The sequence below is a fragment of the Bufo gargarizans genome, chromosome 2 (genome assembly GCF_014858855.1).
Source record: "Bufo gargarizans isolate SCDJY-AF-19 chromosome 2, ASM1485885v1, whole genome shotgun sequence".
Lineage (NCBI taxonomy): Eukaryota > Metazoa > Chordata > Amphibia > Anura > Bufonidae > Bufo > Bufo gargarizans.
The window spans coordinates 260,667,995-260,740,083 of NC_058081.1; the positions used below are offsets into that span (position 1 = coordinate 260,667,995).

A 72,089-nucleotide genomic window follows, 5' to 3' on the forward strand; every position below is an offset into this window, starting at 1 on the left:
GACATTATAACTAGAAGGGCACTATCAAGGGGATTTACTACTGGGAGCTCCATAGGGGTGCCTTATTAATAGGAAGGCTGAAACAGAGTATCCTTATTACTCTGGGCAGTATTATGTGGCACACTATAGGAGCACTTCTAATGGGCACTCTCTCTGCGGGAGTATTATGGGGCCAAGCAGAAGTTTTGCACCAGAGCACATGAAGACGTTAGCCACGCCCAGCGCACATGAAGACGTTAGCCACGCCCCTGAAGCTGATTGGTGCAGCACTGGTGTTGCTACCCTGTACCTGCCAGTGACCTCCCTCTCTCCCTCACAAGAATCGCTGTGTCACTGCTGCTCTTCCTCAGGGGAGCTGTGTGGTCTCTAGGACCCAGCTTCCACTGGTGGATCGGGATCGGGACATGTGACCTGGGTGTTGATGTTGTGGGTGTGAGTGTTTTGGGCATGCGGATGGCCCGCAGCCTGGTACATGGTTGCGTGTATTGGGCACGGACTGGCGTGTCAGCTCCCCGGATGGACGCGCTGATCTCAGGGGCGGTGGGAATGATGAAGCGGACAGTGCTCACCTCCTCCTCCGCCGTCACCCCGGCCTCCAGCCTGCGGGCGCTGCGCTTTGATAACCGAGCACGGCGCTGCCTGCCTGTGGAGCCCGGGGATGGACAGGACGCGGACGCGGTGCGGTCCCGGCCAGTCCCGGGGTTCTGCTTCTCCCCCGTGCACCCCGCCCCGGTGCACAGCCCCAGAGTGGTGGTCCTTTCCCAGCCGGCGCTGGCTCTGCTCGGCCTGCAGCTTGGGGAGGACGAGGAGGAAGAAGCGGCCCTGTACTTCAGCGGGAACCGCCTGCTGCCCGGCTCCCAGCCCGCCGCTCACTGCTACTGCGGCCACCAGTTCGGGAGCTTCGCCGGCCAGCTGGGGGACGGCGCGGCCATGTACCTGGGGGAGGTGATCAACCCGGCCGGGGAGCGCTGGGAGATGCAGCTGAAGGGCGCCGGGCTCACCCCCTACTCCAGGTAAGTAGTGGGCAGTATGGAGCCCCCCACCTGACAATAGCGGTCACTGCAGCTAGCAGAGGACAATCTGACTGATGAGACTGTAGGTAGACCCTGGAGGAGGCAGCTGAAGGGTGTCGGGCTCACCCCCTACTCCAGGTAAGTAGTGGGCAGTATGGAGCCCCCCACCTGACAATAGCGGTCACTGCAGCTAGCAGAGGACAATCTGACTGATGAGACTGTAGGTAGACCCTGGAGGAGGCAGCTGAAGGGTGTCGGGCTCACCCCCTACTCCAGGTAAGTAGTGGGCAGTATGGAGCCCCCCACCTGACAATAGCGGTCACTGCAGCTAGCAGAGGACAATCTGACTGATGAGACTGTAGGTAGACCCTGGAGGAGGCAGCTGAAGGGTGCAGGGCTCACCCCCTACTTCAGGTAAGTAGTGGGCAGTATGGAGCCCCCACCTGACAATAGCGGTCACTGCAGCTAGCAGAGGACAATCTGACTGATGAGACTGTAGGTAGACCCTGGAGGAGGCAGCTGAAGGGTGTCGGGCTCACCCCCTACTCCAGGTAAGTAGTGGGCAGTATGGAGCCCCCCACCTGACAATAGCGGTCACTGCAGCTAGCAGAGGACAATCTGACTGATGAGACTGTAGGTAGACCCTGGAGGAGGCAGCTGAAGGGTGCCGGGCTCACCCCCTACTCCAGGTAAGTAGTGGGCAGTATGGAGCCCCCCACCTGACAATAGCTGTCACTGCAGCTAGCAGAGGACAATCTGACTGATGAGACTGTAGGTAGACCCTGGAGGAGGCAGCTGAAGTGTGCAGGGCTCACCCCCTACTTCAGGTAAGTAGTGGGCAGTATGGAGCCCCCACCTGACAATAGCGGTCACTGCAGCTAGAAGAGGACAATCTGACTGATGATACTGTAGGTAGACCCTGGAGGAGGCAGCTGAAGGGTGCCGGGCTCACCCCCTACTCCAGGTAAGTAGTGGGCAGTATGGAGCCCCCCACCTGACAATAGCGGTCACTGCAGCTAGAAGAGGACAATCTGACTGATGAGACTGTAGGTAGACCCTGGAGGAGGCAGCTGAAGGGTGCAGGGCTCACCCCCTACTTCAGGTAAGTAGTGGGCAGTATGGAGCCCCCACCTGACAATAGCGGTCACTGCAGCTAGAAGAGGACAATCTGACTGATGAGACTGTAGGTAGACCCTGGAGGAGGCAGCTGAAGGGTGCAGGGCTCACCCCCTACTCCAGGTAAGTAGTGGGCAGTATGGAGCCCCCACCTGACAATAGCGGTCACTGCAGCTAGAAGAGGACAATCTGACTGATGAGACTGTAGGTAGACCCTGGAGGAGGCAGCTGAAGGGTGCCAGGCTCACCCCCTACTCCAGATTAGTAGGGGGGTGAGCAGATTAGATCAGTGCACACCCTATTCCAAGGACTGCATTCAGGGTAGGTCATCAGTACCCTCCATTGATCAGTAACATGAAGGGGTTGTGGTGCTTGGTCAAGCGATGCAGCCTCTTCATTCCGTGTACGAAGCACTGCGTTGTACACGGTGGAGCGGCTGTGCTCAGTATTGCAGCATGCCACGTTCACTTGAATAGGACTGAAGGACATCACTGCACAGGCCTAGGAAGAGGCTCCAGTGCTCCCCCAAGTGCTGTGGTCCCTACCAACAGCTGATTGGCGAGGGTCCACCAATTAGATATTGATGACCAATCCTGAGGCTAGGTTATCGATGGTAACATACCAGGAAACCTGTTTAAACCCTTATATACGGATGACCTATTCTCTGACACTCAGGACTAGTGATGGGAAGTTCGGATCTTTCAAATGAACCGAATCATGAATCGGATCTTCGGTTCACTTCATGAGTCGGCAGAAGCAAGTGAACTGAAGATCAATGCGCGTGCTCATCGAATCTTCGGTTCACTTGCTGAGTCGGCTCTCAAGTGAACCGAAGGTCAGGAGGGACTGGCTCCTGGCAAACACAGCTCTGCTGCAGTGGAGCAGACTGTGATAATTGTCTGAGAGTTTTAGTTAAAAGAATCGTGTCACCGAGTCCCTACCAGACTTCCTGCTCTGCTACAGCATGTAGCAGAGCTGTGTGTGTACAGGGTGCATGTAGCATGATGCTACACTGCTGCATGCACCCTGTACACACACAGCTCTGCTACATGCTAGATTAATGCCCCCCCCCTTCCCCCCGGACGGACTTACAGGGAGCCGCAGAGCAGGGAGCCTGGCAGGGACTCGGTGACTCACGGTTCTCTCATTCGATTCTTTTAACTAATAGACTCCGACGATTCTCTGAGTCCCTGCGACTCCCCCTGTGAGGGTAGGCAGTGCTGGCTGCCTCTGATTGGTTGGAGGGCGGGGAGGGGCGGGGCTAGCGTCCACTGTCGGCTCCTATTTCACTGCCTGCTGCTGCCTCTATGCTGATCTGACTGAGCCGTTTCATTCGGATCGGCTCAGTCAGAGGAACCGACTCTTCCAGATCAGTGAACTGAATTGGTTCAAAAGAACGATTCGTTCATGATCTGGACATCACTACTCAGGACCCCTGCCAATCAACTGTTTAGGAAGGCAGCAATGTTTCTGTGAGTGCCACACCCTTCTCCATGCTTACCAAATACAGCGCCGTACATAGTATAGATCAGGGATCAGCAACCTTCGGCACTCCAGCTGTTGTGAAACTACAATTCCCAGCATGCTCTCTTCATTTCCATGTGAGTTCTTAGAAGAGCAGAGTAAGTATGCATGCTGGGAGTTGTAGTTTCACAACAGCTGGAGTGCTGGAGTTTGCTGATCCCTGGTATAGATGCTATGCTTGGTATCACAGCTCAGCCCCATTCACTTCATGGGGACTGAGCTGCCCCAAGGCCACGTGTACTATGAACATACCATCAGTGGCCTAGACCAGCAGATAGAAGACCGCAAAGCTACTGTGAGCATCTCGGCTGATTAGCAGGGGTCCTGGGTGTTGGACCCCCCACTGATCACATACTGATGACCTATCCAGAGGATACTTCATCATAAATAATAAAAATAATAGGAAAGCCTCTGTAATGGACAGTGGGGAGATTGCATTTGAGCTTTGTTCACACATATGCGGGTATGTTCCATATGATCAGCATTTTATTAGAGATGAGTGAAGCAACTTCGGATGCTACATCCGAAGTTCCTAAGCTAAAAAAATAATTTTAATGCATAGAGATTCGTCTCCGTACAGTATAAGAATGTAATGGTAATTTATTATTACAGTGAAAAACTTGGAACCAAACTCTGCTTCAATTCCAAGGTACCACTCTGAACCGAAGCAAAGTGGTTTTTCACTGTAATAATCAATTGCCCAAGTTATTCAACAAAGTCTCGCGCGACTTCGTGAATATCTTACTTCGGCTCATCGGAGACCATACATTCTAATACTGTACGGAGACTAATCTCCGTACAGTATTATAACAATTCTTTTAGCGAAGTGGCTTCAGATGTAGCATCCGAACCTCGCTTCGATCATCTCTAATTTTAATGCCTGATGCATTACAGGTCACTGACAGTGACATCTCCCCCTTTTTCACATCCATGCTGGTATATTGGATGTGTAAGCACAGGGCTGAGGGGATGGATAGGTCCGTAATTTCAGATTGATGGGGGTACGACACCCGGCATCCCCACCGATCAGCTGGTTGAAGGGAAGGTCCTGCTCCTACGAGCGCTGCCTCCTTATTGTTTACCTGCTCACTGACAGCTCAGCGCTGAGCAGGTGTAATTACAAGAAGCCGCGCCATTCACTTCTATGGGGCGGCTCTGTAGTATACACTTAAATAGGAAGGAGACGTCCCATAGAAGTGAATCAGACACCTGCTCAGCCCTGCAACGACAAACAGGTAAGCAATGGTGGGAAAACTGCGCTCGCAGGAGCATGGCATCCTCTTCAACAAGCTGGTCGGCGGGGCTGCCAGGTGTCAGACCCCCACTAATCTGATATTGATATTTCTGGACCAGAAAAAGGCTCTGCTACTTTTCCACTGGATGAAACTTTGCTATAGGTGGGCCTTGTAAAGGATCTAATACCGGTCAAGCAGGTCTATAAGTTTGCGGCTGGTATTGACCGGAGAGAGTTTCTTTTGCTACCAGTCTGAAGCCTGGAGGTCTCTGCTGTTCTGTTGTAAGGTCCTACACCCTGAGGGTGTCGCTCCTGGTGAGAGAACTAGTCCTATACTTTGACTATCCTTCAGCAGAGCTGTTGTAAAGGTGTATACATAGTGGTGCATCTGTGTATTACAGTTTTTCTTCCCACGCTGAAAATCTGCTTATGTTGTAGACAAGCGGATGGCAGAAAAGTGTTGCGCTCCAGCATCAGAGAGTTCCTGTGCAGTGAAGCCATGTTCCACCTTGGAGTACCAACTACAAGAGCTGCTTCTTGTGTCACCTCAGACTCCACAGTGATCAGAGACATCTTCTACGATGGGCACCCCAAGAAAGAAAAATGCACAATTGTTTTGCGTGTCGCTCCCACATTTCTAAGGTACTATAACTTTCCTGAAAATAAACCTCAACATACTCATAGGTTAAAAGTGTTTTCCCCTCACCCATGATGGCACCCATGCGACTAGGACCTCCCATCCAGGACAGGAAACCTGAAGAGAGAAAATGGTTCACACGCCCACCACACCTTATTTCAGGTTTCGTACCTGAGGAGCTCTGGCTCCTACCGTTGCTTTGGTTCTCACCTCGGGAAGCTGGGGAGGTCTGGGTCTACTATAACGTAAATGGACCTATCCGTGGCGGCGTCAGTCTCCTTTGGAGCCGCTGCCCATGCCTGCTCTTCTTCCTGCCTCCTCCCAAGCCTCATTGGGGAGCCGCTGTGGCAGTGTTCAGGCGGCTCCCAGTCCTTTACAGCAGAGTGCCCGGCGTCCTGTTTCCAAGATGGCGGCGCGCTCTTCTCTTGCGTTCTCCGCATGCGAGCCGGGAAGGCCCCTTCCTGCTCATTGATGTAATTTCTGGGCGCTGGGCCGGAAGAGGTGTGGGCATCCTCGTGCGTTGTATTAGGCATTTTTGGGCCTAGGGGTTAAAAGGAGCCGAGGCGCGTTTGATAAATTGGCAGCAGGAGAAGGTAGCCAGCCTTGTGTGCACACACTGTTGTGCAGGATCTGGGTTTCCACCAGCATGTCGGAACCAGTTGATGCAGGACGCGCCGACCCCCTGGAGCCCTCGAGGTCCACAAGCCCGGTATTGGTCCTGAGGAGTGGGGAAGTGTGACTCTACTATTGATGAGATTTATACTCTCCTAATTAATTTTGGGTGTTTTTGCTTTATTGTTGTAGGTAGCAAAAACACCAAATAAATAATCCGGAAAGACTAAACATAAAGGATGTAGAGTAGCTTTAGCAGCCACTTATGTTAAACCACTATGTCAAGTATGTATAGATAAGTTGGTTATGGAAGAATCTCACAGCTTATCTAGAAATATTAAGGCCTTGGTACGGTCAGAAGTTAAATTTTCTATTAAATCACTCAGTCGGAGTCGCCCAAGGTCTCCAGAAAGGTCTACCTATAATAAGGATGAGGATAAAGAATTCTGCCAGGCCTTATCAGATGATTTCTTCTCTTCAGATGAGGATTCAGCGGGAGGGCTCTTTTTCCACCGGAAGATATCGAGCCTTTACTTGAAGCTGTTAAAGCCACCATTCAATTAGAAGATATAAAACAACCTAAATCTATTGCTGACCAAGTTTTTGAGGGTCTCTGCCCTAAAAGTCTGATTTTTCTCTGTCCATAAAAAATATGGAAGCCCTTATCAGAAAAGAATAGAAAAATCCTGATGGAAAATTTTTCCTTCCTAATTCTGTAAAAAGAAAATATCCATTTGAGGAGTTGGTAGCGGGCATCTGGGACAGAGCCCCCATGGTAGATTCCCCGGTAGCTGACATAGGCAAAAAATCGGCTCTACCATTCAATGATTTAGGCTGCTTAGGAGATCCTTTAGATAAAAAAAAAAAAAAAAAAAAAAAAAAAAAAGCTGACGTTTATCTTAGATGTGCTTGGGAGTCTGCTTCAACAAGTCTTATAGTACCATGTAAAAAAAAAAATATATGCAATTGCTTTATATTTTAATCATGTCATAATAAAATTATATATTTTTTTTTACATGCTACTATGATCTCAGTCTCCTTGTTTTTTCGCTTGTTTCACTCGGGAGCTAGTACAGAGTTACAATTACGGGTGTCCTTTTGGTTCCATCGGGTGGACACTGTTTTCCACTTTTTACCAATTGGCCACCTTTTGGTCTTTGTTTTTTCAACAAGTCTTAGGCCGGCCATTGCCACCTCTTGGGTCTCCAGGTCCTATTTATGGTATCTATTTATTTATTTTTCGGATACGTTTGGCACATGCACACATTTTTTATTTTTTTTTATTTGCGGGGCAACGGAACGGACATACTGTTGCGGACAGCACATTGAAATTAATAGGTCTGCATCCTATCCGCAAAAAAAAACTGACACGGAAACAAACAACGTTCGTGTGCATGTAGCCTTAGGCTATGGTTAGTTCAGCTGGAGGCTCATATTAAGGACAAAATGCCTAGAGAGGAATTACTATCTTCCCTCCCTACATTTTATGAGGCTGCAGACTTCCTGGCGGACGCTTCTACTGATGTGATCTGCTTTTCTGCCAGAGCAGCTGCCATATCTTAGGGAAATTGGGCGGTATGATGCTGGATAAGCTGGGTCTTTCCCTGGCTTTGGTAAGACTTTTATATGGGCTGTATTCGTTTGGTTCGGAATTCCCTCCCCCCGCATATAACTCGTATACACTTGTTCCAATAAAGGTGAGATCTCTGGGGACAAGAGGCGAAAAAACTCGCCTGTGAACCCGTCGGGGCCTGGAGCTTTCCCAACAATAATTACTCTTACCGGTAATTGTTCCCCCCCCCCCCCCCCCCCAAAAAAGTGTATATTTTACTAGCTGGAGGACTATCTATTTCATTTAATGTTTGTGTGTGTGTGTGTGTCGTTAAAAGATATCAACACTATCCACTATAACAGTGACATCTACAGCACCCAGCCCCCTTAAGTGACCTCCACAGCAGCCCACCCCCTTAATTTTGACTTTTACAGCAGCCTTCCCCTTTAACAATGACTTTCACAGAATACCACCCCCCTTGACAGTGACCTCCACAGGGGCCCGTCCTCTTAACAGTTGGCAGGATCGGGGGCGTGTCCTTTTGAACAGCTCACTCTAAGACAGCAGCACCGTGCTGTCTGAGTGTGATCTGCAGGGAGAAAGTCACCGTCCCTCCCACCTCTGCAGCTGACAGAAGTTGATTTTTACCTTCATTTTTTAAATCCCTGTCGGCTAAGGAGTGGAGGGGGCATGGCCTAACCAGATATGGGCGTGGCTTAGCGGGACCTAGAAGTTGATTTTTTAATTTTTTTTCCCCCCATCTGTCGGCTGAGGGGTGGGAGGGGGCGTGGCCTAACCAGATCAGGGGGGTGTCCTTTTGAACAGCTCACTCTAAGGGTCCATTCACGCGTCCGTAGAATGGGTCCGCATCCATTCCGCCCACCCCTGCAGCTGACAGAAATTGATTTTTACCTTCATTTTTTATTATTTCAATCCCCGTCGGCTCAGGAGTGGGAGGGGGCGTGACCTAAATGGATCAGGGGCGTGGCTTAGCTGACCTGGGGGTGGGGTTTTACGTCTTTTGAGGGTGGACACGTTGTGGCAGGGGGCGAGACTGGGCTCCTTCCTGCAAGAGCGACTCCCCTCTAGGCACCTTACTGGCTCATTTGCATACCAAATAAACTGGATTTTTCAGAGGATAAAAACATCTATTGCTGGAACAAAGGCGCATCTTGAAATAAGGTACTTAGTGCTATTAGGCCATGGCTTTACTTCAATAGCAATTCTCCTTGTGACAGATTTCCTTTAAAACTCATCTACAGCAGTGAAAAAAAAAAAAATGGCTGGGTTGTTATGGAAACCTGAAGTAAAAGTGTATGTGGAGGCTATAGGATCTGAGAGCTTCTATTGGCTGATAAGGGTCATGTGACCAAGCTTCTATTGGCTAATGCATTTTTGGGGAATATCTTGAACGGTACGTCCTAGAGAGCTGAGACCTGCTCTAAAACCTTCCCTATATATATATAATCTCTATATCGTATTTTTCACCCTATAAGACGCACCTAGATTTTTGAGGAGGAAAATAAGAAAAAAAATATTTTAAACCAAAAGGTTTGCTTTTAGTGGGTTTTGAACTAATGGGGCATCTGTGGAGGGCGCACCGTTATGGGGGCATCTGTGGATGGCATGGCACTGCTATGGGGGGGGGGGGGGAATCTGTGGATAACACAACAGTGTCCCTGTGTAGTCAGTGTCCCTGCTATGGGGGGGGGGGCGGCATCTAGTTTTGTAATGGCAGCGGGGCCCGGTGCACTCGCTGTATTCTATTACACCGGGCCCCGCACAGTAATCCTATCTAACCTGTAGGCAATGTTAAACTATAGAAATAATGTGCAATCCAGCCTGTAGTACTTACTACAATCTTCCGTAGCAGGCAGGGCGGGCTCTGGTAACGTAACTCACTACGTCACGCGCCTGCTCCTCCCACTTTATGATTGAAGCAGGCGCGTGACGTAGTGAGTTACGTTACCAGAGCCCGCCCTGCCTGCTACGGAAGATTGTAGTAAGTACTACAGGCTGGATTGCACATTATTTCTATAGTTTAACATTGCCTACAGGTTAGATATGATTACTGTGCGGGGCCCGGTGTAATAGAATACAGTGACTGCATCGGGCCCTGTTGTGTTGGTTTCTGTTTTCAACCTTCTTGGTAGTTGGCACGCCTCCGGAAGTCTGTTTATCAGAATCACTGAGGTGTGGTGGGGGTGTGAACCATTTTATCTCTTCAGGTTTCCTGTCCTTGATGGGAGGTCCTAGTTGCATGGGTGCCGTCATGGGTTTCAAGAAAAACAATTACCGGTAACAGAAATTATTGTTTTCCTGGGATTTTTTTCTGATGACCTGTCCTGAGGATCAGTATCTGATCAGTGGGGGTCCGACACCTGGGTCTCATGCTGATTAGCTGTCAGAGAAGACGTTAGCACTCCTTCTCTCTGCTTTTCCTAGGCCAGTTCATAGTTCACTTGGCCTAGGAGCAGCACAGCAGTCCTTACAGGAGTACCAGTGCCTTCTCAAAACAGCTGATCTGCAGATGTCTCAGGTGTCGGACCACCACTGATCAGATACTGATAACCTATCCTGAGGGTATATACTCAGTAAAAAAAAAATACTGGAAAAGCCTTTTAAGTAAATGTTAGAGATAAAACCTGTTTTATTTTATCAGGTTTGGATCATTTGAGATTTTCAAGCCAACTGATGAATTTACTGGACGTCATGGTCCTAGTGTTGATAGGAATGATATTCGGATCCAGATGCTTGATTATGTGATCAGCACGTTTTATCCAGATATACAGGAGAAGTATGCGGAAAGCAAAACCGAGAGAAATGCTGCCTTCTTCAGAGAGGTACCAATGACCATTTTCTGCTGTCTTTTATTTATTAAAGACTATGGACCCCTTTTGGGGACATTTTTTTATGATTGCATTGTACTTAAGAGTTAAAAATATTTTTTATTTGGTCATTAATAAAAATGTTCAGCCCCTTTTTCTGTACAGTTTTGAGCTTCTCTAGTAGAAGGTTGTCTGTTTACCCTGTCCTGTCCCACCCAGCTCATGTGAAGCCTTATCTCTGATTTTCTGACAGCTCTTAAACACTCTTTCTAGCTTTGCTCTTATCAAACTGATAAGAATACAGCTTAAAAGCCATCAACACCCTTGGAGGCAATTTTTGTTTATGATTGCATTTTACTAATTTTTGGCTAAAAATCGTATTTTCATTTGGCCTTTTATTAAAAAAAATATTGAGCCATTCTGCCACAAATGGTTAACTGTTTTTCTAACTATGTGACTGGTACTTTCACTTTGTGCTGGTCATCTAATAACCCTTATCTCTAAGCTACCAGGTCATAAACACAATGCTCACTTACAGACTAAAACTTAAAGGGGTATTCCAGTAAAGTAATGTAATTTTTGAAAAACTGCATTAAGGATGCAAGCTGTGACCCAACCAGAACTCGTACCTGTACAAATAACCAGAGTTTCAATTTACCTTGCAATCCATTTGTCTAGCTCCTGTGTGAGCCTGCAACATACAGAGTATCATGGTGCCTGACCTTCCCTCACAAAACTACAATCCCTAGATTTTTCTGCTGTAAGTGTTGATGTTTACTGATTGGCTGCTTTATATAGAGTCCAGTCACGCCCCTTCTAGTCAGTAATCACCTTTGTTTCAGAAGACATTTAGCTAGAGAACTGATGGCAACACACTGAGCATGCCCGACCTAAAAAAGGCTCAGGACTCCAGGTCGATGCCATGGTTTATGAGGAAAGGTAGCAGAGGAAGAAAACTACTTTCATAACTACTGAACGGTAAATCTGTGAAATTTACATATTAGGTTATTATGGATGATGAATTAGTCTAAAACATAAGTTATATTTATGGTAACCGGAATACCCCCTTTAACCCTTCATTACAAAAACTTCTGAAACCTTTTTAATAAAGACCAATTAAAGATTTTTAACCCAAAATTAGTAACTTGCAATCATAAAAAATAAAAAATTGTACCCGAAGGTTTCATAGCCTTTAATGTAGGATGCTGTCTTGTGGACCATCGTAGGTTATTATATGGAATTAGAGGTAGAAGTAAAATATCTTGGTGATCTAAACAGTGACTGATATGCTTGTCCCTGATATGAATAGGTCATGTTCTAATAATTTTGTCCTGTTGAAACCTCTCTAGAAACTATGAAACTGGATTTTATCAGATATTTTCCCCTCGACCACGACAGCACCATGAGAGAGATGCTCCTCCCCCATAGATGGGAAACCTGAAGTACAAAAAGGCGGAGGCTCTCCTCCCACTTCCGTATGGTTTCCTGTCTTTGGAGGAAAGTCTGGAGTATGGTGGGGCTTCTCCCTTGGGTGCCTTCCTTACCTGCGATTTCCCTGTGGGTGGTGTTCAGTGATGCTCTGGGGGTCAGCAGAGGCGCGGTAGCCAGTTGAGGGCTTTGGAGCAGCTTGCTTGGTGCATGGGTGTGCACTATATATTTTTTCCCCAGGGGAGGAGCAGACCCTTCCGGAAGCTGGAGCAGCGTAACAGGAAGTGGAGTACGTCAAGTGTGGAACGCATGGTGCGCCGGAAGAACGGCGTGATCATTGATGATGGCAGGGTAGGTGCATATAATGCGTGCAACCCGGAATTGAGCTGCTGGCAGGTCTAGCGGGAATAAAAAATGGTGGGTTTCCTGAAGTAAACCTGGTTTAGGAGCATTAAACCTCCAGGCAAGCCATGATGGAGGAAGAAAGGAAAGATACTTCCGATGATCCTCCTGCCACTCCAGTGCTGGTACCTACTAAGGAGGGTGAGCGGCGGCCACTGGCCACCTTTTTATATATTCTATACTAATGAGAGATATATGATATATATATATATATTACAGGGAAAGCCTAAAAAGGCATTGGCCAAGAGAAAAAATATGTGCTATATGCCGATCCCCTTTTGTCTTTGGAGTATTCAAAGAAGCTATGTCAGGGCTGCATTGACAGAGCTGTAGCCGAGGAGTCACCGTCATTTTATAAAAATCTACAGTCCTTGATGAGGTCTGAAGTTAGTTCTTCCATGGCCGCAAAAAGAACAGAAGTCTAAAAGGGCTCAACCGTTAGATATTTTACGTTCTTCTGACTCCGAACAAGGACCGGATCTACTTTCCCTTGAGAATCCTTATTCTGAGGCCTCATCTTATTCTTCGGTTGAAGATGAAAAGGAAATAGGAAGACCCTTTTTTTCCAGTAGAGGATGTTGAGCGTCTTCTGAAAGCGGTAAAATCGACTATGGGTATAGAAGATGCTAGGGAACCTAAGTCAATTCAGGATATAATGTTTGGGGGACTTGAAATTAAGCATCAGATCTTTTCCGGTCCATAAAAAATGTAGCAACTTTCATTAAAGTGTATTTCCAAAAATATTAAAAGAAAATACCCCTTTTCAGGAGATGACTGTGCTTCCTGGAATAAAGCGCCCAAAATTGACGTAGCCATTTCTAAGGTAACTAAGAGATTGTGTCTTCCCTTTGAGGACATGGGTTCTCTTAGGGGCCCGTTAGACAAAAAAGCTGATGGTTTTTTGAAGGGTGCCTGGGAAGCCTCTACTTCTTCCTTTAGACCCTCGATTGCGTCCACCTGTACGGCCCATTCTTTAATTGTTTTGCTTTCTGAGTTAGAGGATCAGGTTAAAAACAAATGCCCTAGGGAGGATATTTTAGCAGGGCTTCCCACTATTAAAATGCAGCAGACTTTTTAGCGGATGCTTCTGCAGACTCTATCAGGTTGGCAGCTAAATCTTCTGCATTGGCTAACTCTGCGCCGTAGGGCCTTGTGGCTAAAGGGCTGGAGCGGAGATCTGCTTTCTAAGAAGCGATTTTGTGCTCTTCCATGCGAGGGAGAATATCTTTTCGGTCCTGCACTAGACGAGCTTTTAGAGAAGGCTGCAGATAAGAAAAAAAAATTCCTGCTCAATCATTTGCTGCTAGACGGAGATCTGACCGTTCCTTTCACCCCATTCGTTCCTTTCGAGGTGGAGAGGGGGATAACAAAGAAATAGAGTTTAAGTTTAGATCTCAAAAGAAGGGCGGAAGAGTTTTTTTCTTTAGTTTGTCCTTGGGAGAAAAGAAGAAGCCAGATGCCATGTAGGAGGAAGATTAACAAAATTTCTACCTGCATGGAAACAGATTTAAAATAGTTCCTGGATTCTAGATACAATAGGCAAGGGTTTAAAACTAGAATTTCGTTCTCCTCCAGTGAGATTTGTGGTCACAAAATCTATTGGAGGAAGAAGCGACTCTATGGAACGAGAGGTTCTAGAATTGTTAAACAAAAATGTTCTGATACCGGTTCCAGAAGGACAGGAGGTAGAAGGTTTTTACTCTCCTCTTTCTGGTGAAAAAAAAAACACTGTTCTTTCAGAACAATAATAAATAAATAAAAAACTAAACAAATTCTTGCTTTTAAAGTTCAGGATGGAGACTATAAGATCAGCTATAAATCTGCTATTCCCCAATTGCTTCATGGCAGTGCTGGACTTGAAAGATTCCTATTTTCATATTCCTATTCATCAGGACTTTCAAAAGTTTCTCAGAGTAGCTGTAGAAATGGAAGTACCCGTCAGACATTTATAGTTCCAGGCTCTTCCCTTTTGGACTTGGGAACCAAGGGTGTTCACGAAGGTGATATCGGAGATGGGGGGGCTCACATCAAAGAGAGGGACATTCTCTTTATCCGATTTCTTGATGATTTCTGAAGGATTAGTGATCTTCAGTGTATTTCTATTAATCCTCCCTATACTATCTTCTTGGAAGATCCGTCCTGACCCAGCATTCCTTCCTAAGGTAGCTTCTAGGGTTCACTGGCCCCAGAAGATTGTTCTTCCTACTTTTTATGGGACTCCAACTACAGAAGAGGAAGAGTCTTGTCATTGCCTGGATGATAGAAGTTGCTTACTGCAATATTTGTCCAAAACTAAAGAGTGGAGGAAATCCTACTCTGTCTGTTTTCTTTCAGGTGAAGACTAATGGCCAATCCGCATCTAAGAATACTCTGGCCAGATGGATTACGTGAGCAGTATCTTTGGTGTATTTAGCTTTAGCGAAGTCTCTGTGGGAAGGTTTTGGGGCCCATGCTACATGGGGCCATTTCTACCTCTTGGGCTGAAAGGGCAGCTGTCTCTGACGATATCTGTAAGGCGGCGGTCTGGTCATCTCCAACAACCTTTTTCAGGAACTACCGATTACAGTTGAACTCAACCTTTGGATTTAACACTTGCTACAAAGGTGCTTTCAGCTGTCAACCCACCCTAGCTGTGTCCTTGGTTATTCACTCTCGTGGTGCTGTCGTGGGTGAGGCTAAAATGAAAATTACTCTTACCGGTAATTGGATTTTCCTGAACCCACGACTGCACCCTTATTCCCCTTCCCTGGTTTGTTGGTGTTGGTACACGTTTCACGGGTGTGGCAAAAAAAAATAATTATATAATCTTGTTGATTATGCTAATTTTTGTGGGCAGAGTTTCTCTCATCCTTGGAAAGGCATACTGAAGTGGGAGGAGAGCCTCTGCCTTTTTGTACTTCAGGTTTCCTGTCTATGGGGGCAGAGACTCTCTCTTGTGGTGCTGTCGTGGGTTCAGGAAAATCCAATTACCAGTAAGAGTAATCGTCATTTTCCACCACTGGAAAAGTGGTGTCTTATATGCTACTATTGTGCTTGTGTATAGCAGCATTAGCGCTTACTGCACCTGCATGTTCAAGTGTAGTGGAAACTGGATCCCTTTATATCCATCCACTTGAGATGTATTAGGGCTGTACAGGTTCAGCCTCTGTACAGTATCTAAACAAGAATATTTCAATTTACAGACCCCTTCCTGACTTCCTTTTTTTTTTTTTTTTTCTTTTGTCTGTTTATATGTGTGGTGAATAGAGTTTGCCGTGCATGTGCAGTGCACTCTTACAAAAATAGCCATATGTTGGATTGCTGTTCCTCACTTGGGGGCCCCCTTCTGGAGATTGGTGTGGCTCCAATCTCTGGGCTCTTCTTCTATCTGACATTGTTGGCATATTGCCAGGATATGCCATTAATGTCTGAGATTGGCAACCCCCTTTTAAGCCCTGGCACAGCAGGCCTGGGAGCCTTCACACGGCTGCAATAGCAACTGAACAGCTCTCACTTACTTTCTTGTTGGTCCAGGGCACTCAAGGGGTTAAAGTCTGATTGGAATTGTCTCAGATCACTCTGTCTCGGGTGTCTACTCCAGATGCTGAGCAAATGCCATCTTCAAATACCTGTCTTTGTATATGTATGGTGGATGTTGGTTACATTTTGGAACGATTTTATATGAAACCAGCAGCCCCATTCTAGTCTATGATGAGCTGTAAACTGCAGGTGAAATACTTTGTGCAAATATTGGCTCGGATCGGTACAAATACAAAGGGCGAGTTACTTAACCTTTCCTGCTGATCCCTAAAATGCTGCAGCAACTCTGCAGAGGTGATAACCTTCTTTCCTACTTCTCCAATGTTTATATACTGGTCAGTCGAGCCTTCACGTTTATTTCAATAGGGGTGGTGAAAAAGTGGCATAAGTAGAGGTCTGGCAGCTGCTTATCTTCTTTGGAACTTATGCTAAGGATAGGTCATCAATACTTAATTCCTGGAGAAACCCATTTAACTACAGCAATATACACCTCATAACTGTATACCAAATCCATTACACTTCCAATACCCTTAACTTTCTTTCAGATAACAAGGAGGACTGCAAGACTGGTTGCAGAATGGCAGTGTGTTGGCTTTTGCCATGGTGTATTAAATACTGATAACATGAGTATTGTTGGAGTTACTATTGACTATGGTCCTTTTGGTTTCTTGGACAGGTATGTAATCTAGGGGTATATGAGCATGCTGTTGTGGTTTTTACAATTGCATTTATTAGGACTGACTGCAGTATGTTCCAGGATATATTAAAAAAAAAAAAAAAAACTTGTGCCATAAACTACTTTTTTCATTCAAAAGTTGTTGTTTTTTCATCAATTACTCCCATTTAAAAAAAAAAAATAATATTATTTTTTTTCTTTTCAAATTTGCCTCATTTGCAGTTTTCTTATCCCCCATGCTTGAATACTGGTTTGTGTCCCCGTCCCATCCCAGCTGTGTATGCTGCTGTTACCATGCTGTTTGCATTACGTAGAAGCACACAGGACAGGCTTTGTCTAGCCTTCAGTATAGCTAATCCTGCATTAGTACTATTTAGGCGGTGTATCCATATTGAGTGTGCATGCTATACTTCACGTTGTAAGGGTTATTTGTGTCCAGGATACCTCACTAGTCAGTGGCAGTAACTCCAGTACGGTCTATCTTCCAGGTATGATCCTGAGCACATTTGTAATGGATCTGATAACATGGGGCGCTATGCTTACGACAAGCAGCCGGAGATCTGTAAATGGAATTTAGGGAAGCTTGCTGAAGCTTTGGTTCCTGAGTTGCCTTTAGACCTTAGTCAGAAACTAATTGAAGAAGAATATGATGTGGAATTCCAGAAGCATTACCTGCAGAAAATGAGGAAGAAGCTGGGTCTTATTCACCTAGAGCTTGAAGAAGACGCCAAACTAATCTCTGACTTCTTGGACGCCATGAACCTTACAGGTGAGATTTATCAGTTATTACACTGATTAACTTTCAGACTGTTAACTAGTTTTTAAATTATAAATCTGAAAAATATTACGGGAGAATTGGTATTGATTCATTGTAAAGCTGGGCAGTAGTGTCTGTCTGCTACATGCTTTTTATTGTTAAAGGGGGGTGTCTGAGATAATAAAAAATTATGGAAAAGCCCCCCAATTGCTCAGAATAAAAAACAAAAATCTTATAGTTGCCCCTTTCTTCAGTGCTGGTCCAGCCCTACTGCCACTTCTTGTTTTAAACTCGTTTTATTAAAGAAAAACAGCACAAGTATGGTACATACAAGACATTGTGATTACCCACGCAGGGGTCAATGGTGAAAAGCAAGGTTAGCATAGTTACAGGAAACAAATGCATACTGGAAATCTGAGATAGAAGGTCACATAATAATAGCTGGGGTTGTAAATAGCTTGCAAGTATGTAAGGGACACAGTGTCAGTGACAGCACTGTAAGCGAGGCGATCCCGCCGTTTGGTAAGCTGGGAAATCAAGGAGGGTCATCAGTTGCCGAGTACATATGTGATGTGTGCTGGGTCAGCGGTGATGAACACCAATCCCCTCAGACTTTGTGGACAACCTCTGTGCTTGTAGACAATATTCTCCATAGAGACTGCATGGTTTACTAGGGAGATCCACTGCCCTCTTGTGGGGTGTCTATCCCCCGTCCAGCGCATGGCTATGTCCTTCCTGGCAAGGAACAGCATCTCACCAAGGAAGACCCTGTGATAATGCGACCAGGCCTCCTCATCCAGAACCCCCAGTATACACCGCTTGGGACATAAAGGTAAAGTCACAGGGACCATGGTGGAGAGGACCTCCAACACTGAGGTCCAGAACTGACGAATGAGCTCGCAGTCCCACATCATGTGTCAGAAGTTAGTGCCATCTGCATCGCACCTGTGACACCTAGTGTGAGCAAGTCTTCCCATCTTGTGTAGCCTAGTGGGGGTGAGGTAGTTGCGGTGCAGGATGAACAACTGCACCATTTTATTATTTATAGAGGGTGACACTTTAGTCGGGACTATCAAAGCCTCCTCCCAATCTTTAGGAGACAAAGAGGGAATTGACGGCCTCCACTTATCCTCAGCCGTCAGCGGGATCGCTGCCATGCGACAATTAAGCAAGTGCGTGTACAGCACTGAAACAATGCCCCTTGGCCCCTGAGATCTCAGAACCCCAATGATGGGGTAGTTGGATATGCTCTTTTCCGCACCCTGGAATTGCGCCTGTGATGCATGCCTCAGCTGGAGGTATCTAAAAGAGTGTGAGGTGTCTCCACTCAGATACCCCCTCCAACTGTGCCAGGTGAGGGAACATGAAATTGTCCCATATGGGGACTGCATCAAGCAAGTCTTTGTATACATTTAACTTAGAGGCCTGCCAGACCTGGTGTGCTAATTTGTGGAGTGGGAGGAGGCCTCTGCGCAGAGGGCCAGAGCCCTCCAGGACAGGCCACAGCGTGGATACACGCAAATGATCATGTAGGTAGAACTCAGCATTGGGCATTGAGGCATCCGTGATCCAATACCTCAGGAACCTTAGTTGACTAGCTATAAAGTAGAGAAAGAAGTCTGGGAGAGACGCACCTCCCTGCAGCTTCGCTCTCTGTAGGACCAATAATGAGAACTTCCTTCTGGCCTTGCCCCAAACAAATGAGGCGATTAGAGCGTGAACACGCTTAAAGAATCCCCGGGGTACCGGTGTGCAAGTGTGGGACAGCAGGTATAGGCCCTTAGGCAATAGCACAATTTTTATGAGATTCAATCTCCCCATGGTGGAGAATGGAAGGGCACCCTAAGTCCTCATCTTTTCTTGGAATACTGATTCTAGGGGTTCAATGTTCAGGGTGTAAGAAAGATGCGGCTCTTTTGTAATTATTACCCCTAGGTAATAAAGCTCCTAAGCGTGGCCATCAGGGAGGGCCATTCTAGTGAGTCGAAGGCCTTGGCAGTATCTAAAGAGGCCAGGGCCCATCTTGCCTTCTCGGATGTGCCTATCTGTGCAACAACCTGGGCTCTCCTAATGTTATCGGAGGTGGATCTACCAGGCATAAAGCCAGATTGATCAGTGTGAATCACAGACGTGATCACCTTGTTCAATCTATTAGCCAGAATCCTGGTCAGGATTTTATAGTCCAAGTTCAAAAGGGAAATTGGGCGATAAGATCCACAGTCTAGCGGATCCTTGTCGGGTTTCAGAATCACCACTATCGTACATAGAGTCCGACAAGTATCCGCGGGAGTGCGCGGCTCTGTACACGTTCAAAAGCTGTGGACCCAGGTGTGTATATATATATATATTATATTATATTATATTATATTATATTCTCTAGAATAAACCGGTCTAGAGTAAACCTCAACCGGGATGCCATCCGGGCCGAGCGCTTTCCCTGATGGGAGATCCGTGATGGCTCTCGTTATCTCCTCCAGTGTAACATCTTCCTCCATAAGACCTCCTATCCAGGTCTCCTAGCCGAGGATGAGACACCTCACGGAGGTATGCCTCCAGTTCATGCCCCGAGTATGCCACAGCAGAGTCATATAAGTCCTCGTAGAAGTTGTGGAAGCTCTTCAGTATGTCCTCCACCGACTCTGCCACGTGCCCATCTGCATCCTTTATGCGGAGTACTGGGGGAGCCATAGTGTTGCTGCGTGCAATGTCCGCGAGCAGCTTCCCAGTCTGGTTTCCTGATTCAAACGATTGTTGCTTAAGGAAGAAAAGCTTCCGTTTGCTCCTTTCCTCCAAATGCAACATGTACATTCTCCCTCTGGAGAGCCACTCAATTCTGCGTTCCTCGGAGGGGGACTCCGTGAATGCCTTTTCGGCCTCCCTACAGCTGGCATGCAAATCATTCTCTTTATGCTGTGTGTCCCTCTTGACATAGGAAATTGACGACTTGAGGCACCCCCTTAGATATGCCTTCATGGTTTCCCAGAGCAACAGGGCATCTGTTGAATCGCCCTGAACCTCCAGAAACATCCTTAGCTGATCTGGGATTCTATCGTTCAAGCCGAACAGAGACAGCCAGAAAGGATGCACACACATTTTGCAGCACCAAAACCGGTGCATGATCAGCGGGTCCCTGAGGTCCATATCTTATCTTAACCAGATCATTATATACCGTGGCGTTACCGAATACGTAATCTATTCTAGACAAAGGATCTCTGGCTGGGGTAAAGCAGGAGTATTCCCTTGTGTGCGGGTTCCTGGCTTTCCACATGTCTATCCAGCCCATCTCCTGAGAAATTCTAGCTAGAATCGTGCTATCCCTGCCAGGCCCACCTCCGCCACCCCTAGCGATAAATCTGTCCAGAGTCTCACTCATAACCTGGTTAAAGTCCCCCATGCAGAGTAGACGAGCAGTAGGGTATTGAGCCACAAAGCCAGTAGCTGCCTGCAGGAGGGAGAGAGAGGCGGGGTGCGGGTTATAGATGTTGACAATCACATAAGGGACACTGTTGATATATACATACAGAAAAATATACTGTCCCCCTGGGTCCACAACCGAGTTGTGAAGCTCACACCTAAGGCTTTTATGGACCAACAAGGCGACTCCCCCCCCCCCCCCTATCCCCGGAGTGGGAACTGCCGTATGCATTGAATAAGTGTTGGGCCCAGGGCTTCCTCAGCCTATTGCCAGTTTCCGGGGTCAGGTGGGTTTCCTGAAGGCCTATGATATGTGGGTTAAAGGAGCAAATGTGGAGAATACTGCAATCCTCTTTTTAGGATCAATGGTGGGGAGAGAATAGTAGAAAACAGCGGCACTGCTCACATAGGTGAATCACCTTAACCCCTTATGATATTGGAAATCATTAGACCAGCGGCTCCACTAACAGACCCGGATCGTGGTGCTCAGCGTAGGTAAAGATACAATGCATGGACGGTAGCTAGAAAAGACGCGGCACTTGCCAGGGTCTGGATATCTTCAAAAGGCTTTAATGCTTACACAATAGCATGGTTGCACAGGCTGGGGAGCGGGATGGCCACGGTGTGGATCGGCGGTCACGGCCGTTTTGCGCAGATGTCGCGCTTCCTCAGACCATAGGCGGTCTGAGGAAGCGCGATATCCGCGCGAAACGGCCGTCACCGCTGATCCACACTGTGGCCATCCCCGTTCCCCAGCCTGTGCAGCCATGCTATTGTGTAAGCATTAAAGCCTTTTGAAGATATCCAGACCCTGGTGAGTGCCGCGTCTTTTTTCTATCTACTGTCCATGCTCTTTTTAGGATCTCCCAGGCCCCTCACATTCTAGGACATTACCCTCATGGAGGCCATGGGTGCGCTAGCAGTACATCAGAGACATATACACTCGCCCAGATTGCACTGTCTGGCTATACAGGGACCTGATCTCCATACGACAATGCCTCCCTTGCAACTGTTGTGAAGTGGAGTAACCATACTTGAGGTGGGAATACTTGAGCAATTACGAACATGTTACAAAACATTAACAGTGACAACATGAAAATGTCGGAACCATAACCGACTAACATAATGGCCAATAACTCGGGGACCTGCATAGCGTAGGTAGATGTAATAACTACACAGGTGTTGCTCCTCCCCCTCTTCTTCAGCAAAGGTGTGTTAAGCTGCCAACACTGATAAATAACAACATGGCACATAGGCAAAGCGTCCAGCATTGTAAGAGCAGATAGCCCCCACACACTTAATGGGCCTCTCTTGTGAGTCCAGCAAAGCTGATTGTCACTAAGTAGGTGGGACAATAAATACTTGCTGATGGTGTTCAGTTGACGCGCGTGGACCAGGGCATCCTGATTTCCTTGAGACCCAGTCTTCGGCTTCTCTAGGATCACTGAAGACAGTTTTGTCGCTGTCCACCACCCTGAGCCGCTCCTGATACGCCATGGAATACTGGAGGTTTAAGTTGCGAAGGCAGCGTTTGACCGCGACGAAAGTGGCTCTTCTCTTCTGGAGGTCAGCGGAAAAGTCCGGGAACAGGGAGACACGTGCATTGTCATGTCTGATATCTTGTTTGCTCCTGGCCTGGCTGAGGATGAGATCCCTGTCTCTCCAGTTTAGCAGTCGTGCCAGCAGGGGTCTAGGAGGAGCCCAAGGTGGAGGAAGCCTGGCTGGGACGCGGTGTGCCCTCTCCACAGCATATGCATGAGAAAAAGGTGCTTCTGGAAACTGTTCCTTGAACCAGGATTCTAAGAAGGCAGCAGGATCACGGCCCTCAGCTTTTTCCGGAAGGCCCAGGATCCTGACATTGTTGCGGCGGGACCTTGTTTTCCAGGTCATCACATTTTTGCTGCCACTGACCCACAGAGCGCTCCAGCTCCTGCACTTTCCCCGCCATAGGTCTGGTCAAATCTTCCAGAGCAGACACGCTGTCCTCTGTATTCTTGACCCGGTCTCTCAGCTGCTGCACATCATGATGGAGCAGGCTCATATCCACTCTCACCTCCTCTAGCTTCCCTGTGAGTGAGGACTGGCACGAGGAGATCGCTACCAGCAGCTGTTCATATGCAGCCTTTAAGGTGAATTCAGGCTCGGCGCTGTCTTCCGCTTTCACCTGCTGAGCGGCTTGACCGGGGGAATTCTTTAAGCCGCTCTGCAGCCGCTTGTGCCTTTTTGGGACCCATGGTCGGCGTGCGGGGTCTTCTCCTGCACCTGCACACCGTGCACTCTGTTCCAGGAGTCGGCAGTTTGTCAGGATGGAGCAGGATCGGTGAGGGATAGCGGAGCTGTGCTCAAACGCGTGCTTCCACGCCGGCTGCTGGCCACGCCCCACGCCACTGTTTACTGCACACTCATGGGTAACTTATAAAACCACCAGTCAATAGAATGAGGGGCTCTAAGAAAGTGCAACACTGTTGTTAAATGCAGGTGACGTTTTTTTTACACATCGCAGTGTTATCAGAAGTGCTGAGGGGTCCTTTTCTGCTGCTGCTGCCAGTTTGTTCTACAAGCAGAATGGGCATTAACCCTTACCAGCTCAGTTGCTCTATGGTTTCTAATATGCTTGCTGGGTCGGCGTGGCACGGCGAGACAGAACTTCCACTTGAATAAGCAAGAAAAAAATCCAGCACTTGTCAACATGTAAAATCCAATTCTTTATTCTGGTGTGCATGGTACAACAGATAACAGCATCACACATATTGGGCAACATGTGCCCTTTCTCTAAAGCATTCCACTTTGTTCTAGTGATTGCGGTGGGTACCATTGGCGGAAAACCTGCATTACAGATGTTTATTGGTTGAATACACTAAGCATGAACATGCTCCTGTTCATTACAGAATTCTTGCATATATCAAATCATAGATTTTTTTTTTTTTTTTTTTTAGGTTCGGATTTCACTAATACTTTCCGGGTCCTCAGCAAGTTTTCAGGAAATGCTGGTGACATAGATGGATTCTTGAATGTAATCCTTGAACAGTGTGCTAGTGTGGAAGAACTGAAAGTTGTCTTCAAGCCAAAAATGGATCCAAGGTAAATGATGAATCAGTGTTGTGAGCAAGATGAGTTTGTGTAGTGCCCTATATTCTGGAATACTTTTATTCACAGTTCTTAATTTGCAAGGACCCTCCCTAAATGCTTAAAGGATTATTTACATCTTATAAAATTATAATATATCACTAGGATATGCTAGCACTAGTTCAGATGCAGTTAGCTCATTGGAAAGGTGCTGCAGTTGGCTGACATGTCTTGCAGGGAATGACTGATTCACCCCATTCTCAGAATCGAGCTCCCAGAGGTCAGACTTTACCCATCGTAAAGTAATTGCATTTATACCTGTGACATGAGATGAGAATGCCCCTTTAAATGGTTGAAATCTAGATACCAGTTGAGTGGTAGTGTTCATTTAGTTAGGCCTCATGCACACGACCGTTGTGTGTTTTGTGGTTCGCAAATTGTGGATCCGCAAAACACGGATGGGACGGACAATTTTGCGGAACGGCACGGACAGCCATTAATATAACTGCCTATTGTCTGTTTTATTTTGCGGACCATTGAACGGAGCAACGGATGCGGACAGCACACGGAGTGCTGTCCGCATTTTTTGCAGCCTCATTGAAGTGAATGGGTCCGCAAAAATTGCGGCTCGGATGTGGACCAAAACAGTCGTGTGCATGAGGCTTTAGTGAAGTGTCTGCACTACAGGTAATGCCCAGTGACTGCCTAAGGGCGAGGACTGCAGTGAGCTCTGGCCTCACAACCTATAGTACAGCATTTGTAATTCTGAAACTCATTACGAGGATGAAGGAAGTATAGAGTCTTACCCTTTGTCTTCTAGCTGAAGATGGGTGAAAGGGTTTACCAAACTGCAGAGTGGCCAACTGATTGGATGAGGACAGTGTGGGCAAGAAAAAGGCAGGGGAAGCTTTGTACATGAAAACACTGAATTAGGTTCTTAAAAAAAAATTAAAAAAATACCTTTGTACTAGAGGTCGGTGTCTTTCCCTCTGACATACCCTGTCCTCAGGATACATAATGTAAAATACAAGTGCATATGGACCCTTGCGGAAGATTTGTTAATCTCGGTGCAATAGTCTCTCACCCAGTGCAGCAACCATCAGATGGGTGCACATAGAAAACCTTGACTGGCACACTGAAGGCCTACTTATCTTTTTTCCAAAACATTTATATGAATTTTACGATGTATGTACACCAAACTATATCACATTTTAAAGGGAGCCCTGTCAGCTGGATATGGCACCCCATGCCATCAGGAGCCGATGGCTCTTTTTTTTTTTTTTCTCTGAAGTCATCGACAGCCCTCCTGAGATCTCACTCGTGCTGTTGTCACGTTGCATATTATACTCCCTCAGGTCATGATTAAGAACAGTTCAAAACGCGTAGACCGATCCTGCAGGACTGTACTCTTGTTCTGTTTTTTTAACTGACTTTATTAGATGATGTTTTAACAGAGACTCCTTGTTCTAGACTTCACTTTTTTCCATTTCATATTTGCTGTATCATACCTGCAGTATCCCGTGGCTGAGGGGGTTCAGGAGGGTGTTTTCTTTTGTATGCTTTTTACGTATGGAATTCCCTGTCCAGACACATCAGTCATGATAGATCGGGTGGATTTGGACGTGGCAAGCTTGACTTTGGATCTCAAGGTCTTTACCTCCTTGACTCTAAACCACTCATTTCAGTATGCTGTGAGCAGCGATTAAAGTGGATTTTTAGAGAAATAAGTCATCAGTTGAGGCAATTAGGGGCATCCTTGTCAAACATGAAGATCAAAATGAGCAGGTGCTTTTAGCCATATCCAGCTGAAGGGTTACTTTTTAAGTAAAATTAGTGAGTTCAGTCAAGATTGAAGAGCCTTCACGTGAAAGTGAGTTACATACATGCCAAGGTCTATAAAGTTAATAATTTCTAGATGCATTAGCACATGGAAACCCTGTACCCATGTGCTATGCCAGGATTAGCTGAGCGGAGCGGGCTCCTGCTCTGCTAAGCTAAGGGAACTGCATGTCAGCTTTTACCTTAGCGGAGTAGGCAGAAGCAGGAGCCCGCTCCGCTCAGCTAACCCTGGCATAGTACATGGATACAGGGTACCCATGTGCTATGCCAAGAGTTAGTAATCCTCTGGGGAGCACAGGAAGGAGTAGCAATATGCTCTCCTGTCCGTACCGCTGCGGTCCTATTGATGAAATGTACTCCATACATCGCTGAGCTGTCAGCGGTGTACGGAGAACTGAGTTGTAAGCGCACAGTGAATGCGCTTTAGGCAGGGAAAAGTGTAGTAAAAATAGAAAATTGATTAATAAAGTATTTTAGAAATAGTTTTGTTAGGGACAACATATTAAAAGTTTATATAAAGGTTTAGTTACTCTTTAACATTTTTACTGGTTTGGTAGGTATCGCGTAAAATATAATGCTAGTGACTAGAGAAACATGGGAAGTCTTGGGTTTTACCCGCTATTTAGTTGAATGTTTTTTGTGCTGCACTATCATACTATCTGCAGATGTAAACATACTGGGAATGTGCCGTCGGGTAGTATTTCCAGGGGTCTCTGGTCTTGCACACGTTTCTTAGATTTTGATTTGGTTGAATACATTTTGTATGCTCATTGCCAATATATTATGACTTTGTCAGGCAACTTACAATGATGCTGATGCTGGCACAGAGCAATCCTCAATTATTTGCATTGATTGGCTCTAAAGTCAACATAAATCAAGAGCTGGAACGTATAGCGAAATCTGAAAAGCTTGAGCAGTCTAGTTCTGAGGACGTAATAAATGATAACAAGAACCACTGGGAAGAATGGCTTAAGAAATACAGGTATGTAATCTTAGACACTGCTTTTTAAAGTCTTGGGCAGATACTAAATATTAGAATGATTATGTATTACCCATCATGTTGTATGTATCTATATTGCAGTGGATGCATACAAAATGAAAGTGACCTGCTGTCTTCCCATCCCATCAGGCCTCTGGCCTACTCTCATTACATTGGAGGTATCTTAATCATCTAAACCACAGCTTTCTGTTTCATCCCACTTCATCATCTTTTTGGTGCTAACAATGTGCCCTCAGGAACCCACACTAAATACTATCTCTGCTGGTGCCATACTGGCCTCCATTAAATTCAGGGAATGCCGGTTCCACATGCATGCTGAGCCCACTCTATACTTTACCTCTCCTGGTGCCAAATGGCCTCCATTAAATTCAGGGGAGCAGGCTACAGCTTTATACGTGCACTAATTAACATCAGCCTATGGGACAGACAGGTTAGGAGTGTATGACCAATGTAGTCAGCCACATCTCCAATGCAAACCGCAAAGAAAAAAATGGGGTTTAGTCAGCACATCCCAGTGCCCAGGTGCACGTCACCACGGCTGAAAGCACAAAAGCAAAAACGACCACAATGCAAAAGCACTCTGCAAACGGAAATAGTAAAGTAAATACAATCGTGCCATAGTCACTATAGAAAATGTGCTAATATTACGTTAGAAATGTGAGATTCTTGGCAAATACATTTTGTACAAAATTCTTTGTGCCTGTCCGTCAATGACAAGATGATCTCTTTAGGACAGAAACCTACACTAAGGACTCCTTCACGTGACCATTTGAATGGTTCTGCAATTTTGCAGAACGGGTGCTGACCCATTCATTTCAATAGGGCCACAAAAGATGCGTTCAGCACACAGCGGGCTGTCCGCATCCGTTGTTCTGTTCCACGTCCCTGCAAAAAATATAGAGCATGTCCTATTTTTGTCTGCAATTGCGCAGGTTCCACAGGTATGCTAAGTCCATACTGTATCATACCTCTTTTGGTGCCGCAATGGCCTCCATTAAATTCGGGGAATGCAGGACCTTTTTATTTTTGTTTTTATTTTAAATTTTTTTTTGTTAGATAAATACCTTTCCTTGTCGGGTCCACATTAACATACTGAGCAGGAAAACTGCATGAGGCAGACCGGGGCATAGGAGCGATATTTTAAAAAAAATTAAAAAAAAACGGGCAAGGTGCAGCGGGGGGAACCCGGCAAGGAAAGGTATTTATCTAAACTAAAAAAAAAAACATGAAAGGTACTCTTTAAAACACAGTAACTTAAATGGAGCCAGAAAAGTGGAGGGGGGTTAATGTGTTCTTGATAAGAAACTGTTGGAGGCTGCTCTGCTGCTGGGCAGCTTTGGCTGGTGCTCACTCACTGCCATCAAAGGGACTAAGACTGCGTGGAACAGACTGTGAAGCGAATCATGATCCCATTTACTGCTACACAGAGCACAAATAGATTTCAACCCGGCAGAGCCCTTCACAGGTTGACACTTACTTACACAGCTAGCAATGGAAAAAATGGGAGTGTCCTTTTCATGGGCGTGGCTTACATAATAGAGTGTTGCTAATCTATCTAACCTCTCAAATGCCACGGCCACTATTGACTGAGGCATCATTGCAGCTGGCTGTCATTACCCATGTAAACCTGATTCATACACCCTTCAAGGGTTTAATCCCATTTACACAGTCAATTCGGAAGCCATATATACGTCTAGGATGAGCCCACATATTGATCTTTATGAACTCCACAATTGAATCCGCAGAGGGCTCCACTCACATAACTTAGGGCATGGCTCCACAGGTGTAGTGTCCTGGAGCAGGGGTATTTTGGTCTGGACACTTGCCCCTGTTTCCCCTATGCAAAGTCATCCACTCCTCACTTCCTTTCACTTTAAAGGGTTAACATGTACTGACTCATACTGTTTAAGTATGAGTCAGTACATTTCCACAGTGCCATGCAAATGAACATGTTCATGTTCATTTGCATGGCACTGTGGAAAGGGTTAATACTGAGAGACTTTTGCGACTTCTATCTAATTATGAGAAACTAATAATTGTCCACAGTTATCGTGAGGGTTAAAGAAGAGTCTGTATTAGAGGGGAACAGGTTAGACTTGTTTACCACCAAAACCAGACAGAATGACCTTTTTAAATGTGCTATGTTATTATGTCTGAAGACTTGTTTTGGAAAAATTGCTTTGTCATTCCATTTCAGTATTCTTAAATGTAACCATACCGTTCCTTGTCATGCCTTGTTATTCCGTGTTTCGGTTTTCGGATCTGTGTTCTATAATCTGTCTTCATGCCTGCGTTCTGTGTCGGCCAGTGCCTTCGATAACAGGGTATTAGCATGTTCTGCTTGTGGTTTTGGCGTTCCTGTTCAGTCCTGTGGAGGGGGAGGTAATGTCACAGCACAGTTCACTGTGACTCTTTCCATGTAGGCTGGCTGCATGCACCCTTGCGTACTGGCTGCAGGCTGAATTCCTGTGCAGGCTGGTTGCTTGGGGCTGCGTGATGGCTGCGGCATCAGTGAACTTGCCTGTGGATTTTGCTATCCCCGTGTCAGTCTGTCCTGAGTCCTGTCTGCTGCTGCTGCTAGGTGTAGCACCTCGCTTCTGTTCCTGGGGGTTTTCCATCTACCCTTCTGCGTGGTGTCGTCTGGTTTTGTATCAAGTGTCTGTTCTCATGTGTCTGTGCTCCAGTTCCTGTCCTGTTATGTGCTGTGCCATGTTCTGATCTGTTCTTGCCCTGTCTTTTTGTATTATGTGATATGTTCCCTGTTTTTCGCCTAGCAGAGTGTATTTGCATCTGAGCACCTAGCAGTGCGTAACTGCATCGTCCGTTATCCGTTTCTGTCCTGTATGTTTGTTTCTAGTCTCCTCCAGAGGGGGGTTCCCGGCTTCCCCGGAGGGGGAGTCGCCTACCCTGTGTGTACCTCTGGTTCTGTGTCTGTCCCGCTGGAGGTTTCACCAGCCTGTTCCTGGCAGGTAGGGGCCAAGCATTCCGGGACCTTCCTGGTGGTGCGACCAGTGAGCCCTCGACCTGGTCATCCCCACCATCTGTGAAGTACGGGGCTCACTGACTCCGCCCTCTGGGTTTTTGCTGTGGTCCTCCGGTACTCTTAATCCAGTGGTATCGTTACCACTTCTGTTTACCTGCTTTTCTCTCATGTCCCCTGGCACGTGACATTAAAGTTCTAACGCAAGTCTATGATGGACAGATATTATAACTTTGTATCTGATTAGCTGAGTTTTGCCACTACACCCCTCCAACTAAAAGATTCTGGTTCAGCTAGAAACTGTATATAAGGAGAGTAGTCCGAGCCCCTAGTGTTCTGCAGTCATTGATCAGTGCTTAGAAGAAGCGACTCTACTTGAGTAACCAGAAGAAGGCTCTGAGACAGGGATACAAGCCATCTGAGAGCGCAGGGGACAGCTAGCTCAGGCCTTTCCTCAGGAGACGGAAGAAACTGGCCCAGTGCCTTGCCTATATTGTTTTGCACTTGAGATCCTCCAGTAAATAAGCACACTAGTTGCAGACCTTGACTCTCTGGACTTATTTCCCATTGGGGTGCACCACATCTTACCAGCCCTTACGGAGAGCAGCAACACTTGGTGGCAGTTTGACGGTGTGCAGGGAACCCAGCGGTGCTACCTCAAACTGGCCACTGTACAGGGACCTTATTCCTTCCACAATATTATCTCCATGTATACTGGTTACATATGTCACATGGCTGAGGCTACTTTCACACTTGTGGTGTTAATTCCGGTATTGAGATCCGATACCCGAATTAAACGGATCTGTTTGGATTTTGCACATTAGGATGCATCCGTTCCGTTAGGATGCGGTTGTGTGAAATCAAAACGGATCAGACACTAAATACATTGAAAGTCAATGGGAGACGGATTCGTTTTTTAGGCTCTAAAAAAACAACAACTGATCCGTCACCATTGACCTGCATTGTTTTCAGTGATTGGTCCAAAAAATAAATAAAAAAATTGATCAGACACAAAACCGCAGCTTGTAATGTCCAGTCACAAAATGGAATGCTGCCGGAACGGAAGAAATACTGAACGGATCTCTTTCCATTTAGAATGCATGAGGACTGAACGGAAATTTAATTTTATTTTTTCGGTATTGAGATCCTCTGTCAGATCTCAATACTGGAAAACAACAACGCAAATGTGAAAGTAGCCTTAGAGAAAAACCTATATACAATAAATGAGATTAGAAGCTGCAGCTTTACAGCATGAACATTTTATTTATCACATAAAGCTTAATATAAATCATTCTTGCCAGGTCAGTCTTCTCTTGAGGGGTCTTATTGGTAGGCGTCTGGTGTTGCTCCTCCTGTTCTACCTTGGCATATGCTGCTGTGGCTTTTTCCACTGGGATTTTGTCACTATACTTTTTGTACAAATTTGTCAGGCAACGCATGCTGAGATAAATGAAAATGACTAGGGCTCCCATTCCTAGAAGCACCCACTTGGTCAGTGAAAATGAGACTTCTTTAATGGTGTTTTCCTGTAAAGATCTTGACTGAATGATGTGGGCCTTGTTCACCAGATTGTGCATCTCTGTAGGGGAAGCAGTACTTCTTTCCATAAATCTTCCGCGTATTAAACTCTTCTTTGGCTTCACTAGGACTTTAAATAAGGTTCTGATGGTGGAACTGTGTTTGAGGGACTGTCCAAGTAGTCTTCCTCATACTTAATATTCTGCTGATTTGATAGTGGTCTCTCCTCTAGAGGACCCACTAGGAGCACGCAACAAACGAGTATAACGCAACAAGTAAACATATATTTGTTATACTTGTATCTAGTAAGTAACTTCTGTGCTTGAAAGCAGGTGAGATCAGTAGCTGGACACTTACTCGTGAAGAGGCAGCGAACAACTGAAAGGATTACAGTGTACATTCACTTACCTAATGCTAGCTGCTTTTGACATCACTTCATTATAATATTTCCATGGCAATTATTGAGAACCGTTACTTACCTAATGCTAGCTGCCAGGGATATCACTTGATTGTGACATCACCTCATTATAATATTTCCATGATGATTATAGTGCACCTTCACTTACCTAATCCAGCTGCCTGTGACCTCACCTCATTATAATATTTCTATGACCTCACCTCATTATAATATTTCCATAATGATTATAGTGCACCTTCACTTACCTAATCAGACTACCTGTGACATCACCTCACTATAATATTTCTATGACATCACCTCATTATAATATTTCTATGACCTCACCTCATTATAATATTTCCATAATGATTATAGTGCACCTTCACTTACCTAATCAGACTACCTGTGACATCACCTCATTATAATATTTCTATGACATCACCTCATTATAATATTTCCATGATGATTATAGTGCATTTTCACTTACCTAATGCTAGCTGCTTATGACATCACTTGATTGTGACATCACCTCATTATAATATTTCTATGACCTCACCTCATTATAATATTTCCATGATGATTATAGCGCACCTTCACTTACCTAATTCTTGCTGTGACATCACTTGATTGTAACATTCCAATGGCCCTATGGATATTTGAGGAGCTTGGTCTGAGTGGAAATATTCACATAATCTAATTGTCAGTTTCATAGTTGTTTGTCATACAAATGGTCTAAGGTAGGGGTGGGCGATATAGGCGATATGCAATATAAATTTGTGCCACGATATGGGTTTAGCTCCGGTAACAGCAGGCCGGGCGGGCGGCGCTCACTCACTTACGTCACGCGCCTGCTCCTCCCACTAGGCGGCGCAGACGCGTGATGTAAGTGAGTGAGCGCCACCCGCCCACACTGCCTGCTGTTACCGGAGCTAAGACCTAGTAAGGTATACAGTAAAGACATCACCAATTAATAAAGTTACTGATTAGTTTAGAAGTGTATTCCTGTGAGCGTCGGGGGGGGGGGGGAGATCTGTGGATGGCACCGTTTAGGGGAGGGGGGGGGGGGGGATCTGTGGATTGCACCGTTTAGTGGAGGGGGGGGGGGATCTGTGGATTGCACCGTTTAGGGGAGAGGGGGGGGGGGGGAAATCTGTGCACACAGGGCAGCAGGGAGAGTGTAAAGTCCTATTCACCCTAATAGAGCACCATTAGGGTGAATATGACAAGGGTTCTAGCCCTTAAAGAGGCTAATAGTTGTTATTAAATAAAAAGTAAAAAAAAAAGTAAAAATTTAAACACGCCTCCCCAAATATAGAAAACAATATATTGTGATATATATCGCACATGCTTAAAATTATATCGCAATATAGATTTTAGGCCATATTGCCCACCCCTAGTCTAAGGGTCACCAATAAAGTCCATTTTTATTTATTTTAATTTTTTGCATAAGCATTACTAGTATAAACAATACCACCAAGGCAAACTCTGAAGTTGCCCTCTCCACTCCCAAATAAAGTGTCTTTTCTGACCCCCCCCCCCCCCCAATTCACTATTTTGGGAATTTGTACATTTTCACTGTACCTCCGTGTGCCTCCTATTTCACCAAGTGAAACAATAGCAGAGTTTAGTGAGTGCTGCCTGCCTCAGCACAGTGGTAGGTCACTTCTCATGACTGATGTGGTCTATTAAAACCTTATTCACACACTCAGTGTTTAGTCAGTGATTTCAATCGGTGATTGTGAGCTAAAACTAGGTGTGGAACCTGTTCTGTTTCTGACCCACACCTGGTTTTGGCGCAGAATTACTGGAAAATACTGACCAAATACCTGATATTGTGAATAAGGTCTAAGATGGTGGGTGGTATAGGTGGCCATAGGCCCAGGATGACTGCTTATATTACTATCTGCCATTGTAGGACAATTTTTTTTCGGAGACTGACTGAGCCTTGAATTGTTATATTCATGTATATTTAATTATGTAGAATCTGGAATCAGATTACATAGCAGATGGAAGTCTCTTTACATGTTGTCCAGTATCTTAGTATAAGAAATATTCAGATATGGAAAAAGTATAACCTAGAGTCAAAAGTCTGCTCGATCTTAAAGGGTTTGGGTAACAAAGACTTCAGTACATGTTAATACCCCCTCACAAATCACAGCACATACTTGCTTTCTGATTGTGACATGGGGCGGAGGTATTTTTTCCAGTAAAGTAGTGATAAGATGAGTACTTGCTCGTGTAATCACCTCTCTGTGCCTAATTAGGTAGTTTGATTCCATGATCCACATATTTACCAGCGTGCGTATTACAGTGTCTAATAAACTTACACAACACACACAAATATCACTAAAGTTTCCATGTTACACTCTATCCTGTCCATACCCAGTCTTTACAGTAAAACATGCAAACTACACTGTAGTAATATGGAGCACTATTATTACTAGAGAGGAATGTAATCTATCTTTTTATAGGTCTATGAAAAAGATTTGACACTCCATAAAATAATTATTTTCACTGTCTTCATAAACTGATCTATTAATTTTCAATTGGTTTAAGAAAACAAACCAGTTTGGTAAATCTTGGTAAGCTGGGCTCTTGCATAAGGGCTTCATGGTGCAGGGGGCAGTGCTGAAATAAGTGTACTGGATGCATTTATCTTGGCTTTCTAGCTAAATGCTTCTACATAAGAACTCCAATAACCCTTTTCACACGAGGCATTTGCATCAATTTTACTGCATTTTTATTTTTTATTAAAGACATTTTAAAAAAAGCTTGTATGGATCAAGTATTTTAATTTATTTCACAAAATAATATTTTTTAGTGATAACTTGATATCGGTTAATGATTTGCATAGTTTATTGCTTGTTTTATATTTAATTAAGACATTTTGTGAAATAAATAAAATAAATAATCCAGGGGGGCATAATCTTTACTTGATCCACTTGTATTATAAACTGAATACATTTATGGATCACAGAAAACATAGTACAAAAAAAAAGTATGAAATGCCTTAATTGCTGAATTCTATTCATCTCACTTACCAAAAGCAGGTATGAAAAATGGTACTAATGAAAACTACATATTGTCCCACAAAAAACAAGCCCTCATACAGTAACCTGCACAGACTGACTCTATCCAGTCAGTGCTGCCATTGTCCATCTGTTCAGGTACACCCCCCTCCCCCAACTGGTTACGCCCCTCTGTACCCTTACTGCAGACTGCTAGTAACTCATTCATAACTTCTAATAGAAATAATGAAGGAATGGCATAACATAGAGTAATAAGAATAGATGTTCCAGAATTGTTATTACATGGGGAATCCCATGAAAAGAGGCCGCTACATATTAAAGAGCTGTAATTCCTAAACCCTTCCTCCAATTAGGGTGTGAATGCCCTCAAATTAAAGCTAAGAGTCTGCACTTAAAGCCCATATTGAACATATACTTGTATCTTAAATATGTTTTGGTAAGCAACTAAAATACCAATGTCATAATCATACTGAATTACAGAATAAAGTTTTTATGTTATTCATACCACACATTGAAAAATCAAGTTTTAATGTATGTAAACACGCCTCTAGTAGCAACTGGGATGTTGCCATTACTCCAAGAGGCTTTGCTCTTTCTGCAACTGCCACACCCTCTGTGCTTTACCAGGGCCAGGCAGTGAAAACATCATCACGCCTACCTGGACCTATTAAAGGGTGCGGCAGTTGCAGAGAGAGCAGAGCCTCAAGGAGTAACGTCAAAGCCCCCGTTGCTTCTAGAGGGTAATTTGCATATATTAAAACGTCATTTTTCTCATGAATGCGGGCACATATGAACGTGGGACCAACACGGGTGCCTTCAGCTGCCAAGCGCACATGCAAGAGGTCAGCCGGTTTCCTAGTTGCTGACAGATGCTCTTTTAAAGGGAATCGGTCATTAGATTTATCCTCCGCTATCTGAGGGCAGCATGAATTGGCAACAGAGATTCTGATATGGATCACTTTTATTGCATTGTCACTTGTTTAAAATCCTTAGTGAGAATTTCCAGTGTGAGCAGAGCCCTGGAGTCCCATTATTCATGAATTGTCCAACCCACCCAGATGATTGACAGCTTTTTTTCCCCCCCTACATTGTGTATATTAAAAAAGCTACCAATCGGCATTGGGGTGTTAAGGCAGGAGCTCATGCTTATCAGACTCCCAAGCTTGCTATGCTTTGTTGTTACTCATTAGGGATAATCGGAAAAGGAATGATGGGGAAAAAAAAGTAAATGACCCTGCGTTTCAATCCAGGTCTCTGTCATCAGTTTATGCTGCTCTCAGATAGGACAGTATAAAACTGGTGAGCCGTTCACTTTGCTCTATTTTGCATTCTCGGTGTCACTGTGGTCGTTGAGAATTACATTATTTTATTTTTTTTTTATTATCCCCCCCCCCCAGTGCTCGCTTGGAAAAGGAGGAACAAGGAAATGCTGGAGATGGTGACACTTTACTTGCTGAAAGGGAGAAAATCATGAATTCCAACAACCCAGCACACATTCTGAGAAATTACATAGCTCAAAATGCCATAGATGCAGCTGAGAAAGGAGATTTCACAGAGGTAATGTCTTCTATCCATGAGCATATCATTGAGCCTTGTATTTATCACCTAAACACAAAGTGTGTGCTGATGGAAAGTGCATAGAGGATGGATGTGCACCACGTTGCGGTAGAGTGCTGGCCCGTGTTTGGACTTATCCATGTTCAGGATCAGTGGAGATTAGTCAGACTGTTGGAAAACAGACATGGATCTGATATCCACATGCCATCCACTGATCTATTGCCTCTTAGCATCATTATAAACATGCACTCAAGTTTACACTCTCGCGTGAAACTTTCTAGTACTACCTACGGTGTATATGGTATATTATCTGAGGCTACCTCCACTAGGGGGCTTATATCTTTGATTTATGGAAAACTGCTATGTAAACACATGCCAGATGCTCTGGAAGGTCTTAGGTTGCCGTGGGAGAAGGATGTAGGACTAATTCCCACTGATATATAGAATCATATACTTGTGCAGATCCCTCGACTTTTCTTGAGTCCGGTATATAGAGTATCTCAAATATATCTCCTTCATAGAGTGTATCGTACACATCCTTTTTACATAGGATAGGAGTCAAGATACGGCACAGTGAGGTGCACGGCCTCTCCTGCTGATTTGATGCATGTGTTCTGGCATTGTCCGATAATAGATGTGTTTTGGAAGGGAGTACTTGCTCTAATTTATAGGATATATCAGATTACGGTTCCTAATAACCCACTTACTTGTGGGATACTTACACATTGGGGGGAGTATATCAGGCTAGCTATTGCCAAGATACTATATCAGGCGAAGAAGCTGATAGCATCTTACTGGCTGACACCTGCTGCTACATCCATTTCAGTGCTTGATGGTAGGGTGTTCCGAATTAATAGGGCTCGAGAGGGGGGTGTACCTCAAAAGGGGATTAATGAAAAAGTTCAAAGGTGAGTGTAGTATGTGGATTGCGCACATTGGGCTGGATGCTGCACGTCTCGGTGTAGTGAGGTGTTGAAAGCAGGAACTTGAGAAGTAGGCAAAATTGTACTGCTATGAGCATAGTTATTTCAGAAATGTATTTGTTCGGGGTGGGGGAGGGGATGGTAGGTGTTTTGTACCGTTCTTGTTTAGAACTGTATATGTACAGTCTACTCATACATTGATTGTGATGTATTCCTGAAAATCTTTAATAAAAATTATCTGATGAAAAAAAAAAAAGGTCCGTGAGGCACATTTTGATCAAAATGCATAGGCCCACTCACCACTCAAGGTGGCCTTTTTTGGTCTCTACTCTAATTTGGTGCAGCACCACATGACAACCAATGCCACCGTAGCACAGCACCTGTAGGCGGGAAGATCCAGTAGATCCCAAGAACACCCATTCAGCCAGGCTGAGCCTCTAGTTGCTGGAGCCCACCAACCCACAGGCATGACAACAGCAGCCACCATGCAGCACTGCCCCATGCAAACAGTCAGAAATAAAAAGCTCACCTTTCCATGTGGTCTCTGATAAAACCTGAAGAGGTGAGCTTTTGAGATCTGTGCCTGTGGTCACTGGGGGGCCCATCTGCAGTTGATGTGTTGTGGTGATCTCATGTGGCGCTGCACCCAGTTGAATTAGGAATCCACTCAAGAGGCCATCTTGATGAGTTGGTGAGTGGGCCTATGCATCTTGATCAAAATGTAGACAAAGTGCCTTCTATACGTGTTAATAAATAATGCTGAGAAGCATTAGATCAATGGTCTTCTTTTCTACAGTTTGGCATCAATGGAGATTAGGTAGTCGGTAGATTCCATAGTTATTGGTAACTTCCAACAATGTGTTAAATGTCTTGTGTTATAAATAACTTTTCACCATAGTGCATGTATTCCTTTGAGGGTTATTAGTGTGGTACTTGCATAAATTTACTTAACTTCTAAACGTCTTTTCTTGAAAACTGTTCACTAGGTCAGGAGGGTGTTGAAGATGTTGGAAAATCCATATGAGGAGGACGAATCATTCTGTGAAGTTTCAGAGGCCTCACCAGAAGAACCATTGGAAGCTGCTGCCTGTAGAGCCACCACAGTTCCCAAGATCCCATACAACAGCAAGCCTCCACTTTGGGCTTCAGAGCTGTGTGTTACCTGATCGTCATAAAGTCCTTGTTGTTCTGATACCTGAAGCTGAAGAACTGAATTGTTCTTTGGCACAGAGTATGGCAACCAGGACAAACCAACTACTGTTAGGTTTTTAAAATTGCATTTGGATGTTAAACATGGCTCTTATGTGAAAACATTGCTTATTACCAACTGCATTTACCAATGTATTTTAATATCCAAATGTAATTTGCACATGACGGCAAACATATCAATTCAGATTTCTGACCTATTTTTGCCTGAAATAAACCTAATAGTACTGCATTTATAACCATGTTTAAATAGAATGCTTCTCGCAAGCAATAAAACCAAAGTAGAACTGTTAGAGGTTTTTGGGATTGTTATATTGATGGCTTATCCCACTGTGTGAGTGCTTAGGCTTCTTCCTAGGCCAGTGATGTTATGTTCATCGTTTTACATGGCCTAGGTGCAGCCCAATACCATTCAAGTGAATGGGTATGAGCAGTGATCCCAAGCACAGCCACTATCCAATGGATGGCACTGCGAGAAGGTCGTATCGCTCATCAGTGTTCTGGGAAGTGCTGTGGCTTCTTCAGATGGCTGATCGGCAGAAGTGCCGAAGACAGACCCCTGCTGATCTCGTATTGATGATCTATCCTGAAGGTAGGCCATGAATATGAAACTCCTCACATTAAACATAGTGTCTGTGCTGCAGACAGCATGTTATAGAACAGGAGGAGCAAAGCAGATTGATATATAGTTATATGTGACTAGATTCAGTATAATCTATATTTTATCATTCTTGTTCATTCTGGGCTTTGAGGTCAATGAGATGGTCCTATCAGTGACTGACAGCCTTCCCTGTATGACTGCGCATAGACAGATAGCAGTCAGTCACTGATAGGACCGACTCCTTGACTTCAAAGCCCAGAATGAGCAGGAATTCAAATGAATGCAATACAAGTTATACAAAATCTTTTCCCAGCTGCTCCTGCACTATACCGACACTGCTAGCAGATTACATTGAACATTCGTGGGGACAGGTTCCATTTAAAAGGGTTTTCTGAGACTTTACAACTGAGGATCTATCCTCTGGATAGGTCATCAGTATCTGATCTGTGGGGGTCTGACATCTAGGACCCCCGCTGATCAACTGTTTGAGAAGGCACACGTGCTTTAAATGATTTAAAATCTCACTAATGTCTATTACTTACTCTTTACTCTCCCCCTCTCCTAAACAAAAGATCCTTTACATGAGCCAAGGATCTGGGCAGTCACTTCCTGATGATTTCCCTATGTGAATATGCTGCAGATCAGGCGACAAGCTAGCACATGCCTATCTGTTGGGTGACACAATTATTTATGCTGCATGTAAAATTATCATTTTTGGCACATTGCCCTGTGTAAACAGGAATGTGCTGCTGACGGACAATGAACATGTATGGGGATGAATAAACGTACTACAGAGGGGATGATTGATGCATGTAAATGCAGCTGACCGTGATCGAGAACGAACAGTTTGGTCCTAATGACGGCCCGCTGTATTGGCCGATGTAAAACCGACTGTCAGTTTACTCCTCCTCCTCTCTCCATAATCTAAACCATTAGTGAGGTCACAGACTTTGAGAATGTATAGTTTGGGAGGAGTAAAGAAAAAAGTTCATAATATATATACATAAGGCTACTTTCACACTAGCGTTTTTGCCGATCTGTCATGGATCTGCAATAAACTCTTCTGTTACAATAATACAACTGCATGCACCCGTCGTGAAAGGATCCGGTTGTATCATCTGTAACATAGCCAAGACGGATCCGTCATGAACAGCATTCTATTGTTAGAGAAAACTGATCCGTCCCCATTGACTTACATTATGTGTCAGGACAGATCCATTTGGCTCCGCTTCGTCAGGCGGACAACAAAACGCTGCAGGCAGCGTTTTGGTGTCCACCTCCAGAAAAACGCTGCCTACCTCCAGAGCGGAATTGGAGACTGATCGGAGGCAAACTGATGCATTCTGAGCGGATCCTTTTCCATTCAGAATGCATTAGGGCAAAACTGATCCGTTTTGGGCCACGTGTGAGAGCCCATGACAGATCTCCCAAATGGAAAGCCAAAACGCTAGTGTGAACGTAGCCTAAATAAGATATATTACAAAGTTTCTTATATTCATCTAATATTCATTTGTGCAAAACATTAGTGACCATTTAAACCTTGCCAGCATCTTAAAACAGTAAAAGATGATATACCACTGAATCACCTGATGTTTCCAGCGCTGCTGCTTCACTCTGCACCTCCAGTCTTTGTTTACAGGCTGCAGCGGTAATGTAGCTGTATACAGCACATGACCACTGTAGCCAAGCACTGGCCTCAGCAGTCTTGTCATACACAGATGAGGCCACTGATTGGCTGCAGCAGTCATGTCTTGTGGTCTTTGTAAAATTAAATTTTATATATTTTTAAAGGTGTTATCCAGGCATGTTTCCCACCCCTTGGGTGGTTAGGTAGTCAAGACATCTGTGTGACACAGTGAGTAGAATGACCAGGTCCCACTATTTAGAAGAGGTGCCATACACTATACTCTTTGGGTGTTAGATGGTTCTCCCACCTCCCCAATTACCCATTGGGCAGTTGCCTCTATCCACATTAGATGTGTGATCAGGCGGGAGAGTATACCTGGAAAACACTTTAATTGCTTTTTTTTCCTACTTTACAATTTGTGGAAATTCTATATACCTTATGGTTATATTTTATGGAATGATTTAAAGCAGGCTGCTAATGCATATGCGCACAAACATTTATTACTTTGGAGATATTCACTACTACAGCAACTATGAAAAATAGGCTGTTCTTTGTGATTACGAAGTGCCTTTGTACAGATCATACTTTGTTACATAGAAAAGCCGCACGCACAGTTAAGATGATCAATGTGAGGGCATAAATAGGTGGAAGAGGGGGTAGAAATGTAGCATTCAGGCAGGTGTATGCCACTGGTATCTCTTCTACATAGTTAACACTGTCCTGTCTTTGTGTCGGGAATGTAGGTCACCTCTACAGTACAAGCTGCTTACTTGGGTAGCCTTGTCAGAAGATTAAAAGACATGTAGGGGAGAATTTCTCATTTGCTGTCCTTTTTAAAGAGCTGATCTGTTTAATATTGATGACCTATCCGCAGTTCGGCGCAGGTCCGACACCCAGGAAACCCAGTGATCAACTGTTAGAAGAGGTCAGCGCTCTGTTTACTGCTGCGGCCTCTCCATGGGCCATGTGATGTCACCGTAGATTGGTCACATGGCCTAGTTGCAGCTCAGTCCCATAGAAGTGAATATGGCTGAGCTGCAATACTAAGCACAGCCGCTATACTATATACAATGCTGTTCTTGGAGACCGTTCCAGGACTCGGACCCCCGAAGATCTGATAATGATGGGCTATCCTAAGAATAGGTCATCATTAGCAATGCCTGGCACCCTTTTAATGTTATTTGTGTTTTTGTCTTTTTTGTTGTGTGATCACAAGTGGTGAGAGGTGGTGTAGCTCACAAAGTCACAAGATTTTGCAGTAAAACTCCCACGTAACATCCCTTGTGACTTCTTCACCAGTGTAACGGTCATGATAGATGTCTCCCGAAATGTTTATCAGATTGCCAATCTACTGCTTTGTCGAGGCTGATCTCTCATTCTTAATTGCAATATCAGACAACTTTAGAATTAAAGGGAACCCGTCATCAACTTTATGCTGAACTCACTGATGGCAGCATAAAATAGTGACAGAAATGCAGATGTCAGCGGTGTGTCGCTCATGAGCTAAAAGTAAGTGGTTGCTGAGAACCAGCATCATAATCATTGCAGCCCAGGCCTGGAAAAGAGTCAAATCTACCTGAGAAGAGTCCTGGTTATTCATGAATTCCTGCTCTCCCGCCCGTCTGCTGATGATTGGCAGTTCTCTCCTAGAGAGAAAGGGAGAAAACTAGGTAGAAGCTGTCAGTCATCAGTAGGTGGGTATGGAGGGCTGGAATTCATGAATAACCAGGACTCTTCTCAGGTGGCCGGGACTCTTTCCCAGGCCCAGTCTGCAATGATTCTGATGCTGGATCTCGGCAACCACTTTGTTTTAACTTATAAATGACAGACCGCTGAAATCAACTCACCTGTCTCTACTTTATTCTGCCGTTAGTATGGACTCCATAAAGTTGATGACCGGTTCCCTTTAAATGAGAGAAAGGAAGACTTAAGTTACGTTCACACGTGGCAGAAATGCTGCAGATTTTCTGCAACTTATTGTGGTACAGAGAATCGGCAGCATTTTACATTTCATCCATAAGCCACAGAAAATGTCTGCAACAAACCCCCACAAACTTTGTATGTTTTGCAGGTTTTAAAGGCAATGCCTAGGATGCAATCTGTGGATGTAAAATATGCCATGTGTAGCCAGTCCAAAAGGGAGGGATTGCTCTAATTTTTCTGTGAATTTTCTGTTTTAGTTTTTCCTTTCAGATCAGTTAGACAAACTGAACCACTAGTGACAGAATTCTTTACACTGTTGGAATTGATGAAGCCTGCATTATATAATGGACACTTCCTAATTCCAATTAACCAGCCTGAGAATGAGTGGCACACACACTTTTGCTCTACTAAGATTTTGGAGTGTTGTAAATTGACCCACTGCTGCCTCGCTACATGTGAGATTTTGTATTTTTTTCCCCAAGTATATCTGTGAAAGACTGGCTGCTGATCAAGCCTTTACTAAAAATTGGAAAGAGATGTCCTTTACTTTTAATTGAACTGCAGGTAAAATAAAAGCATTACATTTTGAAATTTATATGTATGTAAATGTACCTTTTTGAAATGAATGTAGGTATGTAATATACATATATTGTTTTAATAAAAATGTTTTATTTTTCAATCATGGAGGAAATGTATTATCTCTCTTATGTGTGCATAGTTGAGTAGCATTGGAGCGGCTGAGAGCCACATGGTTTAGTGTGGTTTTCTAACAGATTAAGTCACTGAGATTTTGCCGGAAAACAGGCGTTTCATCCAAAACTTTGCATACATTACGATTGCGTTGAACACCATTAGTAGATATCCTGTATAGACAGTTCAGCAAGGTGTCTGTTTCATGAGTGGGAGTCCATTGCCATAGAAATTCTACAGCTTACTATCTTCAGCGATGGAGATGATGCCCTCCTGCAAGCTCTGGACCTGTCTGTATGGTTACAGAATAATCAAGAGCTCCTGTAGTCAGACTTTGTTCTATCTAGAAGCAGGCTGATTTATTTATTGTCCAGTTCAGGGCTGCAACGCCAATTAGGTGAGGTGATCGCCTTGGGCGGCGTGGCCCTGGATCTAATTGGGAAGGGAGCAGGGAAGTAGGAGATGAGCGATTCCATTGTGGAAGCACTTATCTCTCTATATCCAACTCTATCGCCGTTCTCAGGACAATGATACAGGTGGATGATGAGGCAGGATAGAGGAAAAGAGTCTCCCTTCCCCCGTTCCTCTGATAGTATAAAATACCACTGACTCTTTATGGGGGACACTATACTATGGGGAAGGGGGAGAGGAGCACTATGGGGGCACCTACAGGGGGCTCTAAGAAGGGCCATTTTATACTGCCACATTGAGGGACACTAGGCATCTACTGGGGGCACTGTATAGGAGCATTTTATACTGGCACATTATGGGGCACTATTAGGAAGGGGGAGATGAGAACTATGGGGGCACTATATAGGAGTATTTTATACTGGCCTACATTATGGGGGGGACATTAGCTCAACCGCTTGCACTTAGGTGGGTATTTTTTGTACTGGCACACAGAACAGGCATTTATGTACTAGTTTGCATAATTAGGGGGAATTTTAGTACTTTCTATTGTCACAGGGGGGGGGGGCTATGGGGAACATGATTACTAGTATGGGCATTATTACTACTAAGTGTGCCTTGGGGCAGAGAATTGTTTCTATTGGTGCGACTTCGGGGAGCACTATTAGGGCTGTTTCACACGAGGGGATGCTGCGTGGCATCCGCTCCGTGAAAGACAGCCAAGACCCGATGCAGACTGCAGAGGCACGGAGCATTAACATGACTGATAATGCTCCGTGCTTCTCTGTGAGTGACAACTGTGATTTCGTAGTAAAGAGGTCACAGAGAGGCACGGAGCATTATCAGTCATGTTAATGCTCCGTGCCTCTGTAGTTTGCATCGGGTCTTGGCACTCTTTCACGGAGCGGATGCCACGCAGCATCCACTCGTGTGAAACAGCCCTTACTGTGGTGTACAGCCTGGCACAATATCGGCTTAGCACAATTATTTTTGGGGGACATTATGTTTATACTATTAGTGTCCGAGACTAGAAGCATGGTGGTGGCTGCAAATGTGGCAGGGGGCTTCGGCCTGGAGAGCATGGCCAACGGGGGCAGCAGGCCATGGGCAGATGGTGGGGGGAACAATAGGCTGTGAGCAGGATCTGGAGAGGGGAGGAGCTTCTTGGCTCTAGCCTGCTGTTGTCTATTGTATAATGTAAAGCAGGCAGTGCAGCCAGGGCAGGCCCTCCCCTCTCTATATATTGTGTAGAGCAGACCTACACAACTTAAATATCATGCAGCTCCTCCTCTACTCCTCTTTTGGCGCCTTCAGGAATAGTTGGGAGGAAATTAAGCTGTAACAGCTCCTGCCATGAGGTGGGCAGTGTGTGAAACAACTGGATGGTGATTCCTGTCACTAGGAGGAAAAGAGAATAGTTTGAGTACAGTAGCTTTATGTAGGGGCCCTGAGTATTAAGTATAGTGTGTCTATGTAGAATGAGGGTGAGACTCAACATCATTTCAACTGTATGGTGTTTGTTGGGAGCGACCTATTATATGTAGGAGGGGCTTATAACAATGGGAGGGGACTAAAATGTAGCATGGGCTGCTACATGCACCTCCTTTTTTTTTTTTTTCTTCTACTCGGAACCCCCCCTAAAAGAAGGCACAGATCAAATGTTTGTTTTAATTTATTTCACAAAATTTCTTTAACACCTGTCAATATTTTGTAATGATAATTTTATTTCACTAAATCTCTTAAATATAAATTTATCTGGGGAGGGGGACATAATTAGAGATGAGCGAATCTTTCAAAAATTAGATTTGGCCGGTTCGCTGAATTTTTTGAAAAAATTTGGTTTGATCTGAATTTATTTGCGTTGAATTTAGGTAAAAAAAAATGCTATTTCCTGGCTGCAGAGAGCCTTTTATAGTGGTGTAGAACACAACTAACTTGATTGCTAAACCAAGCCAAGCAACGTCAGCCAGCCTGACCGCTAGTTGCTGGTTAGCAGTGTAGTGGTGCACAGCGATTAAACACTGGGGGGCAGTGTTAGTTTTTAATCGCTGTGCACCACTCCACTGTTAACCAGCAACTAGCGGTCAGGCTGGCCGATGTTGCTTGGTTTGGTTTAGCAATCAAGTTAGTTGTGGTTTTGGCTACTGTGCACAGAGTCCGTGTTGCGGTGTTAGTTGCCACTAATCCCAGTCTGAGATCAACTGAGACTCATTATGCGCCATTCACATAGTGGGTTGATATTTCCATTTCTCCCACCACTCTATATGGTTGTTATCACAACCATTCTCAGCTGGCAGAGTCACCGCGGACGGTGGTACGGTGCCCTTACAGTGGTAAGGGTGTGGGAGAGTGCACATCTCTTCACCACGCCTAATTGTCAAAGCAATATACCTACCAGTGAAGTGGTGTACTGTGTTTTTAACACCCCTTAATTTTTTGGTTCTGTTTAAGTTCAATTACAGAGTGCACCTCGCACACACTTAGCATTTAGGTTTTACTTGTATTCAAATAAAAGTGAAGTATTAATTTATACCTGGGTCAAGACAGGTTCTATTGCCTGGATGAGCATTTGTAAATAAACTAGTAAAATTACCTTACCCAGGTCAGGTCCTAATTATATTCAGCTCTTAGAATCACTGCACGCTTCACTTACATGGGCAGTCACGGGGCCAAAACTGACCAAATAACTCAAGTATGAACTCAGCCTTACAGGTCAATGTTAGTGCCAAGAAGAAGCGCACTCCTTTTACGCAGTTGTCAGCTGCTTCCACATAGATTTCTACAGAACCTGTTCTATTAAACGCTTATACAAGTAGAGCCCCCCAACAGAGTGGAGAGGGTGTCCGTAGTAAGTGTGTGTCAATGTCACTGATTATTTTTCCCTTCCTCTGATCCATCAGGACAATAAACCCCCCCCCCCCCCCCCCCCCCCAAAAAAAAAAAACTGATCCTGTTTCTTGAACATCTGACTTCTCTTGGTCAGCATTTGGTCAGAAATCCATCAGTATTGCAAATGTAAAAAAAACAAAACAAAAAAACAGGAGTGGATCCAAAACTGAGATGACATGTGAATGGAATATTTGCATGTCTTCTGTGTTTTGTACCCACTCCTGCTTTTGGCTACCAAATCGTAAACCAATTCTGATGGGACCATACAGGCCTTACAGCTGCTACACAGACAGGATCCGTTGTGCGTCTTTTTCCTTCCTTCTGACATATCGGAAGAAGGGTCAAATAAATAATTGTCAGCTAGGCCAAAAGGTGAACTAGTGGCCCAGTCATGAAGTGAGGAGGGTGGGAACAGCATGATAAGTCCACAGAATGGCCCTATGACATAGTGGTGAGGTGGAAGCAGTATGAGGAAGCCAGAGTGGCACAATGACAGTGTGGAGGTGGCGGCAGCATCAGCAGCAGGCCTCAGAGTGGCAAGGTGACATAGTGTGGAGGTGGCCGCAGCATCAGGAGGCCACAGAGTGGCGAGGTGGCAGCAGCATCAGGAGACCACAGAGTGGGGAAATGGGTGGCAATAACAGTACCCGCTAACAATGTTGGGGTAAAAGAAGGAGCACTTGGCATCAGATGTGTTGCATCAGGCAGGTGGCAGCATCACAATATTATATGAGGCAGGTAGCCAGAAGAAACCAGTCTCTTTTGTCAAAATATTGGTGTTGCATCATGGATGATCTAGTCTGATGCATCAGGCATTGGTGGGTGGAAATCCTGGCTGATCCACGCCTAATTTATCTTGACAAAGGTCAGTCTCTCCATATTTTGGGTAGACAGGCCAGTTCTTCTTGGGGTAACTATGGCCCCCACTGCACTAAACACCCGCTCTAATGCCACACTATTGGACTGGCAGGACAGCTTTTCCAGGGTAAACTCTGCCAGTTGCGGCCACAAATTCAGTTTGGCTGCCCAGTAGTCCAGCGGATCTTCAATGTGAGGTGTCAGGGTGTTCAGGTCCTGCTCCAGGTCTAGCTACTGCTGCTGCAGACGAGTAGTTTCTTCACTAGACGGGTGAAGAAAGCTGCTCATCAGCGACTCTAGACTCAGGCTGCTGCTGATGGAGCTGGTACTGCTCCTGACACCCCACCCCTCCCCAGCAGCCATGGCAGTGAAATGTGAGTGCAGAGGGCCCCCCTGGTCAGACATTTTGAGACGATGGATGAAGGTGCAGATGGGCAGTGGCCAACTGACTAGATAGGATGGCTCTATGGTAGTTCAGTTTGTCCTCCCTCTCATTGGGTGTAAAAAAAGGCCCTAATTTTGGACCGGTAGCAAGGGTTCAACAAGGTGGAGAGCCAGAAGTCATCCCTCTGCCAAATGGTGACAATTTGGCTGTCACTACGCAAGCAAGTGAGCATCCATCGGGCAATTTGTGCAAGTAACTCAAAGGGACTCCCTGCCTCCATCTCCACTGCATACTCAAAGGATCTGAGCAAACAGCAGGTGTCACGCATGAGCTGACATCGAAGTCACACAGGGGAGTACTCCTGTCCGCTTGGATCATCAAGAAATCATTTATGTTTTTTCTCTGTTCGTATAGTCAGTCCAACATATGGAGGGTGGAATTCCATCGGGTGGAAACGTTGCATAGCAGCCTATGTTGGGGGATGCCGTTCTGCCACTGCAGCTCAAGGAGCGTGTACTTTTACAGTGTACCAGTGGCTTGACAACCAGATTGAACAGGTGTGCCATGCAGGGCGCATGTCTCAGCCCTCCTTGATGCAGCACCGACACCATAGTTCCGATTTTGATTTGTTGCGGAGAAAGCCAGGATTCGATTTCTTGATGAAGGACATGTGAACAGTTTCTCCCCTATGTGACTCAGGCAAACAGGTGCAGAACAGTCTGACGAACCCACTGACTCGAGTCAACCATTCAAAAACTGCTGGGTTGCTGGTCACGACACGACCACTAGCTGACACTGGGAGCTCAGGCCTCTCGAAGTAACCCCTGCTGCGACCTCTGCACAAGAAACATTTAGGCCCCTGCCACTCCCCTGTGCAGGGCCTGGCATTTCTCTGACGTACTGTTAGAGCAAATAAATAAATAAAAAGGAAATTAAAACACCCCAAAAAAGTATGTAATTTTCTCACTTCACCACACAACGGCTAATGAACCTTTTTTTTCCCTCTCCACTAATACATACAAAAAAGGGTTTTAGAACTTATAACTGCACCGCTGAATGGAAAATATAATTTTCTTTTTACACTTATACATGCCACAAAGGGCTTTGTAACATAACTGCACCGCTGAACGGCAAATATATGTATTTTTTGCCACTTTTACACGACAAAAAGGGCTTTATAACATATAATTGCATGCCACAAAGGGCTTTATAACATATACCGTAACTGCCCTGCTGAATGGCAAATATAATTTTCCACTATTACACGATAAATAGGTCTTTATAACATATAACTTCACAGCTGAACGGCAAATATACTTTTCTTTTGCTACTAATACACGCCACAAAGGGCTTTAGAATATATAACTGCACCACTGAATGGCAAATATATTTTTCTTTTGACACTAATACACGCCACAAAAGGCTTTAGGACCTATAACTGCACTATATGAACGGCAAATATATTTTTATTTTGCCACTACTACACAACAAAAAGGCTGTAATTTTCGCACTTCACCACAAAATGGCTAATAAGCCCTGTTTTTTTTTCCACGAATACAAGCCAAAAAATGCTTTAGAACATATAACTGCACCGCTGAATGTCAAATATATTTTACTTTTTCCACTAATTTTAGCCACAAAAGTCTTTAGAACAGGCATCTCAAACTCCGGCCCTCCAGCTGTTGCAAAACTACAACTCCCAGCATGCCCGGACAGCCTACAGCAGGGCATTGTGGGAGTTGTAATTTTACAACAGCTGGAGGGCCACAGTTTGAGATGCCTGCTTTAGAACATATAACTGCATCGCTGAACGGCAAATACAGTTTTCTTTTGCCACTAATACATGCAAAAAAGGGCTGTAATTTTTGCACTTCTCAACACAACAGCTAAAAAGCCCTTTTTTCCCCACTAATACAAGCCAAAAAATGCTTTAGAACATATAACTGCACCGCGCAAGGGAAAATAAGACATAGAGATATTTCCTTGTAATAGACCCTGTTAACCCTTTCAGGACCAAGCCATTTTTCACCTTAAGGACCAGGCTATTTTTTTGAAAATCTGACCATTGTCAGTTTGTGTGAATAACTTTAAAACACTTTTACTTATCCAAGCCGTTCTGAGATAGTTTTTTCGTCCCATATTGTACTTCATGACACTGGTAAAATGAAGTCCCAAATTTTTTATTTTTTTTTGCACAAAAAAAAAAACCTAATTTACCCAAAATTTTGAAAAATTAGCAAGTTTCAGTTTCTCTACTCCTGTAACACATAGTAATACCCCCAAAAATTGTGATGACTTTACATTCCCCATATGTCTACTTCATGTTTGGATCATTTTAGGAATTACATTTTATTTTTTGGGGACGTTACAAGGCTTAGAAGTTTAGAAGCATTTTTCGGAAAATTTCCAAAACCCATTTTTTAAGGACCAGTTCAGGTCTGAAGTCACTTTGTGAGGCTTACATAATTGAAACCACCCAAAAATGACCCCATTCTATAAACTACACCCCTCAAGGTATTCAAAACTGAATTTACAAACTTCGTTAACCCTTTAGGTGTTGCACAAGAGTTATTCGCAAATGGGGATGAAATTTGGGAATTTCATTTTTTTGCCTAATTTTCCATTTTAACCCATTTTTTCCACTAACAAAGCAAGGGTTAACAGCCAAACAAGACTGTATCTTTATTGCCCTGACTCTGCCGTTTACAGAAACACCCCATATGTGGCCGTAAACTACTGTACGGCCACACAGCGGGGCGTAGAGTGAAAGGTGCGCCGTATGGTTTTTGGAAGCCAGGATTTTGCTGGACAGTTTTTTTGACACCATGTCCCATTTGAAGCCCCCTGATGCACCCCTAGAGTAGAAACTCTATAAAAGTGACCCCATCTAAGAAACTACACTCCAAGGTATTCAAAACTGATTTTACAAACTTTGTTAACCCTTTAGGTGTTGCACAAGATTTAATGGAAAATAGAGATACAATTTCAAAATTTAACTTTTTGGGCAGATTTTCCATTTTAATATTTTTTTTCAAGTAACAAACCAAGGGTTAACAGCCAAACAAAACTCATTATTTATGGCCCTGATTCTGTAGTTTACAGAAACACCCCATATGTGGTTGTAAACTGCTGTACGAGCACACGGCAGGGCGCAGAAAGAAAAGGTGCGCCATATGATTTCTGGAAGGCAGATTTTGCTGGACTGGTTTTTAGACACCATGTCCCATTTGAAGCCCCCTGATGCACCCCTAGAGTAGAAACTCCATAAAAGTGACCCCATCTAAGAAACTACACCCCCTCAAGGTATTCAAAACTGATTTTACAAACGTTGTTAACCCTTTAGGTGTTCCACAAGAGTTATTGGCAAATAGAGATGAAATTTCAGAATTTCAATTTTTGGGCAAATTTTCCATTTTACTATTTTTTTTTTCCAGTTACAAAGCAAAGTTTAACAGCCAAACAAAACTCATTATTTATGGCCCTGATTCTGTAGTTTACAGAAACACCCCATATGTGGTCGCAAACTGCTGTACGGGCACACGGCAGGGCACAGAAGGAAAGGGATGCCATACGGTTTTTTGAAGGCAGATTTTGCTAGACAGTTTTTTTGGGCACTATGTCCCATTTGAAGCCCCCCGATGCACCCCTAGGTTAGAAACTCCAAAAGAGTGACCCCATTTTGGAAACTATGGGATAAGGTGGCAGTTTTGTTGGTACTATTTTAGGGTATATATGATTTTTGGTTGCTCTATATTACACTTTTTGTGAGGCAAAGTAACAAAAAATAGAAATTATGAAATTTAATCTCCATTTGCCACTAACTCTTGTGGAACACTTAAAGGGTTAACAAAGTTTGTAAAATCAGTTTTGAATACCTTGAGGGGTGTAGTTTCGAAAATGGGGTCACTTTTTGGAGTTTCTACTCTAGGGGTGCATCAGGGGGGGCTTCAAATGGGACATGGTGTCAAAAATACCAGTCCAGCAAAAACTGCCTTCCAAAAACCATATGGCATTCCTTTCCTTCTGTGCCCTGCCGTGTGGCCATACAGCAGTTTACGACTAAATATGGGGCATTTATATAAACTACAGAATCAGGCCAATAAATATTGAGTTTTATTTGGCTGTTAACCCTTGCTTTGTTACGGGAAAAAAATGGATTAAAATGGAAAATTTCCCCAAAAATAGCTGTTTTGGCACTGCTTTTATTTTTTATTATTTGCAACGTTCATCTGACAGGTACGATCATGTGCTATTGTTATAGAGCAGGTTCCTACGGACGTGGCAATACCTAATATGTCTATCTTTTTTTAATTTATCTAGGTTTTACACAATAATATCATTTTTGAAACAAAAAAAAATCATGTTTTAGTGTCTCTATAGTCTGAGAGCCATAGTTTTTTCAGTTCTTAGGCGATTGTCTCAGGTTGGGTATCATTTGTGCGGGATGAGATGACGGTTAGATTGGTACTATTTTGGGGTGCATATGACTTTTTGATCGCTTGCTATTACACTTTTTGTGATGTAAGGTAACAAAAAAATTGCTTTTTTGACACCGTTTTTATTTAATTTTTTTTACAGTGTTCACCTGACGGGTTAGGTCATGTGGTATTTTTATAGAGCAGGTTCTTACGGACGTGGCAATACCTAATATGTCTACTTTTTTTAATTTATCTAGGTTTTACACAATAATATTTTTGAAACAAAAAAAAATCATGTTTTAGTGTCTCCATAGTCTGAGAGCCATAGTTTTTTCAGTTTTTAGGCGATTGTCTCATGTAGGGGCTCTTTTTTTGCGGGATGAGGTGACTGTTTGGCACTATTTTGGCGTACATGCGACTTTTTTGATCACTTTTTTATTATCTTTTTTGGGAAGTAAGGTGGGCAAAATTTCTATTTCCTCATAGTTTTTATTTTTTTATGGCGTTCACCGTGTGGGGAAAGTAACATGATTGTTTTATAGATCAGGTCGTTATGGACGCGGCGATACCTAATATGTGTAGTGTATTATTATTTATTTTATATTTTTATTCAGTGATAAATGTTTTTTTTTTTTTTTTATCTTTTACTTTTTTCACTTTTTTTTTAAACATTTTTTTGACCCAGACCCACTTGGTTCTTGAATATCCAGTGGGTCTGATGTCTGTATAATACAGTACAGTACAATATACTATACCAGTGATGGCGAACCTTTTAAAGGCAGAGTGCCCAAACTGCAACCCAAAACCCACTTATTTATTGCAAAGTGCCAACAAAGCAATTTAACCTGAATACTATAGTCCAATACAGTATATCTTCTATGTACTTTATTATTTAGATATAATAGCCTGCCTACATTCAGTGCGCTGCCTGTGCTGTTCATAGTGCGCCTGCGCTGATGAATGGCAGGAAAAGTCTAAGGCTTATTGCACACTATAGACTTTTTCCAGAGTGCGGGTGCCCACAGAGAGGGCTCTGAGTGCTGCCTCTGGCACCCGTGCCATAGGTTCGCCATCACTGTACTATACAGTACTGTGGCGAAACCAACCTCGCCACAGTGCTTTGGAGAGGGCTGTTTGCCAGCCTCTTGCCTCAGGATTATGGCCCATACTAACTTTAAAGGAGAAGACAGACCGGCCGCACAGCTTAAATCTGTCTTTGGAATTGTATTTTATGTTATTATGCGTTCGGTTAAATTGTATGTTATGTGAGGGTACCCAGATAGCTAATAGTATTGTATTCGTGTATTCTGAGTGCCATTCACCTAATGATATGCACTCAGACTTGAACTATCTGGGGATATGTTAAATGTCTGTGTTTGCTGTGGGGGTGTGACATTGTGTGTTTGGGTGGTGATTCCTGTCCTGTTGTCTCCACATGTGTATTGGCGATTTCCCTTTGTCCTGAGAGATAATTGGATTGCTCCTCGGGTGTCGCCAAGGGCAGAGAGGAGGAAACCATGATGCATTGTGGGGATGTGTTGTGTCTGTGTATCCTGAATTGCTGCATATCTGTCCTGTGTCGCAGTCTCCATTCTGGTCCCCTAGGGGCGTGGCCACCAGATGGGGACCTGCATAAAAACGGGCGAGTAGCCCTCAATAAAGTGTTCCTGTTTTATCCTTCATCATGTTGAGACTGGTGTTTGGATAACTGATCAAAACTGGGGAATTGCTATACGCTGAAGATTTGCTATACTCCCCTGGCATAACTACTAGCTCTTGTAAGAGCTGTCCCTGCTCTCTGGTTTTAGGAGAGGTTCACCCACTGGAGCCTGGAGCCTTGTCGTAGGTCCAGGGTGGGTAGGAGACGGTGAGACCTCAACCATGCTACGGTGGTTCGTGGGGTCTGCAGTGCGTACGGTGTCAAGTGGAGTGCTTGGAGTCCTCGGAAAGCACTAGGAGCATCTAGCAACGGAGGTACTCAGTCGGGGTGCCAGGTGATCCGTTACAATTACTGTACTGTATTTTACTTAGTTTGCCTGAACAGATCTATGCCTTCAGCATAGATCTGTTCAGCACCATGGACCGCAGGATGCCTGAGAAGGCATCCTGTTGCCATGGGAACCTTCCCTGTCTGTCACAACTGCGCAGACGGGGAAGGGTGAGGACGGGGGCTGTCTGGGGGCTCTCTCCCTCTCCCATCAGGGGGCTGCAAAGGCACAGCAGCCCCCCGATCGGAGAGGGAGGGAGCTCCCTGCGCTGTTAACCTTTTCCATACAGCGGACCGCTGTATGGAAAGGGTTAAACGGCTGACATCGCATCAACAATGTCAGCCGTTTATACCAGGGACCGCAGGGATCAGAAACTACATACTACATAAGGTGCTAAAAAAAAACGCAGGTCTGAATTGACCTGCGGTTTGAAGCGATCGCCGATACGGGGGGGGGGGGTCACAGGACCCCCCTCGGCATTGACCTTGGGTGCCTGGCTGTGTGTAACAGCCGGCACTCAGCGCTGTCACCATGTCTGCGGACATGGTGACAGTTTAATGCCATGACGTTTATACTCATCATGGAGCACTAAGTAGCAGTGCTCCATGACGAGTATACACGTCATAGGGCAGGAAGGGGTTAATGGCTGTAACACCCTAATAAGAATGGTTTGCTGGAATTGCAGAGCTGTATAATAGAAATTTGGGTCCTCAGTCAGTGCAGCAAGGTGTAATAGGATTGTTCCTATTACCCAGGATGTAACCTCCCCTACTGAACCCTGTTCTACATAAATGCTGTGGAATGATTCCTCCCTAGCCTTTCCCTACACCAGGGATGTCAAACTCGTGGCCCTCCAGCTGTTGCAAAACTACAACTCCCATCATGCCTGGCCATACTACCGCTATCAGGGAATGATGGGAGTTGTAGTTTTGCAACATCTGGAGGGCCATGAGTTTGACATCCATGCGCTACACCTTAAATAATCTTCCCCTGCACTTGTAAATCGTTTTCTGAGCACAATGAAGTTTTTTTTCTAACACTGTCCCTAGTGACTGCTGACGTCTCTCCCTGCACTAAGTACACTGGTACTTGGCAGAATTCAAGATGGCTGAAGCTATTTATAGGGCTGTGACATCACAGGACTGGCTGCTGATTGGCTGCATGCATGGCATTATGGGTGATCCTGCCTTCCCAGAGTTCCTTGAAATTCGGATCTAATTCCACTTGGTCAGCTTCGATTCGCTCATCTCTAGACATAATCTTCACTGGATCCACTCCTACTATAAACTGAATACATTGATGGGTCGGAGAAAACACAGTAAAAATAAAATTATAAAGCAATACCAGAACATCAGTATTCTATTCATCTCATTTACAAAAAGCTATGAAAAAATGGTACCAATGAAAAGTACATATATCCCACAAAAAGCAAGCCCTCATACACTGTTATCGTTGGAAAAATAAAAATGTTAAAGGCTTGGATATCCTGCAACACAAAAACTTTTTTTTAAAAGTGCGTTTATTTTGCAAGTAGTAGAAGATGCTAGAATATCTGAAGTTTAACATCGTCCTAATCATACCAATTTACTGAATAAAGTTACATTTATCAATTTCAAAAGTGGCATAAGAAAGTTGCTAATTATGACTCATATAGGCACCATAATTTGTGACTTTTTACACTTCTCTGCACTTGACGTGCCAGGAAAAGGGGCATAGTTTAGCGTGAGGGGTGGAAGTTATAGCTGAAATCTACTGCAGCCTGTAGCTGGCGTAGACTTCAGCTTCTGACGCACAGCAGGACAGTGATGCCCCTGATTTGTTAAAAGACATCTGCCTCTTAGTAAATGTACGGGTACGCCAGTCTTGATTAAAGTCCCTCATAATGTTATTTATACCACACAGTGAATGCTGTAAGAAAAGCTGAAGGTCAAAAAATAAAAAAAAATAAAAAAAAAAACAATAAATCCCACCCGGGATCCTCTCCTGTATGCGATAAAAGCGTCCTTAAAAGGTAGTATTTTCTGAAATACTACATGTACAATGAGACACACAAGAAAGGCAGCGGGAGGATAACAAATGGCTCAAGAACTGGTGTAGGAAGGAGGGGTTTGGGTTCCTGGAGAATTGGGCCAACTTCTTTGTCAGCTACAGGCTCTATCATAGGGATGGGCTGCACCCCAATGTATAAGGTGCAGCTGTTTTGGGGGAGAAGATGGCTAGAAGGTTAGAGGAGTTGGGGGGAGGGAGTAGAACAGTTCACAAGGAAAGGTGTAGGGAAAAAAAAATATATATATAAACCTCTCAATTGTATGTATACTAATGCCAGAAGTCGGACTAATAAAATTATGAACTGGAATTAGTGGGAATAACTGAGACATGGCTGGATGATGGCTATGACTGGGCAGTTAATGTACAGGGTTATAGTCTGTTTAGAAAGGATCACCAAAACTGAGAGATGGAGGAGTCTGCCTTTATGTAAAGTCCTGTCTAAAGCCCACACTCCAGGAACTGAGGAACATGAACATGTGGATTCACTGTGGGTTAAAATACATGGAGGCAAAAACAATAATAAAATCCTAATTGGCGTGTATTATAAGCCACCTAATATACCACAGAAAATCTACTACTAAAGGAGATAGATGAGGCGGCAACTCATGAGGTCATTATTATGGGGGACTTCAACTACCCAGATATAGACTGGGAAACTGAAACCTGTACATTTCATAAAGTTAACAGGTTCTTGGCAATAACCAAAGACAATTACCTTTCCTAACTGGTTCAGGACCCGACTAGAGGGACAGCCATACTGGACTTCGTATTTACCAATAGACCTGACTGAACAACAGATGTGCACGTTGGGGGGACACCTGGGAAATAGTGACCAATCCTAAACTCTAATTGTGAGAGGTACATACAGTTGTGTTCAAAATTATTCAACCCCCAATGCTGTAAAGGGTTTTAGGGAATTTAGCGTACATTTGTAATTGTGTTCAGAATGAAATCTTACAAGGACTTTTTAAAGAACCAAATGCAACTAAAATGACATCAATTGTTTTTGTAATACAGTATTAAATGTTTTTTTTTTTATTTCTTCATTGACACAATTATTCAACCCCTTAAAGACTACCACTCTTAAGAACAGAGGTTCATTCAAGTGTTTTCGATCGGGTATTGAAAACACCTGTGGATGTCAAGAAGCAGCAATCAAACATAATAAGCACCAATTAGGCAGATTTAAAAGGACTGTGATACTCAGCTCCTTCTAGACATTTACTGGTGTGTTTACAAACATGGGGAAGTCAAGAGAATGGTCCAGGAAGACAAGAGAAGAGGTGATTTCTCTTCACAGGAAGGGCAATGGCTATAAGAAGATTGCAAAGATGTTAAACATACCAAGAGACACCATAGGAAGCATCATTCGCAAATTCAAGGCAAAGGGCACTGTTGAAACGCTACCTGGTCGTGGCAGAAAGAAGATGCTGACTTCGACTGATGTGCGCTACCTGAAGCGCAAAGTGGAGAAATGTCCCTGTGTGACTGCTGAGGAACTGAAAAAAGATTTGTCAGATGTGGGTACTGAAGTTTCAGCTCAGACAATAAGGCGCACACTGCGTAATGAAGGCCTCCATGCCAGAACTCCCAGGCGCACCCCCTTGCTGTCTTCAAAGAATAAGAAGAGTCGACTGCAGTATGCCAAAAGTCATGTGGACAAACAACAAACGTTTTGGGATAGTGTTCTGTGGACTGATGAAACAAAATTAGAACTGTTTGGACCCATGGATCAACTCTATGTTTGGAAGAGGAAGAACAAGGCCTATGAAGAAAAGAACACCTTGCCTACTGTGAAGCATGGCGGGGGGGTCAATCATGCTTTGGGGCTGTTTTGCTTCTACAGGTACAGGGAAGCTTCAGCGTGTGCAAGGTACCATGAATTCTCTTCAGTACCAGGAGATATTGGATGAAAATGTGATGCAGTCCGTCACAAACCTGAGGCTTGGGAGACATTGGACCTTTCAACAGGACAATGATCCCAAGCATACCTCCAAGTCCACTAGAGCATGGTTGCAAATTAAAGGCTGGAACATTTTGAAGTGGCCATCGCAGTCACCAGACTTAAATCCAATTGAGAACCTCTGGTGGGACTTAAAGAAAGCAGTTGCAGCGTGCAAGCCTAAGAATGTGACTGAACTGGAGGCTTTTGCCCATGAAGAATGGGCGAAGATACCCGTAGATCGCTTCAAGACACTTGTGTCAAGCTATGCTTCACGTTTAAAAGGATGTTGTACTAAGTACTAAGATTGAATGTCACTTGGGGGTTGAATAAAACTGATAATGATGTGAGCACAGAAAAGACATTTGTGGTTATTTCATTATAAATGTTATGTTATATTTGTCTGACTTACAAGTGCCTCTTTAATTTAATTGTAAACAAGATGACTGAAATGATCAAAATCAATGTCAAACTGGCCAAAACACTCAATTTCAGTGGGGGTTGAATAATTTTGAACACAACTGTACCTCATGGGAATAAAAGGGTAAGGAACAAGAAAAAAAACTATGTGGATAAATATAATTGTAAAGAAAGCAGTAAATGACGAAAATAAAGTATTTAAATCACTAAAACAGGTGGGTAGCGAGGAAGCATTGAAAAACTATAAGGAAAAAATTTGAATATGTAAAAGACATAAAAGCAGCCAAATTAGAGACAGAGAGATTCATTGCCAAAGAGAGTAAAACAAATTCTAAAATGTTCTTCAATTTCAATCAGTTTCTATGAGGAGGTAAATTCTAGACCTGACAGCGCCGAATCAATGGATGTTGTATATCTGGACTTCTCCAAAGCATTTGACACTGTACCACATAAAAGGTTAGTATATAAAATGAGAATGCTCAGACTGGGAGAAAACGTCTGTATGTGGGTAAGTAACTGGCTCAATGATAGAAAACAGAGGGTGGTTATTAACGGTACACACTCAGATTGGGTCACTGTCACTAGTGGGGTACCTCAGGGGTCAGTATTGGGCCCTATTCTTTTCCATATATTTATTAATCATCTTGTAGAAGGCTTGTACAGTAAAATAGCAATTTGTACAGATGAAACTAAACTTTGTAATGTAATGACCATGGAAGAAGACGGTATACTACAGAGGGATCTGGGTAGATTGGAGGCTTGGGCAGAGAAGTGGCAGATGAGGTTTAACACTGACAAATGTAAGGTTATGCACATGGGAAGGAATAATGCAAGTCACCAGTATAGGAAGGTGGAGCCTGACCACCGCGCATGATGGTGGTCTGAGACGGAGCTCCCGCTTAACAGAGCCGCACTTCTATTTATTAAGATGCCCAAATCTGACTTATAATGGTCAAGATTGGGAAGGATAGATCCAGGGGCTCTCCCATGTCCCCCAGGCACAGAAAGGAGCAAGCAGACATGGACCGCTTTGTGAAGAAGAGGCTGGCGCTCTTACCAGTGCGCATGGACAAGGAGACGCCGAGATCCACTATGCCTGACTCAGAGGAGGGAGAAGCTGGAGCATGTGTGGCACAGAGAATGAGAAACGACTCTCAGGTAGAAGAGAATAATAGCCTAACAAGGGCTTTTCTTACAGAATCTCTCACCCAAGCACTAGCCCCTGTGCTACTGCTACAAGAACTGAGAGAAATGCGGCATGATATGCAATCTTTAGGTCTCCTAGTGGAATCCTTGGGGACTAACCAGCGCATGCTATCAGAACACAGCCTGGCCGTTTCTAAGTGTGTGTCTGCACACGTGGATTCAATCAATAATGCGTACCTCCTAATAGAGAACTAGGAGAGCCGGAGCAGGAGAAAAAATATCCAGTTCAAGGGATTACCGGAATCCATAGAGCCAAACGCACTACGCTCTGCAGCTTTACAAATTTTCACTACTCTTCTAGGTGAAGAGAGGGCTCAATCAATAATCATTGAACCGATCCACAGATCCCTGTGACCACTTCCGGGTAAAGAAGATCCACCACGTGATGTTGTCTACAGTTTTCTTCGCTTCTGCGATACCGCGGATCTGCTTCAAGCTGCAAGGGGCCACAAGGACCTGATGCACAAGGGAACGCATATACAGCTATACCAGGATATAGCCCCCTCAATGCTAAACAAACGCCGTACTTTCAAGCCACAGATTATTTGCAGAGTCACAAGATACTTTATTGTTGGCTCTACCCCTTTGACCTTACTTTTTGCATAGAGGGGATACGCTGCACTATTCGCAAGCCGTCAGACCTGCCCGCGGTGTGGTCACATCTGGGAATTGACCCCTTGCATATAGACTTATGGCTACCATTAGACAGCACCACAAGAAAGCTGCCACCTCTGCCCAGGCTGGATCTGTGGACGACGGTCTCCAGATATAAGCCAGAGGATTCTTTATGGTAAGAGCAGTGAGACTATGGAACTCTCTGCCTGAGGAGGTGGTGATGGTGAGTACAATAAAGGAATTCAAGAGTGGCCTGGATGTATTTCTGGAGCGTAATAATATTACAGGCTATAGCTACTAGAGAGAGATCGTTGATCCAGGGATTTATTCTGATTGCCTGATTGTCGGGAAGGAATTTTTATTCCCCTAAAGTGAGGAAAATTGGCTTCTACCTCACAGTTTTTTTTGCCTTCCTCTGGATCAACTTGCAGGATGACAGGCCGAACTGGATAGATAGATGTCTTTTTTCGGCCTTATGTTATGTACTATGTTACTAAGCCAGCAGCTGCCAAGAAGTCTAAGAATTGAACTTTCCCTCGTGGGCAGCAGTGATTAGCTGTTATCTTCCCTTGTTAGCTAATTCCTTAAAGGATAACTGTCACATTTAGACCCTAATTTCAATTTTAATATATGTAGTCACTAATAACATGATATTCCAGAATCAGTTACTATTAGACTGACTTACCCCATATTTAATAAGATTCAGCCCTTAGCAACCAGTCTGCATAAAACTGCAATTTCACTATTCAGTTAAGATGGCCGCCACTGCCCTCATCCTGAGGCTAATCCCGCCTGCCCTCACTAGCCAGTTACAATAGCCCCCCAAAAGTGTCAGTAACCACAGCCCTCCCCCTAAAGGGTTAATCTCCTGCAGCATAAAGGGGTCCTCTTACCACATGTTGCTTTCATTTATACACTGAGCAGATGGCAGATCTCCCTTCCCTGGTCTGCGCTGCTCCAACTCTGCATTCTCCAAGTCTGCTGAGTGAGCGCCTGCCAAGCGCAGGGACAGGGAGAAGTGCACACAGCCCAGGCACTGTTATCACCTGCTGGGGAGGACCTGGCTTTAATCATTTACTTACAGTCCCTCGCTGTCGGTAATCTGACCTTGCCCGCTGGGTGCCTCTGCGTCCAGACGGACCATGCCTAGCAACCCTATTTTAAGCACAGGTAAAAATAAGCAGTACAGGAAACAAAAATGTGGAATTAAGAGGTAATTGAATACACAGTGAAAAGTTGAAATAGGGCCACCAAGGAGATATTAATCACCACAATCCAATACTACAAACAAAAAAATACGACAGTTATACTTTAAGGCACCGCATTTCTACCTTTCTATCCTTCTTATATTTCTTTCTTTGTGTGGTCTTGCCTCAGGTGGCAGAGCTTACAGATGGTGATCCCCTTACATTGGTTGGGTGCCGCTTTGCTGCAGTTGGCTTGGACAGAATCACAATGTAGCTGTCGCTTCTGCCCATACTGGGTCTGTGGTCGACGGCCCCCAGACACAAGTCAGTAACTACCAAGAAGTCTACGAACTGACCTCTCCCTCTTGTATAGCAGTGACTGGCTGTTATTTTTCTCTAAAGACTATACCTTTGGGCATTGATTTCTATCTTTCTGTCCTTCTCATATATCTTTCTTTCCGTGTGTGGGCTTGCCTCCGGTGGCGGTGTGGGCTCCCAGGAGTACTCCAGGACGATGGTCTCCCACACATTGGGTGGGTGCCGCACTGCTGCAGCTGGTTGGCCTCAGTCTTCAGGGCGTATATAAAATTTAAAAAAAGGAAATCCTCCTAGTAACTACTATAGTAACTCTCTTTGTCTTTTTCTATTACATAACTTTCATAACTTTTAGGATTACAACAGGAGCGCATATGCGCTCACCCCAGTGGGCTAGACGCACTTAGAGGCAGTGAGAGTTTTAACTTAATTTGTCAATGGCTTCTTAACATATAGTAAGGAGCGTGGGTCTGGGATGCCAGATCAGGATGTATGTTAATCATACTCTACCCCTGCACACCCATACTCTAGCAGGAGACTGGAGAATCTACCTCTTGTCTCACCAACCATTTGGCAACTCGTGGTCTAACATATTGTTAGTCATGATTACGGGTTACATCAGTTTGTACTTGGTTCTCTGGTTCAAAAGTTTAACTATGTTCTTTGTATTCTTCACAATTGCTCAGGTCGCTACCGGGATCAATTGTCTCAGAGGATATGTTATTCAAAACCCTTCTTCACCATGGCTACCATAACCACTGCATCTTTGAACGTTAGAGGGTTCAACACACCACAAAAAAGATTGCAGGTAATTACTCTCCTGAGGAAAAGCAAAAGCAATATTTGCTTCCTTCAGGAGACATTGCAAAACCAATAGAATACCCAACTTCCCGCACACATATTATAATCAATGGTTCCACTCAACCTTTAGAGTAGCAGCAAGGGGTGTTAGCATAGCCATTGCTAGGAAGGTCCCCTTTGACTCCATCCTGACTCAGTCAGACCTAGAAGGGCGTTACATATTCATCAAGGGGAAAATTGTCCATGTAATGGAATCATTGGCCAGTCTATATGCCCCCAATAGCAAACACAAATGGAATAGATCCACACTATATAAGTTTCACGTCTTTCTTGAGGGTGTCAGGATAGTGGGGGGGGATATAAATATTCCCTTGAATCCGATTGTTGACACTTCTACAGGGACATCGGCATCCCAAAAGACGATTGCGGGTATCCAAAAATTCTCAGGGAGACACATTTAGTGGACACCTGGAGGGCTCTGAATGCAGCTGTTAGGGACTTCACATTCTATTCAAAAGTACATCACACATTCCAAAGGCTGGACTGCATATTCCTTTTAGAGAACCAGCTGGATATGCTCTTAAGTGCCGAACTTTAGGATTTTTGGACCCCGGACATGAACCCGAACTTTTCAGTAAAAGTTTGAGTTCGGTGTTCGGCGAGATAATGGCGCTTTTTGAAAGGCTGCAGAGCAGCCAATCAACAGGCGTTTAACTCCTTATGCCCTTAGACGCCATCACTGCCATGCCTACTAATGGCATGGCTGTGATTGGCCAGTGCAGCATGTGACCCACTCTCTATAAGCTGGAGTCACGTAGCGCTGCACATGACTCTGCTCTTACTAGTGTAGGGATAGGATACTGCTGCTGTGAGGGAGATAATAGGAAATAATCTGTTATCAGAAGTGCTTGTTAACTCAGCTGTAACCGTTTCAGCAGACAAGGGGTTAAAATCCGTTTAGGCGATATGCCCCTTTCTGAGAGACAGGCACAGCTACTGCAGAACACCAACCTCCCGAACTGGATACAAAATAGCACTCCAAACTGGAACCTCGCAAATAGCTGTCAGCAGACGAACAGGAAAAGCGTACAGTCAGCTTACACTCCTGGCAGCATTCCAGTCTCCAACAGCATACAAGGAATCCCCCCAATAACGAGACAAGGCTCCGTCTTGAGGGTCAGCAGTGGTCTGATGTGCTGGCACACCCAGCCTGGTTTTTATTACAGTTTTGCAAATACAGAACAGATACAACACATCCCCACAATGCATCATGGTTTCCTCCTTTCTGTCCCAGAGACAACCGAAGGCAATCCAATTATCTCTCAGGACAAAGGGAGATCACCAATCCACATGTGGAGACAACAGGACAGACATCACCATTTAAACACACAATGGCACACCCCCACAGCAAACACAGACATTTAACATATCCCCAGATAGCTCAAGTCTGAGTGCATATCATTAGGTGAATGGCACTCAGAATACACGAATACAATAATATTAGCTATCTGGGTGCCCTCACATAACATACAATTTAACCAAACGCATAATAACATAAAATACAATTCTACAGACAGATTTAAGCTGTGCGGCCGGTCTGTTTTCTCCTTTAAAGTTACTATGGGCCATAATCCTGAGGCAAGAGGCTTTTAAACAGCCCTCTCCAAAACCCAGTGGCGAGGTTGGTTTCGCCACACATCTCCCCCCCCCCCCCCCCCCCCCAGGGAAGACTAACCAGATACCTGACCTCACGCCGGTCGGTACCTGAATTAGTCTGGCAGCCCACCCACAACCCAATACTGGACCTGTTGAATTTTGGGGCCTGGCTCTGTTCTGTAGGTCCCCAGCTGTTGAGTGTGCATCTGCTACTCCTTGCTTTGTGGTTCTCCAGCTTGGAGCTGTAGGTACTTGGTGGGCAGAGGCCGACTGCGCTCTGCCCAGATGCCAGCTCTTCCGCTGGGGTGAGGGGGGTACAAGCCAGTCCTGTAACAAGGGGGTTGGTGGAGCAGAGGCTAGCGGCTCTCTGCCCTGATGCCAGCTCTTCCGCTGGGAAGGGATCAGTGGGTATTGCAGGCTCATCCCCTGCCCCCGGAACTCGGTTGGGAAGTAGCTGGGAAGGGGAGGGCTCGCTTACCTCCTCCTCCTGGTATCCCTGCGGAGATGGCTGGAGATCTGGTTGTTTGAGGGGGAGACCGACTGTCTCCTCTTTGGCTAAACAGCCCTGTTGCTGGGGGACAGGACCGACTGTCCCTACCCCCTGTGCTGTGAGTGCAGAGATCACGGTCCCATCTGCACAGTTGTGGGGCTTACTGTCTCCCCCTGGTGCATTAAGCTGCTGCTGGGGAATGGAGACTAGGCTCCCAGTTCCCAACAAATCCTGCTGCTGCTGGGGGACAGGACCGACTGTCTCTGCCCCCTGTAACTCCGCCTGCCGCTGGGGAATGGAGACTCTGCTCCCAATTCCCTGTACATCACACGGCCGCTGGGGAATGGAGACTAGGCTCCCAGTTCCCAACAAATCCTGCTGCTGCTGGGGGGCAGGAACAACTACCTCTGCCCCCTGTAACTCAGCCTGCCGCTGGGGAGGGAGGCCGCTGCTCTCCCCTCCCTGCACTTCACACTGCCGCTGGGGAATGGAGACTGGGCTCCCACTGTCCCGCAACCGTAACTTCCGATGGAGGTCCACCCAACGTGGCAGCTGACCGTCACCTTCTGCCCGGTATAGTAGGGTCTTAGACACTAGACTCCTCACGAACTTCACGTATTTCTCAGCTGGATTGGGTCCGAAGAAGTTCAGCCGCAACCACATCATACGGTCAAATTCCTCCACAGAGTATCTGTACTCCACTGCTGGTTCCATCCTGGTGCTTTTAGGGTCGCTGTACTGAGACATGCATTGCCCTTAAATTGTAGAATCCACAGAAATGGTGTCTCCTGTAGCTGTCCTTCTGGCTGTAGGAACGATCCCGCTGCTTGCCACTAATGTAACGGCACGTTTCAGCAGACAAGGGGTTAAGATCCGTTTAGGCGATATGCCCCTTTCTGAGAGACAGGCACAGCTACTGCAGAACACCAACCTCCCGAACTGGATACAAAACAGCACTCCAAACTGGAACCTCGCGGATAGCTGCCAGCAGACGAACAGGAAAAGCATCCAATCAGCTTACACTCCTGGCACTCAGTCTCCAACAGCATACAAGGAATCCCCCCAATAACGAGACAAGGATCCGTCTTGAGGGTCAGCAGTGGTCTGATGTGCTGGCACACCCAGCCTGGTTTTTATTACAGTTTTGCAAATACAGAACAGATACAACACATCCCCACAATGCATCATGGTTTCCTCCTCTCTGTCCCAGAGACAACCGAAGGCAATCCAATTATCTCTCAGGACAAAGGGAGATCACCAATCCACATGTGGAGACAACAGGACAGACATCACCATTTAAACACACAATGGCACACCCCCACAGCAAACACAGACATTTAACATATCCCCAGATAGCTCAAGTCTGAGTGCATATCATTAGGTGAATGGCACTCAGAATACACGAATACAATAATATTAGCTATCTGGGTGCCCTCACATAACATACAATTTAACCAAACGCATAATAACATAAAATACAATTCTACAGACAGATTTAAGCTGTGCGGCCGGTCTGTTTTCTCCTTTAAAGTTACTATGGGCCATAATCCTGAGGCAAGAGGCTTTTAAACAGCCCTCTCCAAAACCCAGTGGCGAGGTTGGTTTCGCCACATCAGCGATCTACAGCGATCTGCCCTGATCCCAGTGACACAGAAAAGTAACTTTTATCCGTCAGTTAGGTGGGCGTCGGTGGACAAGTTCAGTGCACCAGCCCTGCATATGTGCGTTTGTGACAGTCAAATACAAGGTTTAAATACTGCAGTTATATTCAGTGTATAAAAAAAAACACCCATTATTTGCAAGACCCTACATCTGGGGCCTTTTCTGCATTTGTCACAGTGAAATACAAGCATTAAATACTGCAAATATATATATATATATATATATATATATATACACACACACACACACACACACACACACAACCAGTCAATACTGCAGTTACATTGTTGGTTGACAAAAAAAAAAAAAATTGTGACCGTGAAGTAATTGTATTAAATTCGCCTGTCACACTGTTTTGTGACCTCAAGAAATTTTTCATCTTTATGACACCGGCACTGCCTTATCCTCAGTGAACTTAATTGTTGAGTATTGACGGTTACAATGTCGCCTGACTTAAACCGTCTGTTAGTTTTGTGGGTGAACGCAAAGAATAAGGAGAGCTTCAAATAAGTGACGTAGTCCAGGTCATGGTGCTGCTGGTGGAGCTCCTGTTGCAGGGAGAGGATGTGGTCGATCTGTGCCAGCTACACGCACAAGTGAAACACCTTCTTCAGGTGCGAGTAGACGACAGAACCTTCAGCGTTTTTTTGGTAGGGCCAAATGCGGCTCTATGAATGGTGAGGCCAGAACAAGTACAGGTGATAGTAGATTAGGTGGCTGACAGTGCCTCCAGTTCCTTCACATGGTCTCCCACCCAGTCTCCTTCTGAAAGATCAGAGTTGGCACCTGCAGCCCATGTCCATCAGTCCTTCACCTCACCCCCTTGCAAATCAGCCAAACAGTTTGAGCCCTAAGTCATGGAGCAGTCTCTTCTGCTTTTTGATGACTCTGCTAGCAGGGTTTCTGTGGGCCATCCACATAGCCCTGCCCCAGAAGTGGAAGAGATTGAGTGCACCGATGCCCGACCACTTATGTTTCAGGATGAGTACATGGGAGGACTACGGCAGGAAGTCTCGGATAATGATGAAACACAGGTGCCAACTGCTGTAGCTTTCTGCAGTTTGCAGACCGACAAGGAGGGCAGGGATGAAGACTGGGTGGAAGATAATGTGGAGAACGATGAGGTCCTTGACCCTACATGGAATCAAGGTCATGCGAGTGACCTGTGTAGTTCGGAGTAAGAGGCTGTGGTTGCACAGAGCCACCAGCACAGCAGAAGAGGGAGTAGGGTGCAAAAGCAGAGTGGTCGGCCCCTAGACAGTACGCCTGCTACTGCCCACCGCAGCAAGGGACCGAGCACACCAAAGCCAGCTCCAAGAAGTTCCCTGGCGTGGCAGTTCTTCAGACAATGTGCTGACGACAAGACACGAGTGGTTTGCACGCTCTGCAATCAGAGCCTGAAGTGAGGCATAAACGTTCTCAACCTGAGCACAACCTGCATGACCAGGCATCTAAGTGCAAAGCACGAGCTGCAGTGGAGTAGACACCTCAAAAACAAAGAAAGGTCTCTGGCTCCTCCTGCTTCCTCTTCTGCTGCAGTCTCGGCCTCTTCATTCACCTCTGGAGTGACAGTGCCACCTGCCACCCCGCAAACAGAGGATCTGCCAGCAACCACCACCTGGGTCACCAAGCATCTCCACAATGTCCCATGGAAGCGTTCAACTCTGTATCTCCCAAACACTGGAGCTAAAGAGGAAGTACCCCCCTACCTTCCCACGATCCCTGGCCCTGAATGGCAGCATTTCAAAATGACTGGCCTTTGAAATGCTGTCATTCCATCTGGTGGAGACAAAGAGTTTTAAAAGCCTTATGGCGGTGGCTGTCCCACAGTACGTCGTGCCCAGCCGCCACTACTTTTCCAGGCAAGCCATCCCTTCCCTGCACAACCAACTGGGGGACAAAATCAGTTGTGCACTGCGCAATGCCATCTGTGGCAAGGTCCACCTAACTACGGATATGTGTACCAGTAAGCACGGTCAGGAAAGTTATATCTCCCTAACAGCACACTGGATAAATGCAGTGGCAGCTGGGCCTGAGGCGGATAGCAGTTTGGCGCATCTCCTTCCACCACCGAGGATTGCAGGGCACTTCTCTTTGTCTCCTGTCGCTTCCTCCTCCTCTACCGCCTTCTCATCCAGTCAGCGTAACACCTTCACCACCAACTTCAGCACAGCCAGGGGTAAACGAGAGCAGGCAGTTTTAAAACGTATCTGTTTGGAGGACAAACCCCACACTGCACAGGAGCTGTGGACGGGCATGGAACAGACCAATAAGTGGTTGGTGCCAGTGAGCCTCAAGCCCGGCCTGGTGGTGTGCTATAATGGGCGAAATCTTGTAGCCGCTCTGGGCCTAGCCGGTTTGACGCATATCCCTTGCCTGGTACATGTGCTGAATTTGGTGGTGCAGAAATTCCTTGAAAATTACCCTGATATGTCAGAGATGCTGCAGAAAGTGCAGGCTGTCTGTGCGCGCTTTCGGCATGGTCACCCTGCTGCTGCTAGCCTGTCAGCGCTGCACCGTAACTTCAGCCTTCCTGCTCACCGCCTCATATGCGACATGCCCACAAGGTGGAACTCCACCATGCACATGCTGGCCAGACTGTGCGAGCTGCAGCAGGCCAGTGGCGGATCCAGGGGGGGGGGGGGCAATGGGGCAATTGCCCCCCCCCCCCCCCCGAGCTGGCGGCGGGCGGCGGCGGCTGGGCGCAGGGAGATGAGCGCTTCCATTGTGGAAGCGCTCATCTCCAGTCATCTGTATCGCCGTCCTCAGGACAGCGATACAGATGCCTGCCTGTGCTGCTGTAGGGGAGGGAGAGGTGTGTCACTTTCCCTTCCTCTGATAGGCTGCTGGCCTAGTGCCTGCAGCCTATCAGAGGCCGGCGCGGCAATGACGTCATCGCACCGCCTGAGCCATACAGCGTGGGACACAGGCCAGAGAAGGCCTGCATCGCATCACTGACATGGAGGTAAGTATGTGTTTTTTTGTTTGTTTTTTTTATTTTTATTATATACAATACTTTTACTGACGGGGGCTGTTATTACTGGCAAAGGGGGGGGGGCTGTTATTACTGGTGGGGGCTGTTATTACTGGCAAAGGGGGGGGCTGTTATTACTGACAAAGGGGGGTGGGGCTGTTATTACTAACGGGGGCTGTCATTACTGGCAAAGGGGGGGGGTTGTTATTACTGGCAGGGGCTGTTATTACTGGCAAAGGGGGGGCTGTTATTACTGGCAAAGGGGGGGCTGTTATTACTGGCACAGAGGGGCTCTTATTACTGGGGGCTGTTATTACTGGCACCTGGGGGCTGTTATTACTGGCACCTGGGGGCTGTTATTACTGGCAAAGGGGGGCTGTTATTACTGGCACAGAGGGGCTGTTATTACTGGCACAGGGGGGCTGTTATTACTGGCGGCTGCTATTACTGGCACAGGGGGGCTGCTATTACTGGCATAGGGGGCTATTATTACTGGCACAGGGGGGGCGCTGTTAATACTGGCACATGATTGGGGGCACTATAGGGGCATTTACTGAGGCCACAAAGAAGGGGTATATTATATGGGCTCTCTGTACAGTACAATTTTATACTGGGACACATGGTGGGTACTATGGGGAAGGGGGGAGAGTAGTACTATGGGGTCATCTCCGGGGGGCACTAAGAAGGGGTATTTTATACTTGCAAATTATGGGGGACACTGAGGGCATCTACTGGAGCATTTTATACTTGTACATTATGGGGGGCACTAGGAGGAAGGAGGGTGTGGAGCACTATGGGGTCATTTACTAGGGGCACTATATAGGGGTATTTTATACTGGCACATTATAGGGGCACTATGAGGACATTAGCTCAAATGGGGGCATTACAAGGGGGTATTTTTTGCACTGTCACATTATAAGGAGAATTATTACTACTGGGGGGGGGGCATTATGGTGGGCTTTATTACTCCCACATGGTATGACCCCCTAGTAGCAGCACCAGCCTCTCCCTGCTCTGCTATCCCTCTGCCCCTTCTCCAAATCCTTATTATGAAATCTTTCTCATTAGGATAAAACACATCAGCTCCACCGAGCCCCCGGCCAAAGTGTGGAAGTGGCGTCCGAGATCCCCAAGGGCCAAGCCAAGTAACTAAGTTTTCATGTGAAATATGTTTGTTATACACATATAGCCTACACTGTGCCACACAATATACAGTATACCGCTACACTGTGGAGTCTGCTCTATAAGCACCATTGTTTTGTGGCGGCGGACAGAAAATAACCTGAAAGTGCCCCTCCCGAGACCAGGCTCTGTTCACATGCCTACACGTACTGACTGATGGGTCTGCACCCCTTCAACTTCTTGGTCTCCAAATTGGGCACATGGCCTGAGCTTGCCCTTTACGCCTTGGAGGTGCTGGCCTGCCCTGCAGCCAGTGTATTGTCTGAACATTTGTTTAGCATGGCTGGAGGGGGTTATCATAGGTTATATTTCCCAATGTTTTGGGGTCTACCCAAATTTAAACAAAAATAAATAATAAAATAAAAAACAAAAACCAGTGTTGGCTACTTCCTCCTCCTCTACTGCCACATCCACCGCCTCATCAACCTCCTATTCCATATGGACCTCCTCCTAGATAAAGATTATTATTTTTAATTTTTACATATTTTATGTTATTTTAAGTCATTTCCCTATCCACATTTGTTTGCAGAGCACTTGCCATGCTCTTAACCACAATTTTCTGCCATTTGCAGCCCTCTAGCCCTTTCCATGACTTTTTTACAGCCAATGGGGTTCGGGTTCTTGTTCAGGTCAAGTTTGGGTCCCGAACTCAAACCTTTTTGTGAAGTTTGGCCGAACCCGAACATCCAGGTGTCCGCTTAACTCTACTCCTAAGCTCCAACATAGGTCCTATGACAGTGTCAGACCATGCCACTGTGTCCACTACTTTTTCCTTCTCCACTATCCCTGCCAGATGGACCTAGCGACTAAACAAGAGTCTATTGGACTCGAACAAAGCTTTGATTGACACCAGCAACAAGTTATCCAACTATTTTAATGATAACAACCCATCAGACCTTTTTTAGAACATAGTCTGAGAAGCCTTGGGAACAAAAGTCAAGAGGGAAAGACAGAAATGATTAAACTCAATCTTGTCCCAGATAGCGTCTTTAGAAAAAATCCCAAAACAATCTAAAGCAGAGACAAAACAAGAGGAATTACTTGCCCTGCGACAAAAGTTAAAAGAATTATTAAATGTCAGGTGTGCTAAAGCGTACCAATATGCGAGGTTCAGATATTACACTCACGGGGATAAGGGTAATAAATTGACGACCCATTTAGTCAAAAAGGGAAAAGAAGCCCAATATATAAGAAACATCAAAACACACTCCGGGATCATAACAATTGAAACTAGAAATATTGCAAAGGAATTTAACCAGTTCTACCATCAATTATGTTACATCCAACCTCACACACTACTAACAGCAGATTACTCCTGAATTTACTGCTTTCTGAAAGATCTAAATACATCCCTCACAGAAGAGGAAGGTTCCACCCTTCTATCCCCAATCTTGCCACAAGAAATTTCCACAATCATCAGGTCCATGCCCATTGGGAAAGCCCCTGGCCCTGATGGGCTACCTGTCAGATATTATAAGAAACTCCTGCCAAACCTTTTCCCACATATCACATCCTGGTGTCAAGCTTTAATGGCTGGAGAACATCTCCCGAAACAAGCTCTGGAGGCAACTATTAC

General features: G+C 45.0%; 1 protein-coding gene across 1 annotated transcript; it reads left to right on the top strand.

The window, feature by feature from the left end:
• The first annotated feature begins 316 nt into the window (after positions 1-316).
• Positions 317-39,915, top strand: SELENOO (selenoprotein O). Its single transcript, XM_044280248.1, has 9 exons — positions 317-1,013; positions 5,326-5,529; positions 10,351-10,531; positions 16,411-16,541; positions 17,030-17,310; positions 23,649-23,793; positions 26,414-26,599; positions 35,939-36,098; positions 38,008-39,915. Exons 1-9 carry the CDS (start codon positions 448-450, stop codon positions 38,194-38,196), a joined length of 2,043 nt encoding a protein of 680 aa, XP_044136183.1. The 5' UTR covers positions 317-447; the 3' UTR covers positions 38,197-39,915.
• Positions 39,916-72,089: the final 32,174 nt, after the last annotated feature.